At 42.0% G+C, this 63795-nt stretch overlaps 3 protein-coding genes across 7 annotated transcripts in view; 2 read left to right on the forward strand and 1 right to left on the reverse strand.

Annotated features, from left to right (window-relative positions):
* jade2 (jade family PHD finger 2) overlaps positions 1 to 9226 on the forward strand; it is a 123532-nt gene extending 114306 nt beyond the window's left edge. For all 4 annotated transcript variants that reach the window (XM_029120651.2, XM_029120652.2, XM_029120654.2 and 1 more), the window contains one exon: positions 3962 to 9226. In XM_029120651.2, coding sequence (XP_028976484.1) covers positions 3962 to 4845 — 884 coding nt within the window. In that variant the 3' untranslated portion in view covers positions 4846 to 9226. The remainder of the gene's footprint in view (positions 1 to 3961) is intronic.
* A 20730-nt stretch (positions 9227 to 29956) lies between these two features.
* On the reverse strand, positions 29957 to 36756 carry sar1b (secretion associated, Ras related GTPase 1B). Its single transcript, NM_001310921.1, is given in 7 exon segments — positions 29957 to 30167; positions 30644 to 30775; positions 32859 to 32962; positions 33055 to 33120; positions 33358 to 33477; positions 34267 to 34342; positions 36636 to 36756. Coding segments are annotated over 6 exon segments (597 nt in total). The 5' UTR covers positions 34325 to 34342; positions 36636 to 36756; the 3' UTR covers positions 29957 to 30050.
* Positions 36757 to 37263: 507 nt separating this feature from the next.
* Positions 37264 to 59376, forward strand: sec24a (SEC24 homolog A, COPII coat complex component). 2 transcript variants are annotated; one of them, XM_010870776.5, is made up of 23 exons: positions 37264 to 37611; positions 40439 to 40972; positions 42394 to 42549; positions 44319 to 44393; positions 45958 to 46127; positions 47335 to 47516; positions 47643 to 47745; positions 47972 to 48098; positions 48389 to 48498; positions 48900 to 49012; positions 49642 to 49760; positions 50015 to 50070; positions 50414 to 50620; positions 50782 to 50905; positions 51344 to 51502; positions 51717 to 51890; positions 52228 to 52338; positions 52627 to 52802; positions 52942 to 53079; positions 56457 to 56561; positions 56823 to 56915; positions 57015 to 57118; positions 57421 to 59376. In XM_010870776.5, exons 1-23 carry the CDS (start codon positions 37554 to 37556, stop codon positions 57533 to 57535), a joined length of 3309 nt encoding a protein of 1102 aa, XP_010869078.2. In that variant the 5' UTR covers positions 37264 to 37553; the 3' UTR covers positions 57536 to 59376. The 2 variants fall into 2 exon arrangements, with proteins under 2 accessions (XP_010869078.2, XP_010869079.2); XM_010870777.5 differs by having other exon boundaries at positions 42394 to 42444.
* Positions 59377 to 63795: the final 4419 nt, after the last annotated feature.

Below are 63795 nucleotides of genomic sequence, written 5' to 3' on the forward strand. Positions count from 1 at the left end.
AAATGTCCAGAAACAAAGAACTTTCTTCTGAAACTTATCAGTCTATTCTTGTTCTGAGAAATGAAGCCTATTTCATGTGAGAAATTGCCAAGAAACTGAAGATCTCGTACAATGTTGTTTACTACTCCCTTCACAGAAGATCGCAAACTGGCTCTTACCAGAATGGAAAGAAGTGTGGGAGGCCCTGGTGCACAAATGAGCAAGAGGATAAATACATTAGTGTCTATTTCAAAAAACTGATTTAAATTGGCAGCTTCATTAAATAATACTCGTAAAACCCATCTCAATGTCAGCAATGAAGAGTCGACTCCGGGCTGCTGACCTTCTAGGCAGGGTTGGAAAGAAAAGCCGTATCTCAGACTGGCCATTAAAAAGAAGATTAAGATGGGCAAAAGAACACACGTACTGGGCAGAGGAAGAACTCAGAGTTTAAGGGGACAAATTCAAGGGCCATGACATGGACCAACTTGAAAAAAGACAGCTCCTGCACTTATTTAATTTCAAATCAAACACTGCCTGTAGTTAACAATAAAACAATGTGTTTAATGTAATGCACTGCTTTTAAGCAAAGTGTTAATGTATATAAAGTGTTTATGTATACAAATTTGAACACATTCAAAAATTGGGATTAACTAACTTTTGTGATTAATTATTTTAATAGTTTGACAGCAATTATACATATATGTATAATTTTTTTCCCTAGCCGTCTGGTTGACCTATTTTCAGACCGATATATAATACAGAATGTTTTACCACAGTTTATACAGTATGTGAAAAGAAACGCTTAAATCAAGGTTTCCACGGTCGCAATTTCCTCTTCTCTCCTAAAGGTCCACTGCGTCTGAGACCTCGGAGTCATTTTGCACCGCAATTACTACTGAGTATGTCTGTTTAGGGATTGAGCAAAATATGCTACCAGACAGAGATTTGGACACAGATACTCATTCAAGAGTATTTATTTAATTTTACTTTTTTTCCCTATATATACTTTTATTGTACAATAAACCAAAAATGTGTTAAATCCTTATACATTTATATTTTAGATTCATCATAGTAGTCACCCTTTGTCTCAATGATAGCTTGAAGACCAGCTTAATGGGGTAGACACCTGGACGTCATTTCTGTTTGCTGGTGTGCCTTGTTTACTTTCTTTCCTTTTTAATGAGTTAGGGTGGGTGTACAGAGGGTGACAAGGTCGGGGTTAAACCGAAGATCATCATTATGTCTGTATGGTAGTAGTCCATGTTATGCAAGAACAGAATAAGCAACGAGAAAGGACAGTCCATCATCACTTAAGACATGAACGTCAATCAATCTGGATAATTTCAAGAACTTTAAGTGTTTTTGGAAAAACCATCAAGAGCTATGATGATACTGGCTCTCATGAGGACCGCCATTGGAAAGGGAGAGCCACGGTTAATTCTGCTGCGGAGGATTTGTTTTATTAATATTACCAGCCTCAGAAGTCAACAATTAACTGCACCCGTGCAACCCAAATAAATGGTTCACAGAGTTCAAGTAACAGACACATTTCAACATCATCTAATACTGGATGAATCATGCCTTTATGGTCGAATTGCTGCAAAGAAATCACTACTGAAGTACACACGAGATTTGCTTGGACCGTGAATCTCAAGAAATGGATATTAGAACAGTGGACATTTGCCTTTCAGTCTGATAAGATCAAATTTGAGATTTTTGGTTCCAACTGATGTGTTTTTGTGAGAAACAGTGAGTAAACAGATTTTCTCTCCGTCTATGGTTCCTGCCGTAAAGCATGGAGGAGGTTTGATCGTGTGGGGGTGCTTTGCTGGTGACCCTATCTGTGATTTAATTAGAATTCAAGGCAGACTCAACCAGCTTAGGGGGAGATGGTGCTGCGACAGATGACCTTGGCTCCACAATCACCCGACCTCAACCCATTTGAAATGCTTTGGGATGAGTTGGACTGCAGAGTGTAGGAAAAGCCTCCAAAAAGAGCTCCGTATATGTGGGAACTCCTTCAGTGTTGGAAAGGCATTCCAGGTGACTGCCTCTTGAATCTGGTTGAGAGAAGGCTAAGAGTGCGAAGCTGTCATCAAGGCAAAGGGTGGTTCTTAGAATCTACAATATGAAATGTATTTTCATCTGTTTAACACTTTTGGTTGCTATATGATTCCATATGTGTTATCTCATAGTTTTGATGTCTTTAGGATTATTCTGTAATGTGGAAAATGGTAACTAAAGAAATACCCATGAATGGGTGTCCAACTTTGTGTCCAACTTTTGACTGCTACTGCACATTTTAGATGTTAGTTTTTTTACCTCATTCACCCAGTTCTCACCCCCGTGCCCATGATGTAGCAAGCCTTCCAGATGTTCTCAGGGCCAACCAGACGGTTATTGAACTGTGTCCTAGGGATGTGGGATGTTTTCTGCCGAATTGGGAGCTCATTCAACCCAATTTCCCTGTCTGAGCCAAGAGGCGTACCCTCTCTCTTTTGAAATGATGTATCTAGCAGTCTTATATGTCAACTTGACCCCCCCCCCCCCCGTGTTCCACCATAGGGGCTGTGGTGGAATTAGCCTTCTTTGTACACGACCATGATTAATAACGGCGTTCTAAGCAGGGCCTAAATCTCATTCATGCGCGTTTGTATCTGTGTGTGTGTTCACGGTCTCGTTGTTGGCAGGTGTTTGTGGGAAATCCTTTGTCAACAGTGGCTCTGTCTATGAGAATATTGTGGGTTGGAGTGTAGTGTGTGTCTGGTTTCTGGAGGGGCTGGGAGGTGGAGGCTGTTTCCCAGCCTGCTGTCCCTGAGGGGCCAGGCTACATGAGATGGGAACTTGGGTGGTGGGGTATTGCTCGCTCTTTCTTTGGTGGTGTCCTAAACGGCCCCCTGTAAAACCCCTTGAGCCCTGGTCAAAGGGAGTGCACTGCGTAGGGGACGGGGTGCAGTTTGGGAGTCGTCCGCCTTCTCTCCCAGCCTGGCACCACGGCGTCTTCTCGCTGTCGCCTGGCCCTGTGAGAGAGAGCTGGTGTTGCCGGGCTGCAGGGAGACACTGGCAGCCCACACTGGACCATAATGACAGACGAGGAGCCATGCAAATCCTCTAATTATATACACACACAGCACGTCTCCAGAAGCTGAGTTTGACAGTGAAAGTCCCTGATGGTGGTGGTGACAAAGCCCAAAAAGACAGACCCAGAATGAGGCTAAACCATTGTCTAGACTCACCAACAGGTTCGTACCCAAACGGTTCCCTATTCCCCAGGACCCATAGGGCTCTGTGTTAATATCGTCCCCTATATGGAGAACAGTGTCATTTGGGACATACCCGCAGTGAAACAGTTTACCAATCATTATTTATCTGGTCATGTTTAGGGTCAGCATTCAGTCTGGTCATGTTTAGGGTCAGCATTCAGTCTGGTCATGTTTAGGGTCAGCATTCAGTCTGGTCATGTTTAGGGTCAGCATTCAGTCTGGTCATGTTTAGGGTCAGCATTCCGACCTCTAATCCTCTGTGCTGCGGTACCCCTACTTTCTGCGGGTTCCAGGTTTGTTCCAAACTTCTTCCTGAATGGAACAGAGGATCCTGCTAAGTTTAAAATAAGGTTGGTTGTATTCCAGCACCTCCTGTTAGTAGCTGGAGTTTCCAACTTGTAAGGGTTGTAAAAATTTTTTTTCGATTTAGCCAATCAGAGTTAAATGGTGATGTATTGTGTTTCACCGAGCAGCTACCTAGCCAAGTTCTCCACTGTTTTTGTAACTTTTTGAGGTCACAGGATGTAGTTGGTCACGGTCGAACAGATCGATCAACCGAATCTTTAGCAAGTGTGTCAAGCGCAACTACTGGACTGCTGTATGTCTGCACACCCTTTGGACCCAGCGGCCATGTAGCCCTATATAGGAAGGTGCTTTAATAATGTGTTTTCACCGGCCCTCGACTGTCCTCTCACCTGTACCCTGTCTTTCCCCAGGTTTCCCCAAGACCTTTCCCCTGGACAACAACCTGTTTGACAGTTGGCTGGCCCAGTCGGTTCAGATCACCGCTGACGACATGCTGAGCCAGTGGGCCTTGGATGCCGGGCAGCACCGCGACAAGACGGCCAGCCTGCTGTCTGACCAGCTCCTGCAGGGAGAGGAGAGCCTGCTGAGCCTCATGATGGACCACTCCGTGAAGTCTACCTGGAAGACCCCTCAGCTGGGCCGCAAGACCCGGGCCAAGCCCCGAGGCCGAGGCCACAACTCCACCAGCAACGGCACGGCGACGGCCCCGCCCTACTCCGCCGTGGCTCCTGCCGCTGCGGCTGCCTCCAGCGCTCCGCAGGCGGAGGAGAGGCCAGAGCACGGGGCTCGTAGAGGAGAGAGGACCCGGGGTTCCAAGGCCCACCTCCCCCTGACCAGGAGCACTGAGGGCCTGCAGCCGCCCACCTCCAAAATGGACTCCTGTCACATCTCAGAGGAGCACAGCCCGGCGGGTCCAGGAGCGGCCTCCTCCCCCACACCTCCCCCCATGGCCTCCTGCTCTCCAACCCAGCCCTGCGGTAGTCCTGGGACGGTGCCTGAGGGGGTGGCTGGGGTTGTCCCACGCACTGCCCTGCGCCTCCGCCTGCCCCGGCACGGCAAGTCCCGGGGGAAGAGCGGCGATGTAGGGCCGCAGGAGGTGGTGGAGAGGGAGGTGGAGACCCGCCCATTGAAGGAGACCTCGTCGTCGTCGCTGCAGGACCCCGAGACGGATGGCTACTTCTCTGACGCCGAGCAGAGCGACTCGGACACTCGCTCCAGCGGCCGTAAGCTCCGTCTGGCCAAGTTGCATTCTGGGAACGAGGACCTGCTGAGGAGGAGTGTGCTGGCGTTGTAGGAAAAACTGAGCGCACACACCCATCGTTGACCAGGAAACCCACTGTCTTTTCAGACCCTTGTTCTGGTTACCATAGCTACTGTCTGCCCAGTGAGTCTGGGCCCTTTATATTATACATACAGTTGTTTTCTCTAGATCGCTTTAATGAACCAAATCTCTGTACTTCACTAGTCGTAAATCAGTTCATCTGCTCTGTACTGGGGATTTGAATGTAGCTGTTAGTCAGATAGCTACAAAACAACACCTAGATGTTAGTAGTGCTTGTTACAAATGCTGTATGATGACGTAAGAAGCCGATGATGAATAGGATTGGACTACGTTACATTTAGGGTTTGTTTGGTTTAGATGTATAACATGGCAGTAGACCCTGTCATCAACCCTTTCTAGTGGCGTGGCGTCCGTGGAACTAACCGCTAGACTTGGGCTGAATACTCTGTGGGCATTATAAGATGTTCAGGTGAATCTCTTCCTTTCTCTTGACCTAAGATGGGTCCCTCGAGGTGATCCCTGGGATATGATGTTTAAAAAGCCTTTCCGTTCACAATCAGTCTGAGAAATGTACAGAACAATATGACACAAATATTAGCCTTTCAAAGCACAATAGTTAACAGGAACTGTAAAACAAACATTGTGCATAAACACACAGACACCCTTTCACACACAAACACACCAGACAACACACACGTTTACACACGTACTCCCAAGACACACACTCAGCTTTCAGCAGTTGTTGAAATATACTGTTTGAGAAGTATGTCAGCCCTTCATTGACTTCTCACCTTCCGTGTGGGCCGGAATCCTTGGAGAAACAGTATTTTACAAATCGCGTGCCTTCTGTCGCTCCCCCTAAAGAGTTTATCTGTCAATCAATCAATCACTTCTAGAATCTGATTTGTTACAATCAAAATAGGAAAACCTGCTGTATCGGTAATCCATCATACCGAAACAGAGGGCTTCTCCAACCTTAATTGTAGTGCCTAAAAAAAAGGATGTAAATGCAGCTTTGCCATTAATCAACCCAACCGCATGCAAAGCCACACAGATCTCGAGTTCTACCATATTTGTGCAAAGTGCTGCCCCAGTAAAGCAACTTCTGGAATCTTTGTTGCTCCCGACAAATGGTATAATCAGCTACAGTACAGAGTCCTGGATTCTGACTTCTGGCTTCCTTTTTTAGTTCTTTGTAAATTTGTTGTTTTAACTCTTGTTTTTTTCGTCTCAGAGAGTTGTATTTTATACTTAAAGCGGTCCACAGTATTTTCTCAGGGTTTAAAAAAAAATAAATGACGGAAGAAAACAAAGAAGGGTTTAAAGATGTATTGAAATCAAAGTTAAATGGTAGATATATGAAACTATATTAAACAGGCTATTTTACGCATATAATAGGTATGTATAGAGAAACGGTTCCTTGGGCAAGGCGTCACTGTTTGAACTCTGACTACTACTGTACTGCTAGCTTGTATCCAGTCAGTACCACCACCACCACCTGGCTGTCTCCTGAGTTGATGATGCCAAAGAACAGTGTGTAAACAGACAGGCCAGCATGCACTCAGTCCGGCCGCGTTCCAAACCGCACCCTGTTCCCTTTCCGCCAGCTCGCGTGGCCTCCTTCTTCTGTTTTAACGATGGCGTCCAACGAGAGGGCCTTGAGGACAGAAATGTACCTGAGGCCAGTTTGCGGCGTCGCGGTGAAGTGAATTTGGGACGCTCCGCGTTGCTCCGGCCTGCTCTGGTGTGGTGCGGCTCGGCCGTAACACCACCACTACTCCATCCTTCCGTTCCCTTGGCCCTCGGCACCACCAACCTGGGAAGAATTGAATGCTGCTGAATCGTGTGTGTGTGTGTGTGTGTGTGTGTGGCTGATTGTTATGTCCCACCAACACACCCAGCGCTGGTATAACAGGGTTAAAATGTACAAGATGATTAGGTTTTAGTTTCTCGCCCTGCTCCAGGTGGGACACAGACTGAGAATGACACTCCCTAAATCAGCGGATTGGTCCATGGCCACAGTGTGTGTCGGCCTGCTCCTCTTCCCTCCATCTAGCGTAACCCCTGGAGACACAGACCGCTACAACCGTAGAAGGAGTAGAGCATTATACTCCTCCTAACGCTTCACTTACAACAGAAATACACAGTAACAACAACAATGCTTATTGTTCTCTGCAGATAGGTGGTCGGTTTGGGTGGGTGGTGTTTGTGCTGTTGTAGCGCTACAGGATCCACCCAACCACTTAGCCGTTTGTTTTGCTAAGACAATGAAATGTAAACTTGGTTTCAATATTCAATATATACACCGATTTAGACTAGACAGTGTTTTAGATGGAGCCTATCATGTACGGCCCCTAATGTTGTAGAAAAACAGGTTATTATTCTTGAAGTCGGGCTTCTACGCCCTTTTTCAACGCTTCCTCTCAGAAACAGTAGGCTGGGTTATAATGAGGTGGTGAGATCTTTTGGTCCAGCAGGCAGCATGTAATGGCACTTTTCATACACTGATGGATTATCCTACAGATTATGTTTGGATGGATGGTATTATCCTACAGATTATGTTTGGATTGATGGTATCATCCTACAGATTATGTATGAATGGACAGTAATAATCCTACAGATTGTTTGGATGGACGGTAATAATCCTACAGATTATGTTTGGATGGATGGTATTATCCTACAGATTATGTTTGGATGGATGGTATTATCCTACAGATTGTGTTTGGATGGATGGTATTATCCTACAGATTATGTTTGGTTGGATGGTATTATCCTACAGATTATGTTTGGATGGATGGTATTATCCTACAGATTGTGTTTGGATGGATGGTATTATCCTACAGATATGTTTGGTTGGATGGTATTATCCTACAGATTATGTTTGGATTGATGGTATCATCCTACAGATTATGTATGAATGGACAGTAATAATCCTACAGATTGTTTGGATGGATGGTAATAATCCTACAGATTATGTTTGGATGGATGGTATTATCCTACAGATTATGTTTGGATGGATGGTATTATCCTACAGATTGTTTGGATGGATGGTATTATCCTACAGATTATGTTTGGATTGATGGTATCATCCTACAGATTATGTATGAATGGATGGTATTATCCTACAGATTGTTTGGATGGATGGTATTGTTATTGCCCTTAAGCAGGTTTTCTTTGCCCCATTGCTGAGGACCCAACAGCTGACAGTTGTATTATTCCAGCCCTTTATTAACACACCTGAATCGACTAATAAAAATGTGTGATCTTTTGAAGAGTGTGTATCTGCTTGGCTGGAACAAAACATGCGTTCAGGCATTAGGTCCCCTGGAATAGGGTTGAGAAAGACTGTGTAAATGTCCGAATGCTGTCCCTGTACACACCTAGGAACTGCTGCTGTCGTTGTTGTCTGTGACTTGAAAAGGCCACGAACACACAAATGGAACACAACGACAACGTCACTGAAAAGGATCTCCTCTTCTGTGTTAGCTGCTTCGTCCGATGAGGAGCTGGTTTAAGGCTCCAGTAGTTAGACTGCCATTTCCATATCTGGTTTTTGTATGCACCAACCATGATGTATGATACTGCACTAGAGACCTTTTTGTTTCCGTGTTAAAAGCCTTTGCAAGCTGATTTTTGTAACGCTTCAGCCGCGGCTCATGTAACTAGAATGCTGACTCATAATCAGACAGACTGCTTCCTTACTGGCGCTTTAGCTCTCTGTCTACTGACTGCTTCTAGACAATGAAGTATGATTCCAATCCACCACCACCCCACAGACCAGCGCTCTGTCTCAACCCCCCCCCCTCCCCCCAACCCCACCCCGCTTCTGTGTTCCGCCAGCCCGCCTTCACTCCTTCGTTGTTTTTAAGCGCAGGAGGATTAAAGGAACGTGCTTTAAGGACAAATAATGACGTTCATGTGTTCTGAAGTGGAGCGAGCGTTTGTCACTCTGCTGCTCTGGGCAGGAGGGAGAGCGAGGGACGTGCACGCCGGTCGAGGGAGAGGACAGTTTGTACTTTCCTCTTAGTGTTTGCGCCCTGTCCACACAGTGAACTTAGCTGGCAGGAAATCTGAACAACACCCCTGTCTCTCTCTCTGTCCCTCTCTCTGCTCTGCTCACAAACACAAAGTGCAGAAACGTGTGTTGTCACTATAGCTGTTTATTGGCTCTCTGTGCTGTTGTTTTGTATACAGAGCCATAGATTGATGGATTTGATAACAAGAAAGGGGAACTGTAAAGCCAGTAGTTTTGTGGGTGTGCACCGTTTGTCTGAGTGGATGGTTGTGTGCGCGCACGCGTGGTTGTACACATGTACGCTTGTCTGTGTCTGTCAAGCGTGTGTGTGCGCGTGTGTGTGTGTGTGTGTGTGTGTGTGTGTGTGTGTGTGTGTGTGTGTGTGTGTGTGTGTGTGTGTGTGTGTGTGTGTGTGTGTGTGTGTGTGTGTGTGTGTGTGTGTGTGTGTGTGTGTGTGTGTGTGTGTGTGTGTGTGTGAGTGCATGCGCGTGCGTGCGTTTCTGTGAGTGTGTGATGGGATGTAGAGGATTTGCTGAAGCTAATTGCAGTTAAAATGGTCCGGCTGGCTCCCCAGTGTGCTGATCCTTTTGTTCTCCGTTCTTCCATGGAGAACACTCCCAGGGAACTGACCGCTGTTCTCTGGAAGCACGGCGGAACCCTGAATGGAACCTTATTCCTTTCTAGTGCACTTGCTTTGTCTAGAACCACAGTGCATCATGAAGTCCTTTGGGATGCATGCAGGCTATTTCTGACCAGCAGGGTCATAGAAGGTGTTCCTGTCCTTAAAATCAACGGCGCCCCTCCAGACGTTAGAGGCTCAGCCTTTTTTTATACCTATATCTTTTGTATTAATTCAACAACTTACAACCATTTCCCATGGATGGAGAGAGTGTGCGCGGGAACATTGATTTGCCTTCTGGTGAAGTTCCAACGGTTTGATCCCCTGTTGATTTTGTTCATAGTGATTATTCCCTGTCTTATGAATGCACTTATGAATCCCTTTTCCAGGAGATAAAGGTTAATGCACAACCACAGCTTCTCCTCCCGAGGATTGGCCAGTCTGTTACTGTCTGCAACAGAGCCAAGCTCCCATATTAAGCAGGTTTTGTTTTTGTAGCTGATCTGACATCACGTCACAAATGGCGCCCTGTTCTCGGTGTGTCGCACTACTTTTGAGCAGAGCCTTGTGTAGGGAACAAGGGCGCCGTTTGACGGAGGCGGACCCAGCCACTCTAAATGCCTAACCTGTATCTCCTACTGATCACATAAATCATTTTGATAGGAGTCTGGGATTTCTCTTATCGAAGCAGACTCCGTTGCGGTTCCTCCCTCCTCCACCTGCCTGTCTTATTTGTCCTTTTAAGGCGCTGCCGTGTACAATTCAATTCCTCACCCATTTTGGCTTCGATCTGCATCAGTTCTACGATACGATAATATGAATGTTGCAGGAGGTTTATCCTTCTGTATTCTTTGTTTCAAAGAATGTTGTGCCATTTGTTAATAGCAAAGAGAAATATTGAACATATATTAAAAAGAAGAGCTATTTTAAATTATTTTTTGGCTTTTTTTTTTGCAATATTTATTTTCTTGTATTAGAAATCTTCTTTGTAGGAGGAAAAACGAAAAAATGTATTTTTCATTAGTGCAAAAACCTATTTTTTTCCTTTTTGTACACTTTCAATGTCAAGCAAAACTTTAAAAAGCAATATGATGTTCCATTTGACTGTATCTGCATGCTGTTGGTGTTGCCTTAAAGACGGCTGGGTCCACTATGACCCCCCCCCTACCCCCCACCTATTCCTGTCCGCCCCTCCTCCCGGCACTCTGGTGTGGTTGACCAGTGTAGTCAATAAAGCAGTGCTTTCTGTGTACCCATGCTCACGTCTGTTTCTCTGTTCAGTTCATCTCTTCTTTTTAAAGGGGCAGTCCAAGGAGAAGTTGCATTGTGTGTCCCGCGTCACCCTATTCATAACCATGTTGCACTATAAAAGGACGAGTCAAAACTGGAGATGAGATGCACATGTATTTGATATGAAGGTTGGTATTTCATGCAGTACTCCATGATGTATTCGTGCGATGCTCCCCAGTTTCGTCACATCCAGTTGCCTACGGCCCGGTGTGTTGCAACGACTACAGACCGATTTGGGGGACTTGAAGATGGCGGCTTTGTCCTAGGTGTTCTGGGGTGGTTTTTTTTTAAGGTCAGTGTAGATCCGTATCCACTCTGAAGATGTTTTGAAACCACAAGCTTTCGTCAGTCTGTTGTTGCCCAGATACACTTGAATGTTTAGAGTGCAGTTAGGGGAACACATCTTTTCAAAAGTGCATCATAGGTAAAACCTGAGCGCTTTCAGCTGAATGGAAACGGATGGCGGTTGACCAACACAGATCGGGTGAAGGATATAGCTTAAGACTATCAAGGATCTTGAAATGTGCTGCATAGAGGAGTTGTCCGAGATCGTTCGAGAAGTGTGCCAGTCTTGTTGGATGTTACAGGAACAGGCTCAGTGCTGTTATCACAGCATTGAATAAATGGCCTGGATACTTACAACACAGACTTTTGGAATTTAAATGAATTTGCAGAAATATCTAAAAAGAAATTGCTTTGTCATTATGGGGTATAAAGTTTAGATTGATGGCAAAACGGTCCGAAACACAATAAAATGAACTATGCACATTTTGAAGATAAACGTTGTGGATTGTAGTCCATTTCTCCTGGTGAAAATATGTAAATGTCATATTCATGGAATGCTTGAGAAAGCCACACCAGGGAGAACAAAAGGTTTTCTTTGAGTTGTTCCTTTTTTATCATGATATATCATAAATGTTTAGACAGTTGTCAGGGTTCTAGAGCTACACAACATCAACACAACCAGGTGGACCTTAGACAGGAACAGATAGGAGTCGTCATGCTCAGGTTCTACTAAGATGCAACAGAATATCACAAACATTTATAAAAGCATTCATAAGTTCCAAAAGGATATCAGAAAAGACCTGATAAATTACACCAGGCAGGACTGGCTGACATGTTCTTGGCACATAGATTATTACAGCATAGAGACCCACCATGCTGTAGCGACTCTTTGTGGTAGGTCAAGTTTTTACAAGCTTCATTTTGGTTCCTTGGTTGGGGATGTCTTCTCCAGCACCTATGTACCCAAAAATACTTCCTTGGGTATTGTGATAAGTCTCATAATTGCTTGGCAAAATGTCCATTGGCGCACATGTCCAGAATTTGACCTCTCCAGAACCTTCTGTAAAACTGTGAGGGGCAAAAGAAGAAAAGATATGATCTAGCTTGGGATCAGCTACGTGCAACACCCTACTGGACCCAGTCCAAGCACAGCAATAACAAACTATCATTCATTTCCAAATGCTTGGTGTGCAGGATCCTTTAAACAAGTCCTCTGCAGCGTTAGGAGCTGTGGGAGATGTAATTCAACTCAGAGAACACAATAGAGACATGCTCTTAGACTTTATGAAGGAGAACAGGCTATTTCAGACCTTAAAGTGGCAGTGTAGTTAAAAATGCATTTGTTTTTATTATATTTACACCAAATCTACACTCAGTAATGCCCATTTTTTATCTAGGAATTGTTTAGAAAGAATGTTAGCAATTTCCCATTCAGCAGGTGGGATGGAAATTTTGTCCCAAATCATAGGGCCTCACAATGTGGTCTGATTATAATAGACCCAAAGACTGTTTCTGGGTTAGAGGTTGGGGTTTGGACCATCTTATCAGCCAATCAGGGCTCTGTAAGTAAATATCTTCACATTTATTTCCTTTCACTTACACAATCATACTGAGAATTTCAGGGCAAAAGGAGGATTAGGGAAATAAATGATTAACAAGTTATTGAAAGAGCACAGAGATGGAGTTAGAATGGACTGACATACTGTATAGAAAATTAATACTTTCAATGAAATGAAAAGACCAAACTAAAAGTGCTTTTAAAATAGAAGTAGTCATATTTTGGCATATTGATTGTTAACGTTCATTACAGTTTTCCACAATTCCTTACACATATTTGCTGAATCTTTGGCTCATTTTCCCAGACCTCTAAACACAACCACAAACACAAAAAGTAAAACCCTTCAAATCTCTAGCAAAAGCTAACACAGCATTTAAAACTGTTGTATCTCTTTCAAAAAAAATCTAAATGACGCAAACTCGCATCATATGAATGGATCTGTCTACCAACCAACAGCACACTGATGAGCTCAACACAAAACATTACTATGAATATGCCATCAGTAGGTTTTTGCTTTTTGCATTGGCAGTGTTACATGGTACCCGGTTGAAAGAGATTGTTACAGTAATGTATACCTACTCAAATACACATAAACACACAAATGCAATACAATTGTAATTTATTTCCAAAAACATTGTCATTTATTTCCAATGTGTAGTAATTTTGAACAAATTTTGTATGTAACACTTTACATACCCAGCAGGAGAAAACCAGGCAAAACAGTCAGTGAGGTAGTAGGTTTTCTGTATGAAAAAGTGTCTCTTTCTTTCAAACCTAAACACAAAGACAAAAACACACATGCAAAATGTAAAAACAAGAAATTAGGTTCCATCCAGCCTCTTATTTTGGCCTGGCAACAGCACCTCATCTACATCACAAGCAATGTTCTCCCTGGCTCAACAGCGGGGAGAGAATCTTCTGGAGTGACGGATCCAGCCGCCGGAAGCTCCCACATCAACCACATGCATTCTCCGTTGTCTGGAGAAGAGGTATGCATGTGAGGGGATGGCGGTCATACCCCTTCCATCGCCATGCCGATAAAAACTCTTTAGGAATTGGGAATATGGTGGGCAGTATAAAACAATAAACTATGGGTGGTCGAGGAAACAGTTGCGGACCAGAGCAGCCTGGTGGAAACTTGCCCCAGAGGATAACATACCTGGATTGCTCTGGTCCACCCTCTGCTCGACTGGAATGAGGATGCCATGTATGTGTCAAAAAATTTGATGAGAAGGGCGGTGTAGTAGGGACCAAGGTTGGCATGGTGATGGAGGATGCCTTGCTTACAGTTTTTCCCCAATTGTTTACACACGAAAATTGTAACTTGAAACGCAATCCCTGAAACTTGAAACTCATGTACCAATTCCCTAAACAATGTCTGCAAATTTACTAGCACAATTCCTGCTTTAGACTCAGTTTTCAATTCTACAGCTCTGGAAAAAATTAAGAGACCACTGCACCTTTTTCTTTCCTTTCCAAGAAGTTGGAAAGGAAGGTTTTGTCTTTCCTTTCCAAGAAGTTGGAAAGGAAGGTTTTGAGTGAGGAACAGAAGAGTTAAAATTAAGAGACCACTGCAAATTGAATGCTTCTGTTCCTCACTCAAAACTTTCCTTTTTAACTTTTTTGGAAAGGAAAGAAAAAGGTGCAGTGGTCGAAATGTTTTCCAGATCTGTTTATCACAGTTTTTGCAAAACACTACACAGTTCTCTACATTAGGCACAACATTCAAAATGAACATCTCTTTACTCCCTTTGGAAAGCAGCGCCAATCACAAGGCCAAGCTCTAAACACCAATTGGCAACACCCACTCCTCACAGGTGTAAATATTAGTTTCTGAATTGTTCACTGAGAAATCAGAGCTTTAACACGTCAAAAAGCCACAGGTGGGCTCTCCTGTTTGGTGGAAAATGGAAGTCAATGATGGGGCAAGAGCTATACAGTTGTGCTTAAAGGTTTGCACACCCTTGGAGAATTGGTAATATATGTACCATTTGTAAAGAAAACACATGAAAACTAATTTGTAAAGTGAGCAGGTAAAACACGTCTTTTATTTCTTATGGGATTCACAGTCAACTGTAGGTCATAACAGAATGGCACAATCATAAAACAAAACATGGCAACAAAAAAAAAGAATTAACTGACCCCAGTTCAAAAGTCTGCATACCCTTAGTTCTTAATACTGTGTATTGCCCGCTTTAGCATCAATGACAGCCTTTTGTAATAGTTGTCTGAGGCCCCGAATTCTTGCAGGTGGTATAGCTTGGCAAAATGCCTCCAGGTTATGCCAAGTCTTTGGTTGTCTTGCATGAACAACACAAAGGAGATCTCCACAGAGTGGCTCGATGATATTAAGGTCAGGAGACTGTGATGGCCACTCCAGAACCTTCAACTTTTTCTGCCGTAACCACTGGAGGGTCAACTTGGCCTTGTGTTTAGGGTCATTGTCATGCTAGAAAGCTTTTGTGCAAAAGAATGCAAATTGTCTGCCAGTATTTTCTGATGATATGCTCCATTCATCTTGCCATACATTTTTACAAGATTCCCCATGCCTTTAGAGCTCACACAACCCCAAAACATCAGTGAGCCACCACCATGCTTCACAGTGGGGATGGTATTCTGTTCACTATAGGCCTTGTTGACCCCTCTCCAAACATAGCGTTTATGGTTGTGACCATAAAGCTCTATTTTGGTCTCGTCACTCCAAATTACAGTGAGCCAGAAGCTGTGAGGTGTGTCAAGGTGTTGTTGGGCATATTGTAACCAGGCATTTTTGTGGCATTGACGCATATAAGGCTTCTTTCCGGAAACTCAACCTAGAAGTTCATTTTTGTTCAAGTATCGTCATATTGTGCTCCTTGAAACAACCACTCCGTCTTTTTTCAGAGCAGCCTGTATTTCTCCAGCGGTTATCTGTGGGTTTTCTTTGTATCCCAAACAGTTCTTCTGGCAGTTTTTACTGAAATCTTTCTTGGTCTACCTGACTTTGGCTTGGTATCAAGAGATCCCTGAATTTCCCACTTCTTAATAAGCAAGGCTTTGGATATCTTTTTATATCCTTTTCCATCTTTTTAAAGTTCCATTACCTTGTTACGCAGGTCTTTTGACAGTTCTATTCTGCTCCCCATGGCTCAGTATCTAGCCTGCTTAGTGCATCCACGTGAGAGATAACAAACTCATTGACTATTTATACACAGACACTAATTGCATATTAAAAAGCCACAGGTGTGGGATATTCACCTTTAATTGTCATTTTAACCTGTATGTGTCACCTTGTGTGTCTGTTACAAGGCCAAACATTCAAGGGTAGGGAAACTTTTGATCAGGGCCATTTGGGTGATTTCTGTTATTATTATGATTTAAAAAAGAGCCAAACAACTATGTGATAATAAATGGCTTCATATGATCACTATCCTTAAATAAATGACAAAAAATTGCACGATCAGTCATATTTTCAAAATCAATGCCAAAATTTCACAATTTCTGCAAACTTATAAGCACAACTATATAGTTAATTTGATGGTTCCCCACTTAGAAATAACAATGAGACTTTAAGGAAAGTTCTACAAAACAATACAGAATGCCACAGTTGGACATTTGAAGACTGGAAGAAAGTTGCCTGGTCTGATGAGTCTCGATTTCTGTTGAGACATTCAGATGGTAGAGTCAGAATTTGGCGTAAACAGAATGAGAACATGGATCCATCATGCCTTGTTACCACTGTGCAGGCTGGTGGTGGTGGTGTAATGGTGTGGGGGATGTTTTCTTGGCACACTTTAGGCCCCTTAGTGCCAATTGGGCATCGCTTAAATGCCACGGCCTACCTGAGCATTGTTTCTGACCATGTCCATCCCTTTATGACCACCATGTACCCATCCTCTGATGGCTACTTCCAGCAGGATAATACACCATGTCACAAAGCTCGAATCATTTCAAATTGGTTTCTTGAACATGACAATGAGTTCACTGTACTGAAAGATCTCAACCCAATAGAGCATCTTTGGGATGTGGTGGAACGGGAGCTTCATGCCCTGGATGTGCATCCCACAAATATCCATCAACTGCAAGATGCTATCCTATCAATATGGGCCAACATTTCTAAAGAATGCTTTCAGCACCTTGTTGAATCAATGCCACGTAGAATTAAGGCAGTTCTGAAGGCGAAAGGGGGTCAAACACAGTATTAGTATGGTGTTCCTAATAATCCTTTAGGTGAGTGTATTTTATGTGATAAATGTCAGTCATAGGTTTTAAAGTTTTCCATTTCTAACATTCCCTCTAAAGATGGTTTGTTGGCTTGTAATTGATTGACTACCATACATTTTACTGCTCTTTTGATATTCAAAATCATTGATGTTCCTTTAGGATGACACGCAACACAACTGGCAAAAATGTCATTCAGTGTCCCTAATGCTATCTAGATCACTACAGGCCTTGATCAAAGATCCTGCATTACATTGATAACAAGGTTCCATTAAGGACTCAGTCTGTGTGTTTTTACTTGGTCTAACATGGACAGATGCATGTTTTCACAGGATGATGCTTTCTGCATTATGATGTCATTATATGACTAACATTCTACAGCAATGTTAACTCCCCATTAAAATACAACTGAAGGTCAAGACAGTTGGTTCTAAACATGGATTATTGCATCATTATGGGCTGGACAATAAAAAGGCTGAAAACTGTCTTGTTTGTCATTTTCACTCAACAATACAGCCAATGATTTTCTGTATAACTTGCAAATACACTAGCTTGCCATTTATATGAGAACATGGACGTTGCCCATCAACTCGGCCCTCAACTTCCAGGGGCCGAACCATGACCAGCCCTCCTGCCCCCGGATCCACTTTGACCAGCAAAGGATCGTCTGGTAGGTCTTCAGAACAGGCTCTCTTTGAGGAGACCATTCTAGATGAGGAGTCTCTCCGGAAGCTAAATACTGAGCTGGCGGGGGATGCAGGACCCAAGAAGGCCAAGAAGTCCCTCTGGGCGAGAATGAAAACCTACTTCAAAAGGAAGTGCCAGAACAAGGTGGATGTGCTCCCATCTGCAGAGAGCCCCCTTATGGATCTCCCACCGGCCAACAGAATAACTTGGGTGACCATGAGGGACGGGTCAGGAAGCTTCCGCATTATCATGGTTCACCCCATCCAACCCAGGCCATGGATATGGAGAGGAACGGCTCCAGTCAGATCTGGGCCCAATCAGGAGACTCAGATTCCTCAAAACAGTCCCTTGCCAGCATCCCTGAGGTGACACTCCGGGAGGTGATTGACGAGCTGTCCAGAGATCTTGAGGACCAAGGAGCCAAAAAGTCCCTCTTGAAACATCTGCAGAGCTCCTTTAAGAGGAAGAAAGGCCACACCATGGACAAAGATGAAGAAATGACCAGTGAATGCTGCTTCCCCTATCTTAATTTCCTGAGATTGCTGTGGAAATAATTAGCATTTTAGTACATTTCTGAATAGGAGAGGGGGAGGGAGGAGGAGGGGAGGATGGGAGGAGAAGAGGAGGGAGGAAGAGAAAAGGAGAGAAGGACAAAGAGGAGAGGAGGCACACTGTACAATGGTGGAGACAGGATGGGGAGAATACAATGAACAGACATTTAGTTTTCTAGAAATGATCAATGACTTAGCCTTTTAAAAAATGGTCAAGGACTCTGTCTTTTTAGAAATGGTCAATGGCTGCCTTTTTAGAAATGGTCAAGGACTCTGTCATCCTATTTTTATGGGAAGCAGGGTTTGGAGGAGTTTGGACTTTGCCTGAAGTTAGAGAGGGGAGGTTTCTCTTGCTGCACCAAAGGATTTTTTTAATTTCAAATGGAAGCCAGAAAGAGCAGAGGAGCAGGTTAATATGGTGGAACTCGGGCCAGCTAAACACCAGGTGGGCCACGGTTTTCTGGAGTTGAAATATTTTTGTGGCACATGAAGGGAACCTGACCAGCATAATGTTTTTGATTACAACGAATACAAATCTTACAGTTTTTCTCAATAGCTTTGGCTCATTTTTTGAAACAGTCTTAACATTCTCTAAACTGTAAGTAAAATGTTCACTACTGTTCCATGGGACATCACAACTCAATGGCATGTGTGCAAAATGTAGCAACTCACCAATCCACTCTAACATCAGTGGAATCAATCCATTCTAACACCAGTGGAATCAAACCACTCTAACACCAGTGGAATCAAACCACTCTAACATCAGTGGAATCAATCCATTCTAACACCAGTGGAATCAAACCACTCTAACACCAGTGGGATCAAACCACTCTAACATCAGTGGAATCAAACCGCTCTAACACCAGTGGAATCAAACCACTCTAACACCAGTGGGATCAAACCACTCTAACATCAGTGGAATCAAACCGCTCTAACACCAGTGGAATCAAACCGCTCTCACACCAGTGAACTCAAACCACTCTAACATCAGTGAAATCAAACCACTCCCACCAGTGCTGAACGGTGGAATTGTACATTGTCCCAAACAACGACAAAATTCCACTCCATTTGCTCATCCCCCTGCGGAAAGAGGATTTAATTGAGTAACTTTAAAAAATGTAGGAGCCTTTCTCAGTTGTATGGCCCCAAGACAGCATTTTTTGCCAGAAATCACAGCACACAGAGTGATGTTGCCTCCTCGTTGTCCTGGGACATTCACTGTAGCACGATGGCCAATCACATTTCTTCCTCTTCTAATTTTGTTTAGAAGATTGAAGCCAGCTTCATCAATATACAGGTACTCATAATGAGTTGCACTGCTATCCAAATCCAAGATTCTCTAGAGTAAAAAGCACAAGGTATAATACTTTAAGTTAGTTTTTTACCATGATGGCATTGATTGCAAAGGATTTACTACTGTAAAATGAGTTCCCAAGTTGATGTAGCACTGCAGAAAGATGCCTGAATCTTTTCACTTAGAGTGGAATAGTATATGGACACATACATAATACAAGGACAAAAAAACGTTGTGTTTACAACAAAAGTACCATAATTAGCTTGCACGTACAAACTGGAATCGCAACTCTTTCACTCTAACGGAGTTCCTCTCAAAGGGCACTTTGTATACCTACTTCATAAGGATTGCATTTCTCCTTAGAACACAATCAGTTGTGGAGAGACTGCATTAGTGAATATTGTGGGATTGTTGATTGTCCTGTATTTTATTTTGCTGAATTTCTTTGAGGCAGAGAGTATTGTTCTGGACTACCATGTCAACAATGGTATGCTCTTGTTCAATAAAAAATAGTGTTGTTCTCGAACTTTTTTGGACAAGATATGTAAACACTAGGAAATGTGCACTTCTTTTGTTGTGTGTATTATTAACTCATTAGATATCAATTTGGGACTGATTGGAAACAAACAATTTGCAACTGAGAATTGTTTTGTTTGGAAAATGGTACACACATGTTTGTGATCAATAAAAAAGAGCTGCAATAGTTTTTTCCTGATATATTAAAGTTTTGGTTGGCTGTATGAACTACTTGAACTTACATTTGAGAATTTTGTGCACAGTATTTTGAGAAAATGATGCATGTGATTTGTATCTTATATTAAATGAAGGAACATTTACAATCTGTTTAGGACAATAACAAAGTGTTCAGACCACCGTGTTAACTGTTTTGAGAACTGTTACCTGAGTTTGGAGAAATGTCAAATTGATTGAAAAAAACTATAATTCATGCTTCAAAACCTAGTTATTGTGTCAGTAAATTTGCCAGTGCCACCAAAATGAAGAGTTTTTTTTTCTCATCAGGTGAACTGTACTAGTCAAAATGTTTAGAACTTTTTGGTCTAGCTGAATGCTGGTGTTGTAGTATACAGTGGGGCAAAAAAGTATTTAGTCAGCCACCAATTGTGAAAGTTCTCCCACTTAAAAAGATGAGAGGCCTGTAACTTTCATCATAGGTACACTTCAACCAGGAGAGATAAAATGAGGGGAAAAAATCCAGGAATCACATTGTAGGATTTTTTATGAATTCATTGATAAATTCCTTGGGAAAATAAGTATTTGGTCACCTACAAACAAGCAAGATTTCTGGCTCTCATAGACCTGTAACCTCTTCTTTAAGATGCTCCTCTGTCCTCCACGCGTTACTTGTATTAATGGCACCTGTATGAACTTGTTATCAGTATAAAAGACACCTGTCCACAACCTCAAACAGTCACACTCCAAACTCCACTATGACCAAGACCAAAGAGCTGTCAAAGGACACCAGAAACAAAATTGTAGACCTGCACCAGGCTGGGAAGACTGAATCTGCAATAGGTAAGTAGCTTGGTGTAAAGAAATCAACTGTGGGAGCAATAATAAGAAAATAGAAGACATACAAGACCACTAATAATCTCCCTTGATCTGGGGCTCCACGCAAGATCTCACCCCGTGGGGTCAAAAATCCCAGAACCACACGGGGGGACCTAATGAACGACCTGCAGAGAGCTGGGACCAAAGTAACAAAGGCTACCATCAGTAACACACTACGCCGCCAGGGACTCAAATCCTGCACTGCCAGACGTGTCCCCCTGCTTAAGCCAGTACATGTCCAGGCCCATGTGAGGTTTGCTAGAGAGCATTTGGATGGTCCAGAAGAGGATTGGGAGAATGTCATATGGTCAGATGAAACCAAAATAGAACTTTTTGGTAAAAACTTAACTTGTCGTGTTTGGAGGAGAAAGAATGCTGAGTTGCACCCAAAGAACACCATACCTACTGTGAATCATGGGGGTGGCAACATCATGCTTTGGGGCTGTTTTTCTGCAAAGGGACCAGGACGACTGATCCGTGTAAAGGAAAGAATAAATGGGGCCATGTATCGTGAGATTTTGAGTGAAAACCTCCTTCCATCAGCAAGGGCATTGAAGATGAAACGTGGCTGGGTCTTTCAGCATGACAATGATCCCAAACACACCGCCCAGGCAACGGAGTGGCTTCGTAAGAAGCATTTCAACGTCCTGGAGTGGCCTAGTCAGTCACCAGATCTCAACCCCATAGAAAATCTTTGGAGGGAGTTGAAAGTCCATGTTGCCCAGTGACAGCCCCAAAACATCACTGCTCTAGAACAGATTTGCATGGAGGAATGGGCCAAAATACCAGCAAAAGTGTGTGAAAATCTTGTGAAGACTTACAGAAAACCTTTGACCTCTGTCATTGCCAACAAAGGGTATATAACAAAGTATTGAGATGAACTTTTGTTATTGACCAAATACTTATTTTCCACCACAGTTTACCAATAAAATCATAAAAAATCCTACAATGTTATTTTCTGGATTTTTTTTTCTCATTTTGTCTCTCATAGTTGAAGTGTACCTAAGTGTACAGGCCTCTCTCATCTTTTTAAGTGGGAGAACTTGCACCAGGCTGACTAAATACTTTTTTGCCCCACTGTATATATAACAGAAATTATAGTATACAAATACAAATAAAAAGATCATGAAATGTTTACACTATTACCTTATTAGTAACAAAAAATGCACAAATAAAACTAAATAGCACAAAGCCTAGATGTTTCCTCATCCTGACCAGTGCCAGAGGGTGCTCTGAAATCTTTCAGAAGTGGCCCTGAATCTGCATTGAAATACAGTATACGAAATTATATGAACGAGATAGCAACAAAATAAACAAGTTGTAAAAGAAAGTCCAATCCACATTTCGATGATCATTTAAAAACAAAGTTAATTTTCCTGTCCTATATGAAATGGATAATGGCAGGTTCATGTAGCTTGTCTTTTGATTTTAAATCCTAAATGAGTCATTTTTAGATTGATGTAAAAGCCCGGGGCTGACAGCCGGGCCATTACCATCCTAACATAAACCCACTGCAAAAAGCTAGCCAGCTAGCTAAGCACAAGTGTGAGAAAACAAGATAAGGCTCGCTATTGGCTCTGAATTAGTGATGTATACTTAGGCCCTGTAACCCTAACCCTCTTGAGGGCTTTGAGGTGTCATACAATTTGACCCACATTACAAGATAATTTGTGATTGGTAAATCATTAAAAACAAAATTACAAATTTATATATAAAGATATATAGAGGTTTGTATCTGTCCTTAGTCCCTCCCTGAGGGTGTAGAGGGCCCTGATGGTTTCCCACTAAAGAAACCAGTTGGCTAGTATGAACTTTGTTACAACTATTCACTTCTTGTGGCCTTTAATAAATTAATTCAAAATCAACTGCTTTTTAACTGCTGTCCTACTTTTGAGATAAGCTCAATTGGCTGGCAGACAGAAACCTGACGTGGTGGATTAACATCAATTTCAATGATGGCTGTCCCTCTTGTCTCCAGCGTAAGTGTTTGTTAAGCTATAGAATAGCAAGCTAACCATGAACAACAATATCTGTTCTTCTCTCTTAACCTTCTGTGGGGAGGGTATTTCAGCCGGTTGCATTATCCTCTGTCGTAGCCTGGGGCTTTTTCTTTCTCTGGTCTTTTGAAGTGCGTCTGGGCTGACAGAGCTGCGAGTCCCGCTCCGCTGTGACTGTCTCCTCTGTTTAACTTTGTATATGGGCTGTACGTGTCCTCTGGGAGGGTGTGTTTGTGCGTTTCTTTGAGGGCCATCACTCAGAGACACAACTCTATAGCTTATTTCCATTTCTCCCAAATACAGAAAATAGAGCACTGCTTTTGTCGTTTCCATATGTCTGTTACTGCTCGTCCTTTAAGAGATATCTACCAGTGTGGGGCTGCTGCCAGGCACTTAACCTCTTTACATGGTAAGGAAGGGATTCTTCAGACAATAGGCTTACACTACATGAGAGGGATTTTCTGTGTAGAGGTGCAAATACTTCCCAGGTAGTTTGTACATTTACATGATTTAGCAGGGGATCTTACAGTAGTGGGCGTATACAGTACATTTTCATACTTTTTAGAACTAATGCCCCATAGGAAGTATGATGCTCTTACCATGTAAACTACAGGGGATTTCCTTCTGTTCATACATTTTTTTCCACAACAAAAGACTCCAGTTAGTACTTTCAGGGAAGGATTTAAACCCTTCTCAGTGGTGAACTGGCAACAGAAATCTGGATGTTTCTAAACCCACAGCTTGCCAACCACAAAGACAGCCCAACTAATGTTTCAGTTTTTAGTTTCAAGCAGCCGTTATGAAAATCGCGCATGTTGAAAGAGTATACTTTGTGTGTGTAGGTGAGTGCCTGTGATCTAGTTCAAGTGTTGAGACGTCTGATGGCTTACAAATAGAAGACTGCTTGATAATGTTGGAGGCTTTCACCAAGCACCACTTTGAATATATGTCCTGGACAGTGGGAGCCTTGCCTGGCTCTCTACTGTATCTCTGTTGATGTGGATCTGGGGTGTGTTCTCTTGTCTGCTTTCTAAAGTCAACAATCATCTCCTTTGTTTTTGCTCGGGTCGAGGGAGTGGTTGTCTTCTTGGCACCATGAAGCTAGTCTGTTTACCTCCTGGTGGGTAGACTCACTGTTGCTGGTTATCAGGCCTAGAACCCGGTGGCATCCTCAGACTTAATGGAGTTCATGTTCTGTCAAGCAACGCTGTCGTGGTGACCAAGCCGTAAAGCGCAGGGCCGAGGAGAGAACCCTTGGAGGACCCCAATGTTAAAAGTCAGTGAGAAGGAGAAACTGTGACAGTGATAGCAGTCAGATTGCCCACACCTGGCCTGCCACAGTTCGCTGACTGAGCGCCATGAAACTCACTCGGAAGGTGCTAGGGCATTTGTGCAACCCGCTTGATAAATCATGATTCGAGCCAGATGTGACACAACGTAGTGGAGCCCCTATGTACTTCGATTAAATGCTTCTGCAGGATGCCTTACTGGATCGGCCAGTCGGGAGGTTGTAGTGGAGCACTATGCACTTTCTGGTAATGCCACAACCAGTCGGGAGGTTGTAGTGGAGCACTACGCACTTTCTGGTAACGCCACAACCAGTCGGGAGGTTGTAGTGGAGCACTACGCACTTTCTGGTAACGCCACAACCAGTCGGGAGGTTGTAGTGGAGCACTATGCACTTTCTGGTAATGCCACAACCAGTCGGGAGGTTGTAGTGGAGCACTACGCACTTCCTGGTAATGCCACAACCAGTCGGGAGGTTGTAGTGGAGCACTACGCACTTTCTGGTAATGCCACAACCAGTCGGGAGGTTGTAGTGGAGCACTATGCACTTCCTGGTAACGCCACAACCAGTCGGGAGGATGTAGTGGAGCACTATGCACTTCCAGGTAACGCCACAACCAGTCGGGAGGTTGTAGTGGAGCACTATGCACTTCCTGGTAACCCCACAACCAGTCGGGAGGTTGTAGTGGAGCACTATGCACTTCCTGGTAACGCCACAACCAGTCGGGAGGCCTGGATAAATGCTATCACGTGAAAAAAGTTTAACTGGTCCGCTGGGTAAAGATGTATCAGCCTCTCTGGCATTTATCAAAATGCCATATGGCCAGTCTGCCCCTGACCGTCCACTTGTCCCCTCCCTCTCGAACACCTCTTCTTTTCTCTCCCTTGTTTTCAGAGCCAGTGATCTCATGGATAGGGATGTACTGTAGTCAGAGCCATAGTTGCTCCAAGGCTGCCCAGTCTATAAACATAGCTAAAACATTTCTATTTTTAGAGAATTTGGGGCACAATTAGTAGCAGCCAGAGCAATGGGCAACAACTCTGTTACTAAAAAGATTGGGGTTTTGAAACTCCAGTAAAAAAAAAAAGCATTGACTGTGGTCAACTGTGATAATTCAGGCACAGTAACATTAATATTTAATTAAATATGCAATAATTTTTGTAAGGGCTTTCCTTAGTTAGTAAGTGAATTGTTGTCTCTCTGACAACGGTTGACAGCTTTCAAATTGGCTGTTGTGTGGGCACTAGGTGTACCAAAACTCACATTGTAGGAAGTGGGGGGACAGAATAAGGGAATGTTTTAAATGTTTGAACTTGATTTTGTCATAATATTTAATTCCTAGACAAGAAGACAGGTCTGTGGGTTTTGAAAAGTCTCCGTCTGGCCGCAAATTCTTTGTAGTTTTGGATCTCTAATGCAAACATTAAATTCCAGCTTTCACTGAAATTCTGAAAAATACATGGGCCTTTCCTCTCAGGAAAAAGTGTGAGGCATGTCCATCCTCACAGAAATGTGGTTTATAGTTTATTAATGTACAAAGAAAATCCATTAATTTCTGTCTGTGCAAATGGCTAGGAACAAATCACGGTAAATCATCTATGATAATAACACAATGTAACTCATTTTCATTCTATCAAACACAACTCCTTAAATAGATATGGCTCAATATTAATAAAAATAAACTTAGAATTCAGAACATACTGGATCATCACAAACCTCAGAATAATCGTGTGAGAGAGTGCTCATCAATAATTAAAGTTATAACAGAAATAAGTTGTAAGAAGGCTACATAATATTATATGAAACTAAACTGGAGAAATGAAATATAAAACATAAAGACCGGTGCACTGTATTCAAATATCAATAGCTATTTCACAAAGTTATTTTTTTTGAGGTAGCCAAAATGGGAGTATGTAATGTATCTTGATGATTGGGTCAGAAATGGGACAGAGGCAACATCATCCTGAGCAATGAGAGGTTTCCTCCTGTGTTGTACTGTCCTGTGCACAACATAACCATTACTCTGTACAGCAGAACTACAGCGCAGCCTCGCAGAGCTCAGTGGGAATGCTTTTGGTCTTTAGATAATAATAACAATCACATATTTTCCATTCCTAACTAGTAAAAACACAATGAACGTATTCAATTTCACATCTAAGTCTTTTTGCAATAATAACAAAATATCCTAATCACAATTTTGCACACAGAGACTTAGAAAGTGACATACTTTGTATTGAGTGGATTAGGTGTACGGAGCTCGCAGAGCTGGTTAATTCTATTTTATCTTCAGGATCAAATCCTTCAGTGTCATTTAACCGTGAACAGCTGATAGCATTCATGAATGTCATCCCCCAAGACTCATTAAACACTCAGAGCCTTTCTAGTTGTCGACGTAGACAACACTGTTGCCCAGGATTCCATCAGACAAGCCAAATGGAGGAAAGACCACCAGGCTTCCCCCACAAAGAGCCTGAGGAGTGAAGAACCTCCGTCTCTCCACCGCAGAGACATGTCTGTCTGGAGCCTGGACCGGTCAACCCTGTAAGCAGGCGTGTAACCCCCGATGAGTGGAAGAGTGCAGGGGTCTGGTGGTGGCAGGGCTGAGAGGGATAGAAGTGCGTAGAAAAGTGTGGATGAATGCTCCTGAAGGTAACACTGGCTGCTGCTCCCCTAGCGGCTGTGTGGTCGACTGTGCTGGAGGGAACTGTTCTGAGTTGAATGAGGGCATACTATATTGATGAATTCATTTGAAAAGAATGTTGAAAGCACTTTGTGATTAATATGTTTAAACATACTGAAATATGGTCTAGTGATTTTTTAATAGACAGTGTCATGAAAAAAACTGAACAAGACAAGTTTAAAATAATCAAGCGTACAAAATATATATTTCCATTTGCACGGACAATTCTGTATTTTATCACTGTACAATACCACAATACTAGGCTACCTTTAGTACAATGGTAGTGTTACTTTCATACCTTATCAGCTACGCCCTCTAGTGGACCAGATAATGCAACACATTGGCATGAGAAAACGTGTTGTCCACAGCCCTCAAATCATCATAGGTCACATCATATTTCCATGGACTCTACACTTCTGTCAATCAATTCCTCTCACCAAGATGAACAACCTAATCATTTGTATTACCTCATTATTGTGTCCCTAACAGCAAGCCATTTCCTAAGTAGAGCACTACATTTGTCTCCCACATGGAAACTATGTAGCAAATTACTTGGATTATTAGGAGTATTGTGAAAGTGGAACAATTAGCTAAAATTGATATTTAAGCCTTTTAATGGAAATCTTAGGATTTCTTCCATTTTCACAATACTTACTGTCCAAATTACACACTACTCACTGTATCTCCATCTCCCTGTGCATCATATATAATTAGGATTTCAAAATTATAAGTAATTACTAGGCATCACATACCCTAAATTTAAAACAAATGTTGTTAATAACATTGGTGTTAAATACAAGGGTTTACTTTTTAAGATATAATTTTGGGCATTTGATAGACAGTGGTGAAAGACAAGATTATTTTGCTGAATAGCTGTATGCTGTATTTGTACCCATATTGCAGCAGAACATGTGCAGCAGAGACAGCTGGACACCTCAGGCCTAATTACTATACATTAATATATATGAATGTTGTTTTACTTTTAAAAAGTTAGTTGACTGTAATTTACCAAAGTTACAATAGATTGAGATATATTCGGTTAATTATCAAAATTACAAAAATATTCATTAGCTTTACAATCCTAAATATGGCTTGTTTAATGGAATGCATAAACAACGTTGAGTCCATTACTGCAGTGAACACTGAACAGCAGTGAGAAAACAGTGGTGTTATTTCTTATCGGACGCTAAGCGGCTGGGCCACTCTAAAATAATTATTGTTTAGGGACTACTGTTAAGCCTGTTATTCATTGCAAACATTTATTACAATTTATGATGCAAACAACGTAAGTCCCTCCCTTATCGGAACAGCTCATGGAATGAGGGAATAAAGAGTCACAAAAGGACAGAACAGGAAAAAAAAAATTATGCGCCATTCCAATATGGTTCTTAAAAAAACAGGTGAGATAAGCACTAAATTCCATACATTGTCATTTGGCATTTTCTCCCTCCTGTTGTACTTCTGTATATTGTCATTAAAATCAATGAACAAGGCATGCATAATAGTTTTTTATAATGCACATTGATCAAGGATACCGCATACTTTTAAAAAAAAACTCCATGTACGGTGGTGATGTACATTTCATATGGTCCCTTGTAGGTTTTTGTATGCCAATCAGTTCCAGTTGTGGACTATGCCACTTATCTAACTTGGTCACTATTTCCTCAGTTCAGGTTTGTTCAAGGGAACTCATATAAGACACGTTTCTAACATTGACGACTACCAGATGTTACATTGTGCCAAACACTTTTTACTGCATGTTATTATCAAGCTATTTTCATTCGTTTCATTCACAGTTAAACATCACCTTCCTTATCTTGTCCGCTAGCTAACAACTTCAACCTCAAACCTTCGACTCAGCGATATGATTTAATAGCCAAGTGATAGTTCTTTTCCTGTTTATTCTTCCAAATTAAAATGCCTGCGCACATTGTGGTATCCGAGTCTTACTATCCTATACAAAGAGGTCCATTCTGCCCAAGACCCGATGGCTTACCTGCACATTTAGGGGCTGGACTCCAATTGCATAGTAGACAGCCAATAAGCACTCACCCTCACCTCTTTCCCTTGGAATCCCTATCCTAACCAGATGCATTTTTGATTGACATCTAAAATGCCCATCCAATTGACAAAAGCTGACCCTTCAGCCATTGATTTGGCTTGATGGGACATGAGTGGGCAACTTTGCTCACTTGCAGGGTTGATATTACCAAAAGGCCAACGCAAACTGCAGTGACGTGTAACGCTGGTGGCTGCGAAGCGACACATTCCTAATCGAGTTACATTTTTGGTCAGACTCCTTCTGGGGTGTGAATTTAGTATACTACGCACTGAGTTAGCTATCTCCGGTCATCTGGCAAGTACACTCGGATGTGACGATGTAAAATGTCATTCAAATTCAAGGGCTGAGGGATTAAACGCTGTCTACTTTGGAAATGGAGTCCAGCCAAGGAGCCAGGGACAAGTCCATGTCCACATACAACACACTGCCGTTTGAAATGTGGTTAACTGAAATGCCTAAAGGTGGCAAACTCTTGACAATGTGAACTACTTCCAATACATTAACAAAGATCAATGCAGGGCTCCATATATTATAATAGGATGACAGCCAGAAGAGCTTCCTTTTAGGGGAATGCTTCTGTCAATTTGACCACACTTCTGGCTTATTAAACCTATGTGAAAAATAAATGAAGAAAAGACATGAACTATGATTACACACATGTCACATGTCTGCGTGTCGTCTTTCCGGTTAAAAAAAGTGTATTGCAACATGTAAAACTACTCAGCTCAGTCTCACTCTTCAGAATGTGTTAGAAGTTGGGCGGGGGCTTATATCAGATTCATTTACAGATTTACAGTTACAGAATGCATTTGTTACACCAACAGATGTCATGGGGGAAATGCAAAGACGGAAACAAAATAGAAAAGATTCAACAGGTAGATATATTTTTTTTTAAACCATTCTGCAGAATCGATGCTATTTCAATTCTCTTAGAAAAAGTGTAAAGAGAAAACATGTTTGTAACCCAAAAAAATGTTCCAGAGACCAATAAAAGTCTATTGGGATCAAGTTGTACTGTTTTTTTTTTTCTGATAGCGGAGGCAGACTTTATAAACCAAACATGGGACTATGGTGGTGGTAATAGAAGTGGGGCGTCTCGTGTAGCGCCTCCTGGTGGCTGGATTAGTCGATGTACTGGGAGAGCCAGCGGAAGCCCTCCCCGTAGCCCTGCCTCTTCAGCACACTGCACATGAACACCTCCAGCGGTCTTGTGTTCAACTCCTTCATGGGAATGTTGCCCTGGAGACAAGACAAAAAAATGTCAGAGAACAACTTCAGCAAAACACATGCTCGTTCTAGCCACCTGCGGTTCTTCGATTGTTAGGGGTGAACAGGACATCAGTTTGGTTAAAGCTGAGGCCAGTTGCTACCTACATTTGACCAGACAATGTGGAATTCTAGTCCTTGGCCCTACGATGAAACGAGAAGCCTTCCCTGCATGAGGGTTTACCAGATTCTAGAAACAGCAGTATATCCGCTACTGGCAGGACGGTTCAGTTCAGCAGGAGCAGTGTGAGGAGATGCACAGTCGCTTTATGGGTTTGTACTATTGAATTCTTCAAATATGTATTATGTTGTTCATGCTGTGTCTCGATTTTGTAAACAGTACATTTGGAAGGTAAGTGAAATGTACCGTAGACATTGACCTGGTGAGGTGGACGGAAGACGGGGAGATTGGAAGACAGTGGGTTGTGCGAGCTGCCTGACCACCTTACCTTGCCTGTTGTCTGTCCATACAATCCAAACAGCTCCCGCAGTTTCTCCTCACTGATGGCTTCTGGTCTGTCAATCTTGTTTCCGAGGACAAGGATAGGTACGTTTCCAATGGTCTCGTCTGTCATTAGTGCCTGAGTGGTCCACAAGACAGAGGGGTCTGGTCAGTTATGACCACATTACACTACTCCAAACCAATCATCTCATGCTCTAGGTACCTACCGGTGAAAAGGAGTGTCTTCAACTGACTAACTTTTTGCAGATCTAAAATATTGTTTGTATGAAAGGCGAGTGGGCTGTGGGGGCTGGTTTAATTTTAAATGACACGATGAGGGCTAATATTTTATTTTTGCAATAATTTATGACAACTAAAAAAGTCAGCTAGCGCCTGTCACACAAAACACTTGATCTAAACAACACTATGCAGACCGTATGTTACAGCAGCATTTTCCATGTTTGCAGGTTTAGGGTCGGGTGAGGGCTTCAGAAAAACACAAACCACAGTCTGGCGGTTGCAAATGGCTGATTTGGAATTACAGGCCTGTGTAGGTGGAAAAAAATAACAGCTAACTTGCAAAGCACTAATGTCTAGGGTTTTATATGGAGGTGAAATAAGAAAAAAGGAATCACCAAATTAAACAGATATCATGGAAATTGGAGAAAATAAAATGTTATGGAATTGGCCAAAAAATAAAACTGATTTTATAGGGCCCTATGTATGCTTTGGCTTGTTTTCCTGCTGAAAGATGACTCTTTGCCCTAGTCTGAAATAATGTGTGCGCTGAATAAATTTTTCTTCAAGGACCTCTATATTCTGCGGGTGATAAACAGCCCCATTACATACACCCACCACCACGCTTCGCTGTAGGGATTGTATTAGCTAGGTGATGAGTACCTTGTTTTCATCAGAAGTAGGGCTTGGCATTTTAGTCTAATAGTTTGATTAGAGTATCATTAGAGAAAAAAATGTAAGTGCCATTTGGCAAACTCCAGACGGCATGTCATAACAGACAAAACAAGTCTAAGTCAAGTCTCAAGACACTCCATGCAAGTCCATGTCAAGTCTCAAGTCTTTTAAGCACTATAGGCTATAGTCATAGTCCATTAGTCCAAATATACTCCTTTCAACATATTGGGCACTTTTTGGGGATTACTATTGTTTTATGGGCTATTTTAAATAAACAGATGATAATCTAGTACACTACTACTGAATTGCAACATTTAATTTATTATAGCAAACATGAACTTTGTTTTATTGAAGTATGTTCATGTTGAGGCTGGGGCCGGCCTATTCTATCTGCCATTAGCCAAATTGTCTGACTATTTTACATAGGTTAGCCATGAGCTAACAGCTCTTTGATTTTTGTATGGTTGTGTTAGCTAGTATTTGGCTACTGTAACTAACTAGCTGGAAGAGATTAGAAACAGGCCCAATTCTTGACAGCGAGCTAACATTAGGTTTCTCACTGAATGTAAAAAAAAAAAAAACAATTATAATCTTTGTAGCCAAATGCTATTACAAATGGAACAGATGCACTGTCGCTAACGTTACCTACGTGACTTTCAACTTTAATCGATTGAGCTACCAGACCAGAACAAGACAGGAAGGCAGTTTTTTTCTTTAGTTTTAGCTATTATATATTTACCCTCCAAGGTACGAGTCCAACGACTACAAGTCCAAGTCAAGTCTTTTGAACAAATCGCAAGTAAAGTCACAAGTCAATTTGAGTCACCAACTCTGTGTCGTATGCTTTTTACTCATGAGTGGTATTTTCTCTAGCCACTCTACAATAAAGGCCGGATTGATGGAGTGCGGCAAAGATGTCATTCTGGCAGCTTCTGCTACATCTTCAGAGACACTCTAAAGCACTGTTAGGGTGGCCATTTGGTTCTTGGTCAACTCCTTGACCATGTCAGACAGCCAGTTCTAGGAAGAGGCTTAGTGGTTCCAATATTCTTGAAATTCACAGTGATGGAGGCCACTGTTCTTTAGCAATTAAATTAAATCAACCAAAAATAAGTGTGCCTTTCTAAACGTCCAATCGATTTAATTTGCCAACGGTGGGCTCCAGTGAAGTTCTAGAAACAATGTTATCCCTTTGTCATTATGGGCTACTGTAGTACCCATTGTATAAAAAAAAAATCCTTATTAAATGGACATATTTAAAATAAAATGTAAGGTATGTTGTGAGGTGAAATCTACTCAATGACACTCACATCAAGTTCCGTTTTGGACTCAGCCAATCTTGGGTGGTCCGCACAATCCACAAGGAAGACAATGCCATTTATGGCGGGGAGGTAGTTTTTCCACACTCTGCGAGCTGTGTGAACAAACACAGAACAAGTGAAATGAGTGAAATGCAGTTTCTCTGCAAACACAAATGTACTAATCAATGCCAACGCGCACACACACCTTGTGCATGGCCTCCGAGGTCAAAGGTGGTGAAGGTCATGCCAGCGATCGTCAGCTCTTCCGAGGCTGGTGGGGAAATAATTAATGGAGACATTGCAAAACCACAACAAGTAATTCAGTAATTTAAGCCACAATCAAATTGGTAGGAGTGAAAGCAGCCAGCACTAGCTTTTTTGTATGAGCATCTGACAGGATCATACTTGGAATAGTTTAAAAACAGACATCTATTTGTGCAGTCGTTGATGTATACATCTAAAAATGATATGTGATAATAAAATAACATATTCCAAAACATCTGCTTACTTGGATGTAGAGTTGGCACATGCTGTCCCAATCTGTCATCTTTGAGCATGTGCAGTAGTGTCGTCTTGCCAGCATTGTCCAGGCCAAGAAATACTAACTTGCCAGATTTCTTGTACAGTCCTTAAATGTAATAAAAAATAAATAATTGAACACTAAATTTCTTGCGAAAAGATGTGACATTATATAACCTTGCCTTGTCAAGACCTGTAAATATTCCTTGGTCAAATAAAGCATTTAGAGGGAACATATTTTAATTCTGTAAATATAAGAAATAAATCTTCTCACCAATATAAGACGTCGACCCAAAAGAATGGACTCATCACGTTAAGGCATGCCATCGGGTAGGCATTAACCAATGAACTACACTCGCTTTGATTATCCAAAGATTCACATTAAACTGCCGACTATCACCAAACAAAACCGAATGTCTGTCATGTCTATCCCAGTCAGCCCTTACACCCAGCCGCCATCATCCTTACTCCACACCACCACATGATTAGCAGTACCTGTTTAACAAGGTGAGCAGGGGCGTCGCCAAAACTCCCAAGGATGGGTGCTAGCTAGTGAAACTGAAACTAGAGGGGGCTCCAGAGAGAGGCTAAAGGGAGTGTCTGCTAGCTTGTTTGTGTTTCATTGTAGCTTTGCGGGTATAGACGCACAGTAAAACAACACAGAGGCCTACTCCTAGACTATGTAACTACCGCATTCAACCACAAGAGGGACAACACAGATCTCAAACAGGAATAGACAGTACCACACTTGTTGTCGGTCTTTAGAACAAGCGATAATTAGGAAACCAAGAAATGAGAAACAGGAAAGGTATCAGCACTGGGTAAAGGGGGTTCCAGTTTCAGATATAAGACATTCAGAGGACAGTACTAACAGTGGGGATGTTTAGATAATACTTACCTAGAAACTGCAGTACGCTACTGAAACCACTATAAATCCAATCAAATATGAAGGACATATCCGGAGCTTATGAATCCTGTAAGACAGTAAGAATGGAGGTAATGAACAGGAGGCATGATTCATCCTGGAGTCGGCAACCTAGGCACCTTGACAATCCCTGCTCTATGAGTGCAGCCAGCAGACCGTGTTTTGGGTTACAGAGTTGCAAGAAGACAACCCTCCTATCTGGAGGAGTTAGCCACACGCGCCAAGAACAATGACAAACAATGGCTGCCCTCAAGAGGCACCATCATGATGCAGTGGAATTCATCAGACAGCAGTACAGGAAGTTAATTTCACTGCCTCCTTCTCCCACAGCCAATATACAGCACTAACAACCAAGGCCCTATGGTATTGGAAAGATCAATTCCCCTTCAGATTTTAAAAAAATTACTGCACTTTCAATTAAAAAAGCAAGTAGTGCAGGAACGGACAATGTTCTGTAATCAATCTGACATGGGAACACTGGACAGTGACTGGTTAACTTTTCCTACTACTTTGTTGAAACTAAATGACCAAGTAACCGAAAATAAAAAGGTCATCTAAAATAAACGACTATATATATATATATATAAATATAACTTTGTCTAACTCAAAAACAACTTCTACTCAGACCCAAATACCAGAGTAAATATCTTTTTTGTCACTGTATAAAAGCAAACAAAAGGCCTGGCTGTCTGAGCAGGCTACTTTCCACGTCCATGAAACCAAAAACCCCAACTCTCCCAGACTATGATGGCATCACAGTGTGCCAGACATGCTGGCCAACCTGTGGCTCTAGTTATGCAACATCCATACAGATCCAGGGCTAAAGTATAAGGGAGCCAAAGGTCATGACCATGCAAATACAGCTGAACTACACGTCAGCAGGAGCTCTCCCCTGGCTGATACTCCTGCTGTGGGCAGGGCTGGAGGATTCCAGTGTGTGACGTGATCTAGCAGCAGATGCAATTAAAGCTAAAAAGAGCAGAGTCCTACACTGAATAAGTGTCTTCGTTATTTTAAACACCACATTCTGTTGTTCTTTTACATCAATGGATGCTAAATAGTCACAATTGCAGTGACAGCAATACAGTACAAAGAGAAAAAAATGCTTTAGTATTCTGAAATGCAAAGTGGAAAAATGAAGTATTGTAGTTAACATTCTTAATGTTGTAAATGGTTGAACATGTGTGCTGTCTTTTTTGAAGTTCTCTCTTGCAAAACATGTTTAATACCAATTTAGAACTATTTTCAAATTTCTTTTTACTACATTTAATAACATCTTAAAAATGTTTTGATATGTGTGTTTAACTCAAAAATAACCTAAAGACGATGAAAGCTTGTAGTCATTAACATACACTTAAATCAATACTGTTTCAGTTCAACGCCTTCTACCCTTAATATTGTGTGTTATTGGGATCCACAGCTGAAACCGTGACAACAGGTAATATTCATGGGGTCATTGATTACACAGATGGAACGTGATGTGAGAACAAACGACTCCACAAAGGCCGGAGCTTTCGGGAAAGAAGTAGACTAGCCAGCTACTCATTATCAAACAATATCTGAAACATTCAATAGGTGTAGCTGTAATTGTATTTTAGTAAATGTTTCCAAGTGTTAGACTGTTAGTGAATGGCTACAAGAATTGGAGTAAAACTCTACATCAAGTTAACGTTACCGTAATACAGCACAAAATAATTAATCAAATCACTAAAGTATTGTCAAGTAAAGTTACATTTACGATAGAACATCACTATGAATAATAATAGTGCGATTACTATTCTAGCTGAATAGCTAACGTTTTGAGGAAAACCTAAAAAAAAAAATGGCTGTGACATGTCGTTAGGTAGTAAGCTAACTATGTATGCTACTAACAAACTCTGATTTTAGGCAGCGAGACTTGGATTTTTTACTATATAAACAATAAATCCAATGAATGTCCTGACATGTACTTGAGACGTAACTTTCCATTCTGATTGGTTAGCCCACGCGAGCTAGCTAATGAGTTCATCTGAATTCATAGATACGTGTCATTTTCAGAGCTAACGTTAGCAATGCTAGCTAGCAATGGGAGGGATAACTTAGCTACAGTACTGTAACGTCTGGCTAGCTGTATTGACAACAACGATAACGGCAAAGCTGTTATATACAATTACACATACAAACGTAGTTAAGTCTACGTGGCCTATCTTTAGATTGTCATGTTTTATTTTTTTTAGACAACTAACGTTAACACACATTTTTATTGCTAAGCTACCTAAGTTAGCTTCCTAGCTAATAAGCTGCCATACCGAACATTCACTATCACAATCCCCATATTATAAATATCTAATGTGAACACGTACCTGTTATCTAAATGGAGATCAATTTACAAATATTTTTGCTCTTAAAATCATGAAAATCTGCCCTTTGGTCAAATGAGAGCCGGCAATTTACGTCTTCCTCTCCACCTTCGTGTTATGATACAGAGCCACGACACCGCAATGGCTGTCGAGAACAACTCCCGAGGCCTAGCCGCTTCCTGTTTATGTTTCACAATCATCGTTCCGGTAGGTGAACACATATTAACAATGTTCGAATTTTTTTATTTGCGTACAGGTAATGTTTATTTTAATACTTATGTTAACAACACCATATTGTATATACTATAGTTGGAACATATGTCCTTATTTCGGAAGTATCAGAAGTAATTTAATCACGAAGGACCCAATAGTGTTGACTTTATTCCTAGACTAGCACAGTTTCACTAGATATGTGTTTATTCTATCTAAACTATGTTATTAGTATAACAGCCTGTGTGTCACAAGTACTAAATTGATCAGACGTTTTTGGACACAAACACTAAAGGAAACAAAGTCAGTACAGATTTGTGTTTCACAGTTTCCAGTACTGTAGAGATCTACTATGGACAGGAAGTGCCACGTGTACCAACTGCGCATGCTTGAGGGGGATTTACGTTGATCCCGTTGGGTGATCCCAACTTCCTGTGCGAGAAGAGAAGTGTCTCCGTCGGTTTTCTTGACCAGGCCTACACACCCGTAGTTGGACGGGGAACGGCCCCAATCATGGTCCTGTGATTGCTAAGAAGTCGGCTAATTAACTTTTTGAAACCTTAAAGTCTGTGGAAAAGACACTACGTTTACCAATTGAACCTGTTTTGCTAAACCGCTAGCTAGTCAGCTAACGTTAGCTAAGTTAGACGCAGTTAGCTGTTAGCCAATCAAGCTTCACTAGAATTGATTACGTTCGGTGTCTATTTCAAGATGTCAAGTACGGGGTTCAACTCTCAGAATGGGGCAGGAGGACAACCGTACGCTAATGGTAACGTTACTGTGCCTGTTGAAGTACTTTGCACTACGGTTAACTAGCTAACCACTGTCCCACAAGTGTTGGGTAATTACCTAGCTAGCTAATCTGATTGCTTTTTAGCTAGATACCTAGCTACTTAGGTATATTAGCTTGCTGCCTTGCTAATAATGCTAGCCTCTGATTGCTCATGATAGTCAGTGCTAACTTTCTCTTATTGTAGAGGCTGTAATACTGATTTAGTTTAATTCGACTCCTTACTAGTGTATACATTTATTGATTCATCAACTAGCGTTGCATGTACCTAAACGTTATCTGATTTAACTAATTAGCTAGCTTGGTCAGTTAACTATCTTTACAGTAGTGCTCGGTTATGAACCGGACTTACACTTCAGCTAGCTAGAACCTACCGCCTTGGATGATACCCTAACATTACCTAATTGAACAATAATGTATTTGTAGCCAATAGTTAGAGCCAGAATAACTCTTAGGCAATAACTAGTTGTTTAGGTCATGATCCCACAAATTAAGTTTTTCGGGGTTAATTACTGTTAACTTGTAATTGCTCACGCTTGCAGTTTGTCTAAGTTTAGTTAGCTTGTTGACTCATTTTAGCTAGCTGAAACAGCTTTTGGTAACAGTTTAAACAAATTAATTGATTTACTAAGTACTTTAAGTTGATATCTTTTCTGTCTTGTATTTGAATTGATACCATACTCATAAATAAATCCCCTATTGTCTTTACTCATGAAAGACCTTTGGGCTAGATGTCTCAAATTATTTTGAGGTTCAGCATGTATGGGTCACGTGACCTTGTGGCACGCTTCTGTTTGCATAATGATTTGGTTGGAGTCACATGAAATGTTAAAATTATAGTGTTAATCCCTGGTGCCTTTCTCCCCTCTACGTCTGCATGTACATGTGGCACATTTGGGATTAATTTTGCTGCCAGAATTTTTCTAGTCCAGCAGTGTGAAGAGTTTTATATTGCATGTTTTAAAATGTATAATCTTTGCAATTACTGTGTACAGTTTGACAACTCTTTCCCATCAGTAATCTGAGGTAACGTGAACAATCTGACATTGCCTGTCAAACTGTGTTTTTTGTACAGTAGTACTCATTCTCTTTCCATACCTAGAACAGAGATAGCTAAGCAGAGAGAGATGTGGCCACAGCAGAACAAGTTCATAGTGTTGTTCCTGGGTCTGGCTATCAAGGTTTTATGATCACAATCCCTAGGCTAGAGATCATCTGCCTTTTATATTTTTTTTATCTCTGAATTTGCTGCTGTTAAACATCTATTTCAAAGTTAGTCTTTAAACTATGAAAAAACTAAGATGCTTCATCCTTCTTACAAACAGAAAGCCAAAGGAATTGAGTAGTTCACTGGTTTAATAAAAGCTAGAACATATTGTTTTGCTTTCCAATATGGAATTAATCCGGTCTGAATTCATCCTTTGTTTTACAGTTACGCTTCAGGCTATTATTTTCAATGGTATGTCATTTTTACTGACTATATGCACCCAAAGTTCTGTATTTGTTTGCCTTGTTTATTTTAAATATATATTAGTAACTTTATTTCCGTGTGTTAAGGGTTAACCTATGTTTGAATCTCTTCACTGGCTTGGAGTCCTCCTATGCCTTCTGTTATAATTGGCTGAACAGTTGTACTCAGCATAGGACATGTTCACTGTGATTGGAGAGATGCCTTCAACATGGCCACTGTGGCCAGCCGGTCAACAGCTTAATGTCGGTGATTTCCTCAGCCCTGCCTGAAAGACTAGGCTTATGGCCGTTCATCTTCGCCATTGAGTCGTTTTCTAATCCCACCAATGTACCTGCTTATCCGAGCTCATAATGTAGTCCGTCTTCTTGGACATACAGCATGCTCTTGTCTGTCTGTGAGAACTGTTTGATTTTCAGTCTAAATAGGATACCCATATTTTTACCTGATGACGTTTGAGGTAAGGAGACATTTTTAATAAAAAATGATTCTGCCTGATATTTGTTCAGTGAGAAAGCAATACTGTGTTTCTAGTCTCTCAGTTCCTGTTTGTTGACACCCTCTGTCAGTAAGGAACCGCATGCTTTACATCCAGGTCATGAGTTTAGTCTGTGTCTTTCGCTGGTAGTGGGCTAAGTAATATGATTGCTGTGTCAAGTTGTCCATAGATTCCGTGTCTGGTTTTGAAGGCTTTGAGTTTCAAAAACAGTTATTTCTAGAGATCATAGTGTTAAGCAAATGATATAATATAAATAGGTAGAAGTGAGAACATGCTTTATAAATTAAGCGAATTAAGGAGGTAGAAATATAATGCTTGTAATTTCATCTTAAACTCCTCCCAGAGTATTAAACAATACTTTCTGCATTCAGTTATCTAGCCAAGATCCATCTTTAAAACCAAAAACGGTAGAGCTGGCCAATCAACACTGCCATGTATAAGTGTTGCAAGTAAAAAAAAAAAGTAATGTTACTAATAACTGGAAAGAGAATCAGAGCTGTTATGTTTTAAACAACTGTTGTTCTGAAGACCCACATTTTACCAGGTTGTCTTGGTACCTACCCAATGTTCGCAATACAAACTGGCTTTTTGCTCTTAATGCTATATTAAGAATAAGTGTAGCGACATTATTAGCTTTTCATTGTTAGTAGTTCAGCAAATTCTTGATGAGCATTTCTTGCAAGTTCGCTTGTTTGAGAACCACTGCTTCAGATCCATTTGTTTTATTAGGCTGGCTGTATCCATGGGGCGCTCACATATCGAAGTGTTGCTCTGTATTAAATTTTTTGATCAAACTTATGGAATCCAACCTCCTTTTTTATTTCTTCACTGTCTTCCAGGTCCCTCACAGAATCCTGTAGCACTGCACCCTTCTGGACCTGGTTACAACATGGCCCACCAGCCTCCGTACAACCCAACGCAAGTCAAGGGCCCCATGCCGCCTGGCCCTGGACTCTATAACTCTGGGCCCTACCAGCCCGTCCCATTAGTCGGCTCTTACCAGGCTCCTCCAGGTCAGCCTATGTTACACCGGCCCTCTATGGGACCGCCACAGCCCATGACTCCCCCTCAATCTGCCAGTCCTGGCCCCGGTCTCCGGATGCCCCCAGCACAGGCCACCCCCCCACCCCCTGTGTCTGCAAACAGCTACTACCAGCATCCCCCATCCTGGCAGTATGGCGCTCCTCCACCAATAGGGGCTCCTCCTTCCATGGCGGTGCCTCAGCATGGGCCTGTAGCTAATCACGTGACCTCCTCGCCCAGCCCGGCCCCGCCCCAGTTGTCGGTGGGTTACAACGCAGCACCTCCAGCCATCCACAACACCATGCAGCCCCTGGGGCCTCCCGCCACCCTCCAAGGATACACCCAGCCAGGTAAAACGCAGCACGGGAAGGAGCGGTCTGAAAGCTTGGGATATTTTGGCACAGAGGCCCTTTAACTACCTTTCCGGAGTCAGATTAACTCAAGGGTGCTTTTTTTTTTAGGAAGTAAACAGAATCTTTCTTACAAAATGTTTAGACGAAAACACCAGAATCTTGTTAAACCATTTAGACGTCATCATGTTATGACATTGACTTTACTATGTTAATGATGCCACGTGGAGACAACCAATCTCTGACCTTGCAGGGAGGCGCCTGTAGTGATCTAGTGAGATGATGTTGGCAGTGGACATTGCCCCTTGCTCCTGTTCCCGCACATACAAAGCAGATTGGCCTGTGTCTACTATGTCCCAGGCAGAAACTGAAGTAAAATAATAAAGACTGTGATTCATTATAATTTTAAAGCACTTTTCTTTGTACAAGAATAATCTGCATTAAAACAAAATCAACATAACAAAAAGCATCCACTGAAATATTAAGTACTGAGTCTGGTAGCTTGAAGAATGAAGGGTTAACACCACCGTTATTGCATTATGCAGTTCTACCACGCAGTTTGAAAAGGCTGTGATCGGTCATTAACTATGACTCCTTGATAACGTAATGTGACACTAGGTTTGGATGTTGTCCTGATTTCACGTTGTTGCTGCATTTAACAATATGTATGCTAAAGGTGGAGAAAAGGCACACCTGGTTGGTGAGGTGCTTTGCTGGTCGAGTGAAGAAGTTGTAAAGTATAAAAATGCAGCCCACTGGTATGGTTGGATGGACTAATGCCAACGTTTCGACAAACAAGCTGTCTTCAGGGTATCGTGTATTACCAGCAGTGCACATGAGGAACACTTACATGTTGGTTGTGCTTTTTAACAGTTTTTTTTCATGTTATGTCATGCATCAAGTGATGGCCCGTATGAGTTTGAAGTTTTTACCCTTTTAAGACATTCTCCGATATACCATATAGCTTAATAGCCAATTAATAATTCGCTATCTGAATGACAGTCTTGCTGTTGTGGGGCTGGAATTCCCCAATGTGGCTTCTGTGGTCTCTTGAGGTGTCTTTCCAGTACATTGACATTCACTTGCTCTGGGTCGGCAGGATAAGCTGTTCTAGGCTTATAACGTTACGCGCCACAGAAGGGCTGTATGTTCTTATGCACGGTAACCTTCAACCATATGTCCCATAGGCTTTATTGTCAGGATATACATCACGATTTTGTATGACTTACGTTTTGTTGTTTTTAGCCTATACTGCAACCTATACTTTATGTATAGGGTAACCTCGACAGCTGCCATTTTAGTGTGAAGTCAGGTGTCATTTCTGTTCACTGATGTTTCTGGGAGGATGTGATGTGATGGAGACTGTAAGAGATGATGTGGGAAAATGACCTTTAATCATGTGATGTTTCATTGTATTCCAGGCTCTGCCCCTCCAATGAACTCGATGGTTGCTCCTCAGTCATACCAGCCAGGTATGAGAGTACCTATCGCACCCCCACCCACTATGAGACCCACACCACCCCCCACTGGAACACCCAATGCTACCCCACCCCCTCCCTTGGTCCCCAAGACTGATGGTAAGGAAAGGCCCTATAGAAGTGCTCATGCTGTATCTTAATGTGTGGGTGCATTAATATGATCAAAGCGCTGCTGATTCCATTTATTTCCATTGACAATATAGCGCTGAGAAGCACTTGATTGGAGTGCACTCGGTTTTCATTTGTTGTTAACGGAGCTCTGATGGGGGAAGATACATGTTCATTTGTGAATGAACATTAATTTGACTGGAAATGGTGGAAAGTGATTTAGGTTCACACTTTGCTTTCACAGCACGGAAGCCATTCCCGCATGACACCGACCTCTGTGACTAGTTACGCGGTGTGTTTACTGCTGGTTATTTATATAATGATGCTGTATGTCAGACGTTCAGTTCTTCCAAGGCCTGGATTGCACAGCTCTGTTTTGTGCTGCACAGTTCGCTTGTTGGTGCTTTTTTGGGAATGAACGGGAGTGACGCCTCCACAGTGCATGGCTGTGTTAAGTATAACTGGATCTTGAGGGGTCGGGCACATACAGGCACTTGGGTTGCGCTCAGACGCTGTGGAATTAGCACTTCATTCAGATTAGCGATTCAAACTTTTTACCTCTGAACATGGCGCATTGTGTAGATCAGTTTTGCACATAAACAAAAACATAAAATTCAATGAGTGAGAAGATTATTAGCGATACCTTCTCGTTTTCGGATTGGCTCCGAGTTGGTGACTAGCGATTCAGCCAAGACGAAGTGCTGACGGTACATTCTCAGTGTTTGGGAAATTTCGGATAGCCCACGCTAGCATCGACCAGTGTGTTTCGCTTCTAGCATACTTCAGGGCCTGTCTGTGGGCAAGCTAGCATCATAAAAGCAGTTATTCCGTGTATCAAGGTTTTAGCATAGCAGATTTGTTTGAAGGAAAGTCATCACATTACAAAGCTTAAAAGTGGAATACAAAACGTATTGTAATACTTTGTTATATTTTGTTTCTCTACTCAATTCATATTCCTCATTGATTTTGCTAGCTTGCAAGTAGGCCTAAGTAGGTCATGTGACTCAATTAAAAGTGAATTGTAGGCAAAAATTTCACCTAGCCACATTGCCTAGTGGACATTCACTGTAGCAGTACATTCACACTTTCTGTCTTGTGTAAAGTCCCATTGAGAAATTGGAAATCACTCTAGTTTAGCATTCCTACCCCGAGGGATGTTTTTTTATTATTCTGTTATCTATCTGTTATTGAACATACTGTTTGAAGCATCTGCAGTTAGTGCCTTAGAAAATAATCCAAATAACCCAACCTATTCTCTCATATTATTGATTATTGAAATGGTACAATATAATTGGGTTTAGTTAGATAATTTGTTCGAACATTGATGTTCAAAATCAGATTACTGTAAGGTTACATTGGTTTTATGTTCAGCAATATGTAAAGTAAATGAAATGGTTTCTTAAGGAACTAAAGGCCCAGAGAACGTATGTTGATCTTTCAGGTAAAGAAATATAATAGTCTATGGTTAAATAAGACTTCTTTGTATGAGAGGATATATCTGTATTCAACCTTTCATCAAATGGTGTCTTATTGTAATGAACTGTGACTATAAACAAATAGTTTTTTAGTGACAAATAGTAAGTTGTCTACATTGTGACCATGAAAGAGAAACCACAAAGACTGCCCTGAAATATAACCCCAAAAACATGTTAATTGTATGTTTTAAAATTTAAAACTTGCATATTATTCATTTTTAAGGGTTTTACCAAAAGTAAAGTCTTTTATTCTGACTGGATCTAAAATATCTCTTTCTGTAACAGGACACATACAGACACCTGGTAATGGCGCTCCATTTCCCAACAGCTTAGATCATTTGGAGACGGGCCATACAATGAGTAAGCCTGTTATTATACTAATATTTTACTACCAGTTTCCAAAAAAGTTTGGACCCTGTGTAAAATGTCAATAAAAACAGAATACAGTGATGTGCGTTGGTGATTGAATGGGGTGCAGTAGGGCACATGGCATGGGTGACTTGCACATCTGTGAAGGCACCATTAATGCTGAAAAATATACAACTCTGGAGGAATTTTAGAGACCATTGCAAAATTATCAGTTTCTCTGATTTTACTATTCATAGGTATGTGTTTGAGTAAAATGAACATATGTTTTATTCTATAAACTACTGACCAAATACAAATATTTTCATTTAGAGTATTTATTTGTCGAAAGTAACTGGTCAAAATAACAAATTAATGTTTTCAGCAACATAATACTAATGTTTTAACTTAGGAAGAGTTGAGAAATCAATATTTGGTGGAATAACCCTTATGTGTTTTTATCACAGCTTTCATGTGTCTTGGCATGCTCTCCACCAATCTGTCACATTGCTGTTGGGTGACTTAATGTCACTCCTGGCACAAAAATTCAAGTAGCTATTTGTTTGATGGCTTATTACCATCCATCTTCCTCTTGATCAAATTCCAGAGGTTTTCAATGGGGTTCAGGTCTGGGGATTGGGCTGGCCATGACAGGGTCTTGATCTGGTGGTTCTCCATCCACGCCTTGATTGATCTGGCTGTGTGGCATGGAGCATTGTCCTGCTGGAAAAAACAATTCTCAGTGTTGGGGAACATTGTCAGAGCAGAAGGAAGCAGGTGTTCCTCCAGGATAACCTTGTACTTGGCTTGATTCATGCCTCCTTCGCAAAGACAAATCTGCCTTATTACAGCCTTGCTGAAGCATCCCCAGATCATCACCGATCCTACACCAAATGTTCGGCAAAGCTGAAAATTTTACTCTTCAAAGAAGAGTCCATTACTCTAAGGTCCAATCTTTTTCAGGGAATGCTTTGCTTATTTCAGCAGGACAATGCCAAACCACATTCTGCACGTATCACAACGGCATGGGTCTGTAGTGAGAGTCTGGGTGCTAAACTGGCCTGCCTGCAGTCCAGACCTGACACCCATTGAAAACATTTGCCGCATTATGAAACAAAAAACATGACAAAGGAGACCCCGAACTGTTGGGCAGCTGAAATCCTATATCAAGTAAAAATGGGAAAACATTTCACTTTCAGCTACAGCAATATGTCTCAGTTCCCAAATGCTTACAGAGTATTGTTAAAAGAGGTGATGCAACATTGGTATACATGCCCCTGTCCCAACTTGTTTGAAAAGTGTTGCTGGCATGATATTCACAGTGGGCATGTATTTTCCCAAAAACAATAACATTTCTCAGTTTCAACAATTGCTATGTTGTCTTTGTACTATATTCAATAAAATACAGGGATAAATGATTCGCACATCATTTCAAATAAGAACATCTGTTTTTATTTGCATTTTAGGCAGCATCCCAACTTGGAAACAGTTGTACACCCAGATATGACTAACATTTGCTGCTAACATGTGGCTGGACTCTCAACTGACGTTATGCTTGTTTTGGTGCTTGTCCTTGTAGCTGGCCCTGCCCCGCCGCCTGGCCCCCCTGCTCGACATATGGGTCAGTCATACCCTGCTCTACCCCCAGGGTATCAGAACACCTCTGCGCCCCCTAATGCCTCTCCCATGCATCATCCAATGCAGACCCCATCGCAGCCTTACAGCCATGCACCTCAGCAGTACCAACAGGTAAGAGACCAGACTGTACTTTTTTTGATATCCCAAGTCAATGCAGCGACTCGCACAAGGAAGCCCTGTCCTAAATTCAGATGCGGGTAATTGGCGTGGATCATAATTTGCCTGTGACTCGGTTTGTGACACAACTTATCAGTTTTGGAGATCGCAATCCAATCGAGCATCTGTAGGATGTGCTGGACAAAAAGGTCCAATCTCACCTCGCAACTTACAGGACTTAAAGGGTCTGCTGCTAATGCCTTGATGCCAGATACAATAGTACACCTTCAGAGGTCTAGTGGAGTCCATGCCTCGATGGGTCAGGGCTGTTTTGGCAAGGGGGTCCTACACAGTATTAGGCAGGTGGTCATAATGTTATGGCTGAATGATGTGTATACCAAGATTTATTCAGTTAGATGCAAAACCAGCCTTGAAGGTTTAAGGATTGGTTGTTTGTCTCGGTTCAATGACTTGCCATTGTTTGCGATGCATGGCTGATATATTGTTTGGTGGTCCAGTATTGCTGTAGCGTTGTATGTCAATCACTGGTTTCTATGACCATTACAGTGACTAAACATATTCTTGAATGACATCCTTTTGGCTTTTCCAAACATTGTTAATTGGCTCTGTTGTCCTCCTTTTTTAAAAGGTGTGTGGTGTTCATGGTGGGGTCAAATTGGGGTAATTGGGCAATATAACGCATTGTTAACAATTACCCACTGTTAACACAGTATAACCCACTGTACTTACACCCACTGGTTAACAAACATTTACAAAATATACATGTTGTCAGTGCAGTCCATATCTTTAGTAAATCTGCATAGGTATGAGTAATAAAACCTTTCTCTCAGGCTTAATAAGTTGTTTTTTTTCTAGCCCTGTAGGCATATTTTTGTTTGGGCAAAAAGCTATTAACAGTGCAGAGCCGCGGTCCGCGTGTGATACTTCTGGCTCCATGTCTTCAGAGACTTGGGTTAATTTCCTTTATTGTTCATTAGTCTTCATCCTAATCTGTCTCCTTTTCTCTTTCCACATGACAAAAATAACTATATAAGGGGGAAAATATAGAAATACACGGTGTTGCAGCCTGAGCCTGTTTAGATCAATGGGACGTGTGTTGACTGAAATATTGATCTGGTTCAAATGGCTGCTTCTGACCAGACGCCAGGGCTCCCTGGTTCGGTGCTGCTTCATTCACTGTGCTGTCCTGTTTCCTGCCCAGACATCAGCTGGTCCAGCTCAGCTGAGTCCCTCCCTGGCAGGATTGAGTCTGCAGTCCCAGACCCCTGAGGCCCTGAGGGTGGTCAACCTACTGCAGGAGAGGAACCTGCTCCCCCCAGGCCCCATCAGCCCTCCCACGCCCTGCCTTCCCCAGGACCTGCAGAAAATCAACTGCCACCCTGAGTGAGTCAACTGCCCTGTTGTGTAGAACATTGTCCGGTGTTGATGTACTTCTGTCTGGAGTTGTAGTATACGCTGTCCCTCATACAGCCTCTGACCGGTTGTTTCTCCTTGTTCTCCCCACAACAGGGTCTTCCGAAGTACCCTGACGAGCATCCCTCAGACCCAGTCTCTGTTAAACAAGGCCAAGCTTCCGCTGGGCTTGCTGCTCCACCCTTTCAAAGATCTCACGGTAAGATGTGCCCAACATCCTAATGTACCAAATACCCCCGATTCAGCATAGTGTCCTTTTTCTTTCCATCCTGTTTTCAGTAATATTCTTCAGGATGCATGTAACCTCAAATAATTATTTATCTGAAAAGTTTGGAATTTGGCGTTTGACTGTTTTTAATGCTAACGTCCTATCTTAATGGTTTGGTTTGTCTTGTATAATACATGTCTTTTTCTGCACACTTCAGCAACTGCCTGTGGTCACCTCCAGCACCATAGTAAGGTGTCGCTCCTGCAGGACATACATCAACCCCTTTGTGAGTTTCCTGGACCAGAGGAGATGGAAGTGTAACCTGTGCTACCGGGTCAACGATGGTAAGTATCACTGCCACCTCGCTCCTCCCCAATGATAGCATATTTGTCCCAGCTTGATAGCATATTTGTCCCAGCTTGTGCTTCTGGACACATTCAGAGGTTTGTTGAACACAGACACGCTTTGGGCAGGTAGCCAGGAAATGTACCTAACCACCACTTCTGACTTGATTTGTGCTCTGACTGGGTTTTCCAGCACACGTCATTGACCTCTATGACCGAGGTGGTGATAAAAAATTTAATAATAATCATGAGTAGTACTGCCCTTTTCTGACATCCTTCATTTGGTGTAGTTCCAGAGGAGTTCATGTACAACCCAGTCAGCCGATCGTACGGGGAACCGCACAAAAGGCCTGAAGTCCAGAACGCCACGATCGAGTTCATTGCACCCTCCGAATACATGGTAAATGTACATCAATCTTTATTTTTTATTTACTAACATCCAAATCATTGAATGTTATTTAAGTAAAAGAACATGTAAGGTGTTCCATTTCACTCCGTTATTGGCTGATTCAATGCTGGTGCCATAAGTAGTTCACTTGTTTTCTGTGTTCAAGTGATTCCATCAAGCTGGCTGACTCCATGGAGTTGCTAATGAAGGATTTGTTTCTTAAGAAAAGGTTTTGTTTCTGTCAGACATTGCCTTTTGGTGTGCTTTTTTTTTTATTATACTTGAAATTTTTGAGGTACGGTTTAGGAAAAATCATGGAATTGGTTTTAATTATTCTAATACATTTTTTGAAATAGTGATAGCATTGTTGGTGTGTGGCTATATTGATTTTGCGTTACCTGTGTCATTCCTAGCTGAGACCCCCCCAGCCAGCTGTTTATCTCTTCGTGCTGGACGTGTCCCACAACGCCGTGGAAACGGGATACCTAGATGTCGTCTGTCAGTCACTGCTGGAAAATATCAACTCGTATGTATAGAACAGTTATACAGGAGGCTTGCTGCAGGCTTTATATGCAGTTGTACTATAGTTTGGACCAGAACCCTATAGAGTACAGTATTGGGCAAACCCTATGAGCCTGGCAGAATGGGACACCACTTATTTTCGCCTCTTGTATTGTCTTATTAGGCAATATATAAAATCATATATCACACTCGCTAAAAAGCGAATCAGTTTTATTAATAGGGTTCATTGGGCATTGGAAAATGAAGTGATCAATAACAAAGTTTCAGACATGGACATGATAGGTGAACTTAAGATTTGTTTGTTTTTCAATTGAATTGTTCATATTATAGGTCACGTTAAAAGTGGAAAAGGTTCTGACATGATTTCTTTGTCTCATTCTTTTACATCACAAAAACCTGGTATTTTATCAGGGGTGTGTAAACCTTTTATATCCACTCTATCTAGCGACTGGGTGAATGTATGGCACAGTGGTGTAGTGGTTAAAGATGCAGCCTCTCACGTGGGGGCCTGGGTGAGGGCAATAACATGTATAACCTTCAATGGCAGGCTGGCTGAACGAGGCTTGCCTGGGTTTTTTATTTTTGTAACTGATCTTAACATCGTGTCCTGTGAATATCTGGTGTTTGTTCCAGGCTCCCAGGGGACTCGAGGACAAAGATTGGCTTCATCACCTTTGACAGCACCATCCACTTCTACAATCTCCAGGAGGGTTTGTCCCAACCACAGATGCTCATTGTCTCTGACATTGAGGGTAAGAGAAGACCACAGGCTTCCAGGCTATATCTTTTAAAACAATTAACTGCTTAGAATTGAACTGGTAAATGTAGGAGGTCCAAGCCCAGTATGAAAGAAAGCAAAACCTTTTCCGTCAACATCTGTGTTTTAAGTGGTGAAAATGCAGAAAATAGCCTATATATTTGGCTATAACAATAAATATTTTGCTCTAATGCAGAACCTTTCTAGAGGTTAAAATGGTCTTCTACGCTGGCTTTTCCTTTCTTCCAGATATATTTTTACCAACACCCGACAGCCTTTTGGTGAACCTCGATGAATGCACGGAGGTAAGAAGCTATTTTTTGTTTGCAAGAGACATTGCATTCCAATATAAGGAGCCACGGTTTACTCAGGTCTACACATTTGGTTTGATTTAAGACATGATTCACTCTATGAAGGTGTTATCAGCAGTGCAGGGAGAAACTGCAACCATTACCTGAAATATGCAACCATTCTTCTTTGACCGTTACTTGAAGAAGAAAGTAAATGTAACCGTTTATTGAACTCTTGCTTTGACTACTCACTACTTTAGAACACCGCTGAAAATGTTTAAGGTTCACGTTTCTGTGCTACTTTTCACATGGTTTTCTATCCTGAAACATCATTGACAATGTGTTATTGTTTGTGCAGATGGTGCAGGACCTGCTGAAGAGCTTGCCCCATATGTTTGGTAAGACCATGGAGACGCAGTCTGCTCTGGGCCCGGCCTTGCAGGCAGCCTTCAAGCTGCTGTCGCCCACCGGGGGGCGTGTGTCCGTCTTCCAGACCCAACTGCCCAACTTGGGTGTGGGATCCCTCAAGTCCAGAGAAGACCCCAACCAGAGGGCTTCCGCCAAGGTAGGGAGCTGGGAACCTGGGGGAAGCGCTGGTTTATACTTCTCAAATGCCCTCGTACCTACTGGAGATGCGCTACCCTTTACTGGGGGCATGTGACACAGGGCACATACACAGTAGGTATGTGTTTGTGTGGTCCTCATACTGTTTATGGGGTTTCCCAGGACATCCAACACCTGTCTCCTGCCACTGACTTCTATAAGAAGCTGGCCCTGGACTGTTCTGGACAGCAGGTGGCAGTGGACCTGTTCCTCCTGAGCTCCCAGTACTGTGACCTGGCCTCTCTAGGTGAGTGCTGCCTTCTGCCTCATACATCTGAACAACCATGTGTGTGTGTGTGTGTGTGTGTGTGTGTGTGTGTGTGTGTGTGTGTGTGTGTGTGTGTGTGTGTGTGTGTGTGTGTGTGTGTGTGTGTGTGTGTGTGTGTGTGTGTGTGTGTGTGTGTGTGTGTGTGTGTGTGTGTGTGTGTGTGTGGTGAGAAAGGGACTTTACTCCCTCAGTTAGCCGTACTGTGTGTAGTGAGAAAGGGACTTTACTCCCTCAGTTGTCTCTAGTGTATGTTGTTGCCCTATACTGTATGTTGTCGTGGTGACATCCAATCAGCCCTTGTTGGGATTATTTCAGTTCATTGAAATGCAACCAATTACCAGGCCCTTGGCGTGGGCTGTGATCCTCTGGCAGGATTGGTGTGTCGTGTCTGGTTCATGTTCCTCCTCCTCCCTGCAGGCTGCATATCCCGGTACTCAGCAGGAAGCGTCTACTATTATCCCTCCTATCACCAGCAGCATAACCCAGCCCAGGTAGAGTGCTTCCAGAAGGATCTCAAGAGGTACCTGACCCGCAAGATCGGCTTTGAGGCTGTCATGAGGATACGCTGCACTAAAGGTGACTAGTCGTCACTCGGTTTTCCTGGCTTGTTCTGATAGTGTTGTATGATGGGATATTTAACGTGGCAGCGGCAGCACTAATGTCTTTGGCAAATTACCTGTTGAGAATAATGAACATCGTAAGTCAAACTTGTGGTTGAGTTTCAGAGTGTGCTTAGGTTTAGTATCTTGACATGAACATGTGAATTCTTTGACCCCTCCAACGTCTGCAGGTTTGTCCATCCACACGTTCCATGGGAACTTCTTTGTGCGCTCCACGGACCTGCTGTCCCTGCCAAATGTGAATCCGGACGCAGGCTTTGCTGTGCAGATGTCCATTGAGGAGAACCTGGTGGACATGCAGGTGGTCTCCTTCCAGGCTGCGTTGCTCTACACATCCAGCAAAGGTGCACTGTCTGGAGCTACTGTGGGGGCTAGCTGGGCTTAGAGGGAATCCTTTATGGATTCAGACTTACTGTCTGCTTCCCAGTCGGCACCCTATTCCATACATGCACGCTCTCTATTCAGCAAAGTGTGCTGAATAGAGAGTAGGATGCCACTTGGGACCTGGTTCGCTGCTTCTGAACCTCACTCATGACCAAACAATGTTGATGGTTTTTTTCTGTGGATGCCAAAGAGGGGTCTTTTTTCTTAAGAGCAATTCAGGTTGTTTTTTCTTGATGTGCATAATCTATCTATCGTAATGCTGAAATAATAAATATTTGCCTGGTGTCGTTTCTACAGGAGAGAGGAGGATCAGAGTCCACACCTTGTGTTTGCCTGTGGTCAACTCCCTGTCAGACATCTTTGCTGGGGCTGATGTCCAGGCCATCACTGGTCTGCTGGCTAGCATGGGTAGGTAGTTGCTGGGACTCAGTGGAGTTTGTATGGGAGCAGTCATGTCATCCGCACAGTACCTTTGCTGACTCATTTGCACAAATGGATGTTCCATGACTGATGTCAGTTGGTTGCCCGGTTACCCTGTCCTTTTAAGAATCTGAGTGACTAAATACCACTAAATGTTGTTTTTTATTCAGTGTAGGTTTTCTGGGATTTATTTAAACTAAGTGTCATTTGTAGTGTTTTATAATGTAGGTTTTCTGGGGTCTGTTTAAATTTCCCTGACATGTGTCCTCTCTCCAGCTGTGGACCGCTCAGTTACGGCCAGTTTGAGTGATGCCCGGGACGCCATGACCAACGCGTCTATAGACTCTCTGACGTCGTACCGCACCTCTGTGCTCACCATCCAGCAGCCTGGCCTCCTGGCCCCTGCCTGCCTCAGGCTGTTCCCCCTCTACATCCTGGCCCTGCTCAAACAGGTGACCTGACACCCACCCTCTCCCCGGCAGTCTGTGGCTCCGTCCCAAATAACAGGCCTTTTAGCCGCTGTTTCTAACCAAGACGACTGTTCCGTTTTTACATCCCTGGTTTTATGTCCTCTTTGTTTTGTGTTGCTAGAAAGCCTTCCGAACAGGGACAAGCACCAAGCTGGATGACCGCGTGTTTGCCATGTGTCAGCTGAAGTACCAGCCCTTGGCCTATGTGATGCTGATGATCCACCCTGCGCTGTACCGTGTGGACGACCTGACCGATGAGGTGAGGGGGAAACGCACACCGTAAAGATAGTCATCAGAAGAGCAACACTTGGGTATTTTACAGTTATAAACCGGATGGGTTGAATACTGATTGGCTGTTAGCTGTGGTAAATGAGAAGGTGTACCACAGGTATGACATCCCATCCCGTTTAACTGCTTTAGTTACGTTGGTAACTGTTTGGGGTTTGTGGCATATTGCCTATTCGATGCGTCGTGCCTAAGAACGGCTTGTAGCTGTAGTATATTGACCTTATACCGCACTCCCCTAATGCCTTGTAACTTATATTATCACCTTATAATCTGAGATTAACTGATGCACAGATTAATGTTCAGTGGGGTGAACAAGTAATTGATACACTACCGATTTTGCAGGTTTTCCTACTTGCAAAGCAAAAATGACAGAGGTCTGTCATTTTTATCATAGGTACACTTCAACTGTGAGAGATGGAATCTAAAACAAAAATCCAGAAAATCACATTGTATGATTTTTAAATATTAATTTGCATTTTATTTCATGACAAGTATTTGACACCTGTCCACACACTCAATCAAACAGACTCCAACATCTCCACAATGGTTAAGAACTGAGAGCTGTGTAAGGAGATCAGGGATAAAATGGTAGACCTGCACAAGGCTGGGTTGGGCTACAGGACAATAGGCAAACAGGTTGGTGAGAAGGCAACAAATGTTGGTGCAATTATTAGAAAATTATGACGGTCAATCTCCCTCGGTCTGGGGCTCCATGCAAGATCTCACCTCGTGGGGCATCAATGATCATGAGGAAGGTGAGGGATCAGCCCAGAACTACACGGCAGGACCTGGCCAATGACCTGAAGAGAGCTGGCACCACAGTCTCAAAGAAAACCATTAGTAAAACACTACGCCGCCATGGACTAAAATCCTGCAGCGCACGCAAGGTCCCCCTGCTCAAGCCAGCGCATGTCCAGGCCTGTCTGAGGTTTGCCAATGACCATCTGGATGATCCAGAGGAGGAATGGGAGAAGGTCATGTGGTCTGATGAGACAAAAATAGAGCTTTTTGGTCTAAACTCCACTCGCCGTGTTTGGAGGAAGAAGGATGAGTACAACCCCAAGAACACCATCCCAACCGTGAAGCATGGAGGTGGAAACATCATTCTTTGGGGATGCTTTTCTGCAAAGGGGACAGGACGACTGCACCGTATTGAGGGGAGGATGGATGGGGCCATGTATCGTGAGATCTTGGCCAACAACCTCCTTCCCTCAGTAAGAGCATTGAAGATGGGTCGTGGCTGGGTCTTCCAGCATTACAACGACCCGAAACACACAGCCAGGGCAACTAAGGAGTGGCTCCGTAAGAAGTATCTCAAGGACCTGGAGTGGCCTAGCCAGTCTCCAGACCTGAACCCAATAGAAAATCTTTGGAGGGAGCTGAAAGTCCGTATTGCCCAGCGACAGCCCCGAAACCTGAAGGATCTGGAGAAGGTCTGTATGGAGGAGTGGGCCAAAATCCCTGCTGCAGTGTGTGCAAACCTGGTCAAGAACTACAGGAAACGTATGATCTCTGTAATTGCAAACCAAGGTTTCTGTACCAAATATTAAGATCTGCTTTTCTGATGTATCAAATACTTATGTCATGCAATAAAATGCTAATTAATTACTAAAAATCAAACAGAGATTTTCTGGATTTTTGTCTTAGATTCCGTCACTCACAGTTGAAGAGTACCTATGATACATAGCATGTACAACTGTTATTTTTAAGTGGGAAACACTGCCTATTTTGAAGGTTATCAAATACTTCTCCCCACTGTACAATATCATCAAAAAGTTGATTTCAGTAATTCCATTCAAAAAGTGAAACTTGTATATTATATTCATTCATTACACACAGACTGATATATTCCGTTTTATTTATTTTAATTGTGATGACTATAACTGACAACTAATGAAAATCCCAAATTCAGTATCTCTGAATTAGAATATTACTTAAGACCAATACAAAAAAGTATTTTAAAAAATGTTGGCCGACTGAAAAGTATGAGCATGTACAGCACTCAATACTTAGTTGGGGCTCTTTTTGCCTGAATTACTGCAGCCATGCGGCGTGGCATGGGGTCAATCAGTCTGTGGCACTGCACAGGTGTTATGAGAGCCCAGGTTGCTCTGATAGTGGCCTTCAGCTCTTCTGCATTGTTGGGTCTGGTGTATCGCATCTTCACAATACCCCATACATTTCTATAGGGTTAAGGTCAGGCGAGTTTGCTTGCCAATTAAGGTCAGGGATACCAAGGTCCTTAAACCAGGTACTGGTAGCTTTGGCACTGTGTGCAGGTGCCAAGTCCTGTTGGAAAAGGAAATCTGCATCTCCATAAAGTTGGTCAGCAGCAGGAAGCATGAAGTGCTCTAAAACTTCCTGGTAGACTGCTGCGTTGACCTTGGACCTCAGAAAACACAGTGGACCAAGACCAGCAGATGACATGGCACCCCAAACCATCACTGACTGTGGAAACTTTACACTGGACTTCAAGCAACGTGGATTCCTCCAGACTCTGGGACCCTGATTTCCAAGGGAAATGCAAAATGTACTTTCATCAGCGAACATAACTTTGGACCACTCAGCAGCAGTCCAGTCCTTTTTGTCTTTAGCCCAGGCGAGAAGCTTCTGACGCTGTGTCTTGTTCAAGAGTGGCTTGACACAAGGAATGCGACAGCTGAAACCCATGTCTTGCATACGTCTGTGCGTGTTGGTTCTTGAAGCCCTGACTCCAGCTGCAGTCCACTCTTTGTGAATCTCCCCCACATTTTTGAATGGGTTTTGTTTCACAATCCTCTCCAGGGTGCGGTTATCCCTATTGCTTGTAAACTTTTTTTCTACCACATCTTTTCCTTCCCTTTGCCTCTATTAATGTGCTTGGACACACCTCTGTGAACAGCCTGCCTCTTTAGCTATGACCTTTTGTGTCTTGCCCTCCTTGTGCAAGGTATCAATGGTCGTCTTTTGGACAGCTGTCAAGTCAGCAGTCTTCCCCATGATTATGTTGCTTACAGAACTAGACTGAGAGAGCATTTAAAGGCCTTTGCAGGTGGTTTGGGTTCATTAGCTGATTAGAGTGTGGCACCAGGTGTCTTCAATATTGAACCTTTTCACAATATTCTAATTTTCTGAGATACTGAATTTGGGATTTTCATTAATTATAATCATCAAAATTAAAATAAATAAACACTCAAAATATATCAGTCTGTGTGGAATGAATGTATACATTATACAAGTTTCACTTTTTGAATGGAATTACTGACATAAATCAACTTTTTGATGATATTCTAATTGTATGACCAGCACCTGTATATCCATGGTTGTTTCCACTTCTTCCTATACTCATGTTTCACTAAACCTCCACAGGGAGCCTTGAATATCAGTGAGCGCACCATCCCCCAGCCCAGAGTCCAGCAGCTCTCTGTGGAGAAGCTGAGCCGAGAGGGGGCCTTCCTCATGGATGCTGGCTCGGTTAGTAGCATGACCTAATACTCCCAGTACTAATGCTGACAACGACGTTGCTCTTGGCTAAAAGTAAAATATAGTGTCAGCTTACAGGGATCCAAACAAACTAATCATGAATTTTATGGACATATAGTTTCTTATTTGAACATTTTGATGCATTAATTTGTAATCCTTTAGCTTGCAGTCATTTCGAGCTTCTGGGTACTATATCTATTGTGGAATTTTCAAACAATCTGAATGACTTTGGCCCTCTTACTCCTTCGACAGGTGATCTATCTCTGGATTGGAAGAAACTGTAACCCCAACTTCCTAACCCAAGTCCTGGGGGTCCCAAGCTACCCTGCTGTGCCTCAGAACATGGTGAGAAATGTGAACACCTGGTTCCCTTTTAACCCCCTTCCCTTAGCCCAGACCCCCAGATCCTTCCAGTCTGTTTACCAGGGTCGTTTTGTTTCCCAGACTATGCTCCCGGAGTTGGACACTGCTGAGTCCCAAAGAACCAGGGCGTTTATTGGCTGGCTGAGGGAACAGAGGCCTTTCTTCCCCATCCTGCATGTAGTCAGGTAAGCAGTAGCCGCACAATAGGAATATTATCTACTGGCATGTGAGTGGTGAGGATGAACACGACATTTTAGGATAGACGGTAGCGTGTCTTTAATAAATTTGAGCCATGGGGTTTCAGAGGCTATGTCTGCATTCAAAATTGCTACGGCTCTGGTCTGAAGTAGTACACCATGTAGGGAATTGGGGGCCATCTGGGCTACATAGAAACTTTGCCTGGATAACCAAGACCCATCATTGTCTTTTTAAACCCTACTCTGTTTAAATGTTGTGGATCAAACCTACCTTTCTTGTTGCTTTGCAGAGATGAGAGCCCACTGAAGGCCAGCTTTATGCAGAACATGATTGAGGATCGGACAGAGTCTGCCTTATCATACTATGAGTTTTTGCTCCATATCCAACAGCAAGTGTCCAAGTAAATCCAGCGAATGGAGTCAGTCTCGGGAACTGACAGGACTTCTATCAGTGTGAGTGAACCTGTCAGGGACGGCTTCTCACAGCATCTTCACTTTTGTTTGTCATCACCTTCCCTGAAGATCATCCCTCATATGCAGACTTTCAAACAAATCAACCCTTTTGTGGTAAACAAGACATGGATAGGTGACTAGACGAGGTGTGATTTGGCTCCGTTCCCAGCGGGAATGGTTTGACACCAGGGAATTCGCGATACGGTATTATGTGCGTCAATGATTGAGCAAATCAGTGTTCATTCTCATAGAACAATGCTTTTAAGAGGGATGTCTTTTCAGCTACTGTTCTGGCTGTGGAGGTCTTGTTCTACATGCCCAGTTTTTTTCTAATGAAGTGATATTACGCGTCATGCTAAAGGCCATGTTTAGGAGAATCTGCCTCTGCCTGCCTCTGACTTGTTATGGGATTTCACCTTGAGCGCAGGAATACAGAATATCTCTGCTAATGTGAGAGGATATTAATCTAGCGATTATTGGTGAAGGACAGAAGTGCTTTTATTTTGGTCATTGTCGAACAAATCTCTAGGCTTAATGTAAAGTTTGAAGATACCTTGTTATAATGTGCTGCCTTGATTGTTATTGACTAAGCGATGGAACACTGTTTCATCTCTGGAGTCTTCTCAGTTCGTCAAAGACTCTTACTCACACGTTCTCCTGTCTCTCTCCTCTTTTCTCGTGGACATTCAAGACTTCTGAAGATGTTGCTTCTTGGTTTTTGTTTAATTTATGAGAATCCCGATCTGATTAAATCCTGTAATTGCCTTGTATGGGAACTCACTTTTTATTCAAACTCTGTTTAAATACACACTATATATGAAATATTTTAATATAATAGGATATGGGAAATTCTTTAACACAGACATAACAAAAGCCATTGTGATCTTTTAATCATGCTTATTGATACTTGTATATTGAAGACTACATCATAATGGTAAAGAATTGTTGATTTTAGTATGAAAATAGTAGGTGAAATGATACTAAGAAAATAAATGTTTGGAACTTTTTAAACCTTGTTTTGGTTTGTCATGGATGAGCAGGAGTACGATTAACATGGATGTTGTCTCAAATTATATTCCATTTTGTACTTTGTTCTGTTATCTTGATGCTATTTAACTGGGGGGGAAATGTCATAACTGTGATAATTAGGGTGAAAAGCAATAGAAGCCTGTCAGGAAATTATATCAGAAATTAAGGAATAAATAGCATCAGTGTGGTTGGTGTTATTGATTTAATTCATATTGAAGTCAATTTGTTTTTCTACATTTAAAGCCAGCAGACGTTGGTGTTATCTATAGTTTAACATTTGTGCAAATGTCCAGTATAAATTCTAGTTCAAAATTTTTGCAGTTATGTTTATTTAATAGGATCTTAGATTTAGAAAGGTCGGGCACATGCAATTTAAATTGTTGTTGGATGGAGAATACGCTGTCCTCCAAGCTAATTTGTACCGTGAAATTATTCCTGATTGAGCAAGAGGAATGATGAGCAGAAGTTCATTGGAGGGCACATCTCGTCAGCTACTAAAACCTACTGCGGAATTGCTGTGGCGAGGAAAGGTTGTATTCAAAGTTTGGACATAACTACATTTGAAGGGATTAAAAACTATGGTAGGCCTGCGAGTAAACATTCCTTGTGGTGAATAAAGTACTTTGTACGTTTTCATGTGAATTCTAAAAGGGAACATGGTTCCATTCAATAGAACTCCTTAGTTGCCTACCTTTCTCTTGTTAGGAGTTGTCACATTTAACAGAATGACATTCAACAATAATAAAGAAAAGGTAGAGAGCATGGTGAGACATTCAAATTGTGGTCATTTCCCCTGTCAGGACAATCTTAACATGATAGGAACTGATAGATGATCACCTGTTCTGTCATCTCAGATTTACAGTGTCTGGTTCCACAAAGGGCTAGAAGTTATCTTTACAGGGCATAGGTTATACAGCTCATGATGGTTTAGGATTGATACTAGCTGTGTATTGTATTTGTAGTTTTAACTTTCAAACTAAGCATGGATCTTGTAATAAAGCTCTGAATTAACTTGGCTTTTTACTTGAGTACGATAATTTAATCAAAATATATTTATAAAGCGCTTTTTACAACAGCAGTTGTCACAAAGTGCTTTACAGAGACACCCGGCCTTAAACCCCAAGGAGCAAACAACAGTAGTGTTGAATTTCAGTGGCTAGGAAAAACTCCCTAAGAAGGTCGAATTTTAGGAAGAAACCTAGAGAGGACCCAGGCTCAGAGGGGTGACCAGTCCTCTTCTGGCTGTGCCGGGTGAGATATTAAGAGTCCAATTGGAATAATAAATAAATTTCTCTTGGCTAAATCCAGAGTATATTTGATTTTAGACTAGGTCAGAAGTATGACCAGGTGGACAAGGACAGGAACAGCAACGGCCCCCCCAAACCAGGTAATCCGCAGGTGTGGACCAGGACCTCATCTCTTCTAAAATTTAAAATTGGAGGAAACTGAGAAAAGTTAGTAGTACATCCCTCATGTCCCCCAGCACAATAATATAGCAGCCTTCTTGCCTGTATTAGATTATGGAGAAACCTGTATGTTTGCCCCCTGTAGTGTAATTACTTACGCTGGAGAAAATGTACTGAGGGACACAGGTTGGAGCAAAATGCAAAAAGGTATGAAATTGCAGGAAGGTGTCTCTGAAACTAGGATGGACAAATGTATATAAGCAAGTAACATTCTGAGTAACTGAACCAAAATCTAGTTTCTTTGGTCAGTTTGTACTTTCTATGGAGATTGAATAATTTAGAATAAGAGCAAGCTTATGCTCATATGGAACTTATTGCAAATATACAATTTTCAAGAACCCTCCCAATATCATTACTGGGAAGAGTTAATGCTGTTGAAATACCCCTTGCCCCCAATTGCTTTACCTCTTCCAGAATCCAGAAGAAGATTCTGTGGTCTGATGAGACCAAAATAGAGCTTTTTGGCCTCAATGCTAAGCGCTGTTTGGCGCAAGCTTAACACAACACATCATCCTGAGAACACCATCCCTAACGTGAAGCATTGTGGTGGCAGTATCATGCTATGGGGATGATTCACTGCATTATCACCTGGAAAGCTTGTGTATATAGAGGGCAAAATGCAGCAAAGTACAGAGATGGCTTGGAAGAAAACCTGTGTAAGTCTGCAAGAGACATGAAACTTGGGATTAGACTCATTTTCCAGCAGGACAATGATTACAAACATACAGCCAAAGCCACACTGAAGTCGCTTAAAAAAAAAAAAATTGTACAGAAGTAGCGAAGTCAAAGCCCAGACCTCAGTCCAATTGAGAATATGTGGAACGAGTTGAAAATTAGAGCAAATATATCTTTGTTCAGGAGTGCGAAGCTGGTATAGACTATAGACTCCAAATAGATGAATGGCTGTAAATGCTGCCAAATGTGCCTCTACCAAATAGATTAAAAGGGATGAATACTTATATGATCAATACTGCATGGTTGCTGCATTATTTTTAAAATATTCAAGTGACAAATAATTAGCCTACTACTGACATGAAACCCGCCAAGCCATGAGCCTCTTGAATCATATCCACCTTTCCCCCCGCCTCACCAATGGCCCTGGAAGGGGGTACATTTTGAGAGCTAGCATATATCTTATTGTGGGGTTGCTAAAATATGTTATGTCAGTATATACCTCCTGTGTCTTTCAACTGGCTTGAAGTGTGAGGATAAACACCCCAAGTTACATCCCAGTCCTTTCAGACTGGAGAGGGAATGCTTACTTATACAGGAACCGTTAATATTTGTTTTACAATTACATCTACAATATACATCTTTAGTCAATGGTAGTAGACAAGTGTTCTTTCTCCAGTTGGAAAATAAATTTCACGTTCTAAATGTACTAGAAGCCACAGAGAGGAGCAAGAGAGTCATTTTCTCAAACGTCTTAGCATTAGTGCTTGTGTGGACAGAAAAACAAGTGTATGTGTTTATGATCCAAGTCTATGTACATGTGGAGACCAAGAAAAGTAAAACCTGACAAATCGGTCCACCCTAGAAAAAATATATAATTCCGGATTAAAGGTTATGTTTAAGAATAGTGTTAGAATTGGGGTTACTTTTACATTTTGGCATTATGTCTCAAGTTGAGTCTTAAGGCTAAGTTGGGCATTAAGGTTAGATTATTGAGGTTAAGGAACTAGTCATAAGGGCAGCAGGTAACTTAAAGATCTACAACATTTGTGGCACGACATCTACTTAAAAAATACAAGTCACTAGCTACCGTTTTTAGTGTCGAAAAAATTATCTACTTAAATGTACAAGCGATCACTGCTCCCCTTAATGCCAAACTACACGTAACATGTCCTACTGAATGGAGTGTCCCAGATATATGTATACTATGATACACCTAGTCCATGAGACCAGGTTGTCCTTAAAATTGCTCTGGACAACTACTCCCTAATTCCTATAGAACATTGTATATCATACACTGCAATTGGAGGAACAATAGGAAAATAATGTTACTTTGAAAGTAAATTAACTTGTAACCCCACCTTAAAGATAACAACCTTTTATACATACTAGAAGCCTTTGTTTAGGCCCATTTAGCATAATTCACACATTTTTAATCATCCCCCATCTTGAAAACAGTGGGTAAGTAGAGTACAATAATTTTTTTTTTACTAAATATTGTAAAACTAGTAGCTTACAATACAGAAAACTGCTGGAGTTATCTGCATGTTTACTGTCTTCTTGTCAGCAACAACTTTCATCACTTTCAGTTTTGAAATGTTTGTTTACTACACGTCCTTGCTCTGTTCCTCACATGGGATTTCTTTTATTTCCTTTGTGTTAAGTGTTTGCCTTCAGCCAAGTCATCGCTGAAATTGAGAATTGATCTTCAATCGACCAAATACAATTAAAAAAAAGATATAACTTGTGTGAGAGTTACGTTGTTCATCTTCACATGGTCTCTAGTGAACAATGATATGAAATCATGTCCACGGGCGGTCCGGAGGTCTAGGACACTGCCTCTGTAGCACGTGTCGCTGCAGCGAGGTACAAATCTATTCCACCGCTCTTCCAGCAAAAAATCCTGAATTTTCCCACCTTTTCCTGTCCAATATAGCATAGATAAAAATATCAAATTAAAAATATATATTATAAACATATGTTTGTTAATTACACAGAAGACACGAATATGCAGTGAAAACAAGCTTTTCAATAACAGCACAGTTTCAATAAAAAAATTGTTATCTATTAGAGTCAATGCCAAACGATCAGTGAGAAAAAGCAGTAACAGTGATACTGTTGGGGAGCCTGACTGTATGTTGATCTAGAAAGTAAATATTTTAAAAAGTAAGATCAATAAACAGTGTGATTCATTATTTTGTTGTTTAAATAATGAAAATGTGTTGTAACTGACTCCTAGCATAGAACCCACATGGTTGCTTTTGTCCAGTGAGGCGGCAACAGCTTCCCATAAAGGCTTTGTATCCTGGACAAAATAATGCTTTGTCCTATGCATAGTTGTTGATGACGTTAACAACACTGAAAATCCTTTATGTTTCAGATTAAACCTGTGGTTGCCTTGGGCTGTCCTCATTTCGATGGTAGGCTTTACACCATTCTCATTGTAGGACTGGTAGAACAAAATATGGTGTGCTCTACTGATGCTGAACAACAAAATATTGCAGTTATATTAGCATTGGTTCAAACGAAGCGTTATTAGAAGAAACTTGTATGGTCATGTAAAAAGATGTTACTGACACCCACAGCTATGAGAATGTGTCTCTGTCTATAGATATGTTTGCTTACATTTGATACGGAAGACAAATCGTAGTGTAAATATGCCCTAGCTAACATAAACTGTGTAGGTAGGCTACACATCAATACAAACGTTTGGCATACGTATGACATTCAGCTAAAGCCAACCAACCAGGTAACTTTAGCTACAGTAGGCTACTGTAACATCTGGCTATAACCAATGCACACAGCTTTCTGAGATCTTAACATGTAGCTAGTCTACTACAAACATATCTGAAAATGCACCTCGTCTCTTACCTGTATGAATGAATAATGCTTCTCGCCCGATTGGAGCCCCCAGTGCCATGTATGAAGTCCTCTGCCGTTTCCTTCTTGTTAGACTTGTGTGGCACGTTCAGTCATGTCGCTCTGTTTTACAACAATTGTGGTATGTCCTCCATAAGAATCAGTAGATCCTCTCAGTCACGCATG

Source organism: Esox lucius, chromosome 7 (genome assembly GCF_011004845.1).
Source record: "Esox lucius isolate fEsoLuc1 chromosome 7, fEsoLuc1.pri, whole genome shotgun sequence".
Lineage (NCBI taxonomy): Eukaryota > Metazoa > Chordata > Actinopteri > Esociformes > Esocidae > Esox > Esox lucius.

What these genes read in the sequence shown, in the direction of transcription:
- sec24a (XM_010870776.5), top strand. Translation starts at nt 37,554, where the DNA reads ATGTCAAGTACGGGGTTCAACTCTCAGAATGGGGCAGGAGGACAACCG. An exon ending in CACCTCAGCAGTACCAACAG is followed by an intron (nt 46,128 to 47,334) that starts GTAAGAGACCAG and finishes TTTCCTGCCCAG; the next exon opens with ACATCAGCTGGTCCAGCTCA. An exon ending in ACCCTTTCAAAGATCTCACG is followed by an intron (nt 47,746 to 47,971) that starts GTAAGATGTGCC and finishes TGCACACTTCAG; the next exon opens with CAACTGCCTGTGGTCACCTC.